A 69,899-nucleotide genomic window follows, 5' to 3' on the forward strand; every position below is an offset into this window, starting at 1 on the left:
TTCACCCCCAACTTAGGCATTTTGCCTCATCTAACTAGTAGCATCAAGGAGGGAACGGGTGCGAAGATGGATTAATTTCACAAAGGGTAAGGTTTCATAATTGGCTAGCCAAGAAAAAGGTCAAAAAGGCTCAAAAGGGAAACTAAGGGTATTTAACACTTTTGGTAAGGCTTATTTAGGCAAAGTGACTATTTCAACAAAGAAAGCCTAAGATCATCTTACAACCAAACTAACTTTCGGATTTCATACAAGACCAACCGGGCAAGTTCTAGATTATACATGCATAAACAGAATCACACTAACAATTCACACACACATCGGCATAAGGACAATAATTTTTACACTTGTGACCTCCTAAGTAGTAATTCATCACACACAACACCCCAACAATCATAATGTCATATAAAGAATCAATCATGTCAAACAATAACTGTTCTAAGTATGCATTTTTCAAAATTTCGAGGGGTCTAAAAATTTCAACAAAACACAATACATGCCATTAGTTACCAAGTAGTACCAAATAAAACAAAATTACTCTATTCAACCTAAGTAACATACTAAACATGCCAGTTTCAACAAAATAAAAACCCCCCTCAGGAAAAGAACTCTGGCAAAGAAAAGCCGAGGAGGTTCCTACCCGTAACTAAAAAACTTGCAGTGTCCTCACTGCAGTACATCAACACAGAAAAACTTTTTTTTTTTCATACCTCCTAGCACTGCGTGCTATGGTCATCTCTGCTCACCCTCTGAACTGGAGCTGCTGGGCTCTGGCAGGACAAAATCGTCCTCATTTTCCTCCTCTTCATGTTGTGCTCCGCATACACTCCTCAGAATGCTCATCATTTTGTTCAGAAATTTGCTTTGCTTCTTGGCGTGCTCTCTTGCCTTTTTCTGCCTCCTCTCTATTTTTCCCTGCTTTTCTTTGATATGCTTCATGTCCTCCACCACACCTGCTAATGTCGGACCAATAGGAACAGAGGGAGCTGTAGATGTGCCTTCTCCATGTGGGCCCGAAGGGAGACTAGCCACTAGCTGCTGAATCCGATTGTCCACCCCATGAACCTGGGTGGAGATATATTGGAAAGTCCTGGCGGCTTCTTGCAGTGGTGGCAAAATTGGTATAGCCATGGGGGGAGCAGATGCTCCACCAGTCGACTCTGATGCAGTAGAGGTGAACTGCCCAAATGATGATGTTGCTATATCAATCTTCCTTTTCTTCTGTACATTACCAGGCCCTCTCTTTTTCAACGGATAAATCGGTCCAGCAGGCCCTTTTTCTCTGTCGCCTGATCTTGTGGGCACTCCATCAGTGGAGCACAAGTAAGTGATCAATGATGGGAAGAATAAGCTCTTGGTCCGTTCAAGCACCACCTCCCGGATTTCCTGCATAATGAGCCTCCCCACGTCAACAGGCAATCCTTCCATCACAGCACAAATTACTTTAGCCCTCTCAAGCGGCACCTCTGAATCATATTTTGAAGGCAGCACCCTGGATGTGACAATATCAAGCCAAGTTTTGGCTTCAGCGGTGAACTCTGCAGAGTCAATCCTTTTCTGCATTGTGTTTAGCCACTTTGGTTGTTCCCCACCGTGAAGGTGGGTCACAAACCATTGTTGCCGCAGGTTTTCGTACATCTGTGCCATCTCGCTGTTGTCACCATCCTGCAGATTATAATAGGCATTGATTCATGAGGCATTGCACAGGACATCCACACCTCTGACTTTGACAATTGCCCTATGTGTAATGTCTGCCTCTGCAGCATTTGCGTAGAATTCCCGCACCAGGGTATGATTTGCCCTGATTGGTTCATCTGCAAAGCGTATCCAGCCGCTTGTTACCAACCTTCCATAGAACTCGGGCATCTTTTCTTCCAAACTTTCTGTTACAAAGCCCCTCTCTTCAATGAAGCTCTTTCCCAGCAGTCTATCATATAGCTTCGAACATTTTGCTGACTGGAAGGTGGTGGTGTCATAATATTCAATCAAGGGTACTTGGGCAGCACTGGATGATGAAGCCATTTTTTTGAGTTTAAGTACCTACAAAACAAACACAATGCATATGAATACCTACAATGATGTATAATGAGGAGTTGAGTTAAGGAAATTGGCCACCTAAGTTTTGAGCAGCTCTTGTGCGAGCACTCTGTTTGCGCACTGGGAATTTCCCTTCAGCGCGATCGCGTGACATTTCAGCGCGAACGCGTGGACTTAATATCGCGCGTAGCCGCGATCGCGTGGGATACCTGCGCGAACGCGCAAAGTATTTTTCCACGAATTTTTCCAGAACCTCCAGTTATTTCCAGTTTTGCAACTTTTTTGCTTGTTTTCCACACTTAGGCTCTAGGGACCTCGTATTACCTGAAACATGACAAAAACTACGTAAAATGACATAGACTTGCTTAAAAACAAGTAAAACTTATAGTTAAAAAGCATCGATTGTGGTGTAAAATCACGCCACATCATGAGTCAACACCACAAATCAGACAGTTTTATCTTCAGCTGATTGGTGACAATGAAAGAATAATTTGGAAGGAATTGAGGTTTGGAAATGATGCTCGACCAAAAGCTCAATGCACCTTGTGGCTTCAAATACAGGGCAGATTAATCACAGTGAACAGACTTGCTTCTTGGGGCATATTTGTTGTTCCTATTTGCAGCCTATGTGGTACTCACAATGAAACAAGGAATCACTTGTATATGGATTGTGCTTTCTCTGTTATGGTTTGGGAGGGGGTACTACGGTGGATGAGAGTCTCCAGTTTCAAGACTTCACAATGGGATCAGATGGAAGAGTGGATCATCAAAATGTCTAAAGGGAAAACTACCAGAGCCCAAATCTTCAAACTGGCCTATACAGAATGGGTTCATGCTATGTGGATTGAGAGAAATAAGAAGAGATTTAAGAAGATAGCAAAGGGACATATTCAACTTATCAGGGAGATAGGATACATATGTAATATTAGGGCTTCTACTACAATCAAAACTTTGGTCCAACATTTTACCATTTAGTTTAGTTTTCTGGTAGTTTATAGTCTTCTTTATCTCTGTAATATTCCAGGATTTTAGATAGCTGACTGAGTTATAGTCTAGCTATGGTTCTTCAATGTAATTACTTTGGTGATTAATAAAAATGTTAGTTACCAAAAAAAAAAAAATTGATTATGACATGTGGGTTAATTTCAATCAAAAAAAAAAAAAAAAAAAGGAGAACATGAGACAACATAGTTAATTAAGTACGAATATTTTGGTAAATAGCTTGGTAAGAATTTATTTCCTTTTTATTATTTTCGTACTTATGCTTCTCTGCTTAAGAAGAGACGTTACAAATTAATGTCCGACTGCCCGGAGGAACACTGTTTCTGCATGCTATTATTAGAAATTACTTTTTCTTACCTAAAATTTGATCGAAAATCATTAACTCCCCAAACTATGTAATTTTAAAAAAATACACGTATACTTCTAAGTTCTTATTTGTCAGAGATTTGGCCAAACATCCATACATAGCAAGAAATGATAGGGCCACTTCCAATATACATGTTTTCTTTGTTTTTTTTTTTTTTTGGGCTAGAACATCATATTCAGTTGTTTTGGTTTCCCATCTCAGAAGCACTAAACTCTAGAAGACTATAAACTATTAAAATAAAAATTGTTGATTTCTTGTGATGATAAAAGTATGAGTTGACGCCACCATTATTTTGACCATGGAACCCAATTTAGACTTTTTTGGTTTTGAAAAACGTGCTTCCTTTGAATATCTTCGAGCATTTTCAAAATTTCAACCCCACTATAAATTACCACTATATTTCACTTCAAAGAATTTGAGCGCGCAGACATTTCATGTTCTTTAATTCTGTTTTATTAGTATATAGTTGAAAGTTGAAACCCCAATACCCCCATTATCATAACTTTAGTGCCAAAATACATTAAAATTTCAAAGTCATATTCATCGAGTTAGTTGGTTACCATAATATAGTCCACTGCTTTAATTCTACTGGAACTTGTTCTTCTTTTATGAAAGATATGTTTTAGCTACCCTGTTTGTGTTAGGAAAATTATCGTTTGGATTTGATTTGGTGAAATTTGAAAAAATATGGGATTGAAATTTAAGTTGAAAATGGGGGCAAGATGCCAAGAACTAGTTAAAGGCAAAGAGAAATTCAACAAGATACTTTCATTCGTTTGTATATAGGACCAATGTCAAACACAACCACTCATGACTATTCAATTAGTATTAGTTTCTCGTCATAGAATTGAGTTGAAATTTTTGAATAGGTATAGCACTTTTAGAAACTGTGAATTATCACACGAGATGACAATTTTTTTATAGTTATTAGGATGGGAAGAATGGACCTAGGTCTTGTTAAATGGAGAGTGGGGCATTTAACCTTTCATTTGAGTATTTATGTTTAGGGCTAGGGCCTACGAGTGTACATGAACCGAGTTGGTTTGAGTTTTTTAAATATCAGACCAAATTAATTGTGTCGGGTTTTTAAATCGATAAATCAAACCAAATTAATAAAAGTCGGGGTTTTCGAGTTCAGGTTTTTTAGTTTTCTTGGGGTTTTTCCCGAGAATATAACTTTTGCGTCAAATATTTCCTTACTTCTAGTAAGATACAACTATATAATTAAGGTGTTTCTTAAGAAAATAACAAAAATGTGAAATGAGTGATGACATTGTAATAAAATATTCAACAAAAAAGATAATGAAATAGCATAAAATAAATCTTGCTAATTAATAAGGCATAATGAAAATGATCATCATCTAAAAATACCAAGTCATGCTAATTGTAAAGGGAAGGTGAGGATCTTGAACCTAACTCAATACAAAAGTTAGCTCACGATGAGACGACTGTCCAAGACTATACACCATTTCCAGCGATGTGGTACTCCAACACCCTCTCCCCCATCACGAACAAGACTGAACATTTGGAGCATGGACAATATAAGACAGGAAATCCAACATCTAAAACAATGAATTGAAATGGACCTAGTTCTAATACCAGGCAATATATAAATTTTGGACCTAACTCAACTCCAAAATAAAGGTGGTGTGGGGCAGTGGGGGTCTGGGGAGGTGGTTGTTTTGGCTTCTTACAATTCTTTTTTTTTTTTTTAAAAAAAACACTTTCCAATTTTTATATTACAATCTTTTTTGGCTAGCTTTCAGTGCGCGGGGGTCAATCGATTTGGAATGTAACTTGTGAATTTGTTTTTCCTACTCCTTTAAGAAGTTATACATATATATATATATATATATATATATATATATATATATATATATATATATATATATTAAAATGAAAATATTTTGATCAACTTGATATGAAAAAGTTTAACAAGTATTGTTTCCTCCGTAACAAACACACCCTACGAATTTCACATTTGTCTTGTGTATTTACTACGAGAATGTGGGTAATTTCCGTAGCACGGTGTATTTTCTATGAGAATGTGGGTAATTTTCGAGGAAATTAGATCTATTGCCCTCTTACAATTTGAATAGAAAAAAAATGACATTTTCAGATCTCTTATATGTTTTTTTTTTCAGATCTCTTATGTGTAAAAAAAGAAAGATCTCTTATAAACATGTCATAAAACTAAAAAAATTTGTAAAGGGCTAAAAACTCATTTCTCCCGCAATTTCCCTAGCACGTATCCTTAAACAAATAAAAGAGTAAATCCTTAAACAAATAAAAGAGTGCACGCAAACCTACAAATATTTTTCTTCTTCTTCTTTCGAGTTGGTGGGAAACCAAAACAACAAAATGGAGAATACACATTTTCAACCTTTATGCTTTAACTATAATTCCTAAAATTCACTCGCCAAAATAAATACTTTTGTTTAAAAAAGTATTACACTTTTTGGTTTCTATATCTACCGAATTGATTGATAGCCGACCTACTTAAGAAGTGAATTGAGTTTGCATACTTTAATAAATTTAATTTTCAGTAATCTTGATATAATTTTTTTTAAAAAAACTACTGATACAGAAAATCAAAAACTAAAAGAGACAAAGGTAAAGTGAAGAAAAATTTCCATAGAAGAACATTTTTTAATTTAAAATAGGTACTCCACTTTTCGATCAAGCTCAACAAAACATTCAAATATCATTAAAATTCTTATCCTATCTGTTATATTCAAAATCCAAAATTAAAACAGATAGAGAAATAATTTAAAATAATATCATTGTGTTGGCCGGCTTTGTTTGAACTCAAACTTTTTTAAATTCCTTCACATTAGCTTCCAGATAGACAGAACATATTTTTGAAATGCCAATTTAATTATATAAATAATACTGCAAAGTATAAAACGAACTTTTGGCTTTTTATGCAGTGGAACACAACGGTTTTATCAATTGTACCAAAAGTATTATAGTAAAAAAATAGGAGAAATGCAGAGACAGACATGCCAAAAAGTGAAAAGATGATGGGCATATGGGATAATGAAGTGGACCAAAAATTAAGGATTTAACCACATCGGTTTAAAACGGTTCATTAAAAAGTTAGTGATTCCCACGTGGACCCAGCATTTGTGAGTTGTCTCCTTCCTGGCTTCTAGCCTGTTTGTTCCCTTTCTCAACATTATTATGGAATATATATATATATATATATATATATATAGATTCAAATAAGTTTTGAACTTCTGAAATTTTTGAGCCTGTTTGATGGGCTTATGCCTATAAGCTGCAAACAGCTTATAAATTAAAAAAAAAATAAGTTGGAGTAGTCTAACTTATTTTTTTTGGCTTATAAGCTGTTTTCAGCTTATAAGCTGTTTTAGATAAGCCAAGTCAAATGGGCTCAATTATTTTTTTGAGCTTATTTTAAGCACAAAATGATTTTAAGCTGGTCAGCTAAACACTCAAAAAAGCTGAAAACAGTTTATAAGCAATTTATAAGTCAATCCAAACGGGCTCTTTAAAAGAACACTTTTGTTTTTGGAATAATGATATTATTAGGTTCAATTTGCACCATATTCATTAGCACAAATGCCTTATGACTTTCGCTATAAGAAATTACTAGGTGAAAACAAGCATCTATATCTTCCACTATTAAAGGATCTTTGGAAAAATAAAGTTATTCCAGGATTATAATTTTAGAATTAAAATAAGGTAATTTCAGGATTATAATTCACCTTTTATATGAGGAAAGATAATTCCATAATTTTAGTGTAAATTTGATTCTGTTTTAGCTAATACACACAACCAAATACTAGATAAATTTTGTTTGAGAAATTTTAAAAATTATACAACCCAACATAAAATATTACGCCACATAGACACATTTTCAATTTATATGGCATTATACATGAGGGATGCATTATAAACGTATATAATAAGTGTATAAAAAGTGTTTATACACAAATATGAATTAAAAACGGGTAACAAACTCAAAAGTCAAAATATGGGCCAAAGCGTATAAATATTTTCTTCTAGAGGGTAAGTTTCCCAATTTAATTTTAAATTTGATACTGACATAACTCCTATCCCTGTAACCAAACACCCCTAAGGCTTATTTAACGGAAGAAATATGATATTTTTATGATTTAGTAAGTCAAATAAAACTTTAAACTAGAACTTTGTTAGTTATAAATAATTTTAATCGAATAAATTTACGTGAAAATAATTAAATATTTAGATTTACATTAAAATTTTGGATATAGTAAGTCTAGTATCCCCAATATTTTAATCTCTAATTGAATCATAGAAAAAAAAATAAAAAAAAATAAAGAGAATGCGAAAACGATAAAATTGTTCAGTTGTGTTAGAAAATTTGAGTCTTTCTTCTTGGCCGTCGAGCCGTGTGAGCCTCGTGACTTTGGATTCCGCCAAAACCATTACAAAACAAATTCTTTTTGTTAGAAAAAACCTTCTTCTTAATTAAGTAATTCTTATTTTCCTCGAATATAACGTTTTATTTTATATTATTTTATGATCTGATGAAAAAGCAAACAAGTTGGTCAATCATCCCTTCCATGTGCAACGTTCAAAGATTACAAAGAGGTTTTATTTTATTGTTTTTAATTCTACAAAGATTTGCTAGGATCATGCTTGTACTAAAATTAATTAACTAGCACGTAAGAACTAAATGTATAGTTCTATTAACTTGGTAAGTTCACCTAGTGTAGATTCAAATCTTTTAATCTTGGACTTTTAACTTTCGAAATCAAAGTTTACCAATTTTTTTTTTATGTTCGATTCTATTATTAGAAGTTCAAAATCATAACGGAACTAAATAAATACAAAATAAAATGATAATAATTTCAAATTGTCATACTAATTCAAACTGCAGTGTATAATTTCAAATCCCACAAATTGCTGCTCAATCTAACTTTCTGTTAATTACCTCATAAAATTTCGGTTTTTTGAACTACTACATATATATATATATATTTTTTTTTTAAAATTTCAACTTGGAAGGTCTTTATCAGTCTCCAATTTCCTTCCTTTTTCGCAAGAGGAATTTTCTTCTTTATTATTATTTTTCACTCCATTTGAAAAAAAGGAGGAAAAGGAACTTTATATATATTTCTCTCAAATCTCTTCTTCTCTCTTCTCAACTGTCCTCCGTGTTCAACTCGCGTTTTTAGCAGACACAAAGTAGAAGGAGAAATCAAAAAAATAGGAGAGAGAAAGAAGTTAGTTTCTAGAGAGAGAAATCAACCAAACAACACCAGTTTGTAGAGAGAGAAAAAAACAATTACACAATTTTCCGGCTAACTGTGTAAAATTAATTTTTCCAGTGATAGTTTCCATCATTTGTCAATTGCCGATTTTGGTAATTAGGTTTTGGAGATCGGTTGGTAATTAACCCGGTTCCGATTCGGTTTGTTGTTTGTTCCGAAGTGACTAGGGATTGGGGTTATTAAAGATTAAGTAGATCTCTTATTAAAAATTGGCTTTGTCCTTGCTTACTAGTGTAGTATACATAATAACCTAAAGCCAAAAGTGATCATGGCGGGTTTGTGATGTAATATGGGCCTGGTTGGTGGTACAGATAGAGATATGTCGTTTTACATTGGTCGCGAGGCTTCAAAGGTTCGTTTTATTTTCTCTTTTGCTATGGAAGTTAAATTAATGGAGATTTATTTTTGCTGATTGTGTTTGTTATGGTGAGCAGTTGTGGAAGAGATTTTGTGCAGAGGCAACAACAGAGATTAATCTTCTTGCAGAAAATTGGAAATATATTCTTGGCGGTTTGATTTGTCAGGTGTGTATGTGTTCTTCCCTTTGATCAATTTCATTTTCCTTTTGTTTTTCTACTTTACTTTTTGTTTTGTGGTTGTTTTCATGGACCATTTGGTACTCTTTTGTGATTAGGATTTCTAAAAGTTCTATTAGGTTTCAATCATAGTTTAACTTTACGGAGGGTTCTAGAAGTTTCAAATTTGATTTTTTACTTAATTAGTGGATAGAAGGGGAGCCTTTGCGTAACTGATAAAATTATTTCCATGTGACCGGGAGGTCATGGGTTCGAGCAGTCGAAACACAACACAACAACCTCTCTGTAGAAATGCAGGGTAAGACTGCGTACAATAGACCCTTGTAATCCGGGCCTTCCCGGACCCCGCCATAGCGGGAGCTTAGTGCCACCGGGATGCTCTTTATGAGTTAATGATTAAGAAAAGAATTTTGGTAGTGGGGGACCTGGGAAGTAAGAAGGGGAACGAAGGGTATACTAGGACAGTACTTCACCTCTAAGATTCTACGGTGTTTTACGTCGAAATCCTCCATTTGTAGCCAATTAGCTTTTTAGAAATTGGACAGCTAGATTTTATTCTCCTTCATCTTTTACAAAGGTATAGTCGAAAGTGCTTTGGACTTGTAGGAGTAGCAAGTACTATAAGCTAGGTTGAAATTCAACTGCTTTTGATTCTATAGTGTGTTACTACAAAATCCTCCATTTGTAGTAAGTTAGCTTTTAAAGTTTGGACAACTAGATTTTGTTGTCCTTTGTTTCTTTTACAAAAAAGTATTGTTTTTCTGCTTGGACTTGCTGGAGGAGCAAGTATTATAAGCTAGGTTGAAATTCAACTGCTTTTGATTCTACAGTGTGTTACTACAAAATCCTCCATTTGTAGTAACTGTTTTCATTTTGGTCAATGTTTCTATTAGCAATGTTTTCTGTTTCCTCTGTCTAGGCAGGGCAGAGCTTATACGGGGTGACGGGCTGTCAAATTTTGTCTTTCTGATCTCATACTGAATCATTGAACATGTGCACATTTTTGTGTACATTTTCTATGGCTGTTGAATGTGATTTTTGGCAAATGATGTGATAATTTTATGTTTTTCTGCTCTGTAGTCGTTTTTATTCCTGATATTATTCCTGAGTTGTGAAACTTCTATATTCCTTTGTTCAGTACATCCATGGACTCGCTGCTAGAGGGGTACATTACTTTCATCGGCCTGGACCAATTCTTCAGGACGTCGGCTTCTATCTTCTTCCGGTTGGTTTTCTTGTTGTTGTTTTTCTTCTCCCCGACTATTATAGGAGATGCATACTGACCTTTTCTGTATGGGTTAAAATTCCAGGAGCTTGGACAAGATAGAGCTTACATAAGTGAAACTGTGTTCACTACCATCTTTCTATCTTTTGTCTTGGTGAGTTTGATTCTCTATAGCTTTTCTCATCTTTTGTCTTGGCAAGCTTATAAGTGAAACTGGATCCTTTATCTGTCATTACTGTATTTATGCCTTGAAATTTGAGTTTTTAAAAGCACTTGCATTAGTTTTAGGCAAACCGTGATGCCAAGCTGCTTCAGGCTTTAGAAACAGGGAAATCCTGAATATTAATTTAAATTTGGTTGATATGGTGGTCAACCAGATTTTCCTTTACCATGGAATGGATTTTGGGGATGTGGTAGTCTTAATCTTTACTTTGTTGCGGAGTTAATTTAGTGTCTTTGATTGTAATGTTTTTCTCATGCTTTGCTGCAGTGGACCTTCCATCCTTTTATTTTCAAGACCAAAAAGATCTATACAGTTCTGATATGGTGCAGGGTCCTGGCATTCTTAGTCGTAAGTGCCCTTTTTCTTTGCCAGGATTACTTTCTCTTGTAGCTAACTATTCGTTCTTGTCTACAAATAACAGACATCTAGATATCTGTTATATATTCTAAGTTGGTTAAATAAATGTTTGTAACAGGGTTGTCAATTCCTTCGGATCCTAACGTTCTATTCCACACAACTTCCTGGTCCAAACTATCACTGTCGTGAGGTAAAGTTATTTTCATTTAATTGATGTTTTTTTAGCTTTTTGTTTGTTGTCTGTCAGCAGTGCCTCAGCTTACTTTATTAGCTATTTTGGCAAAAGCCTCAACTAATTCCCCCCCGGGGCAAATTACCAGGGTTCAAAGCTTGCCACGCTTCCTCCTCCTGACAATATCTTACAAGCGCTACTGATTGGTAAGTTGCATTCTCCTAGTAGTTGCTCCTTCTGGCATCTAAAGCGACGTTCTTTAATTTAGACACTTACCTGAGGTTTATGAATGTGCAGTTCCCCGGGGCGTGCTTTATGGTTGTGGTGATCTAATATTTTCATCTCATATGATATTCTCCCTAGTCTTTGTGCGGACATACCAGAAATATGGAACACGAAGGTACTACAGTAATAATGATCAAATAACTTTTGATAACTGCGGGAAATGCACTGATACTCATTCTAATCTTAGTTCTGTGACAACAAATTTATGCAAATCATCCATTACTTGGCGGGGAAGGGAGTTCATTGCGAGTTGTACTGGAAGTACTTAACCTAATTAACGGGATGGCGCTCCAACTCCCCCTCTTTTCTTTTGCTTCGTTTTCTCCTTTTCTTTCAATCATTACCTGGAAGATAAGTCTTCCTTGGATTCTGTAAGTTCACGTTGGGAAGGGTTCCTTCCGAACTTTTTTATATTTTCATGGTAAAATAATAAAAAATTGCTTTGTGGGGTACTGAAAGTTTATGTGTGAACTGAGTGACTGGAACTTTCTTCTTCCTTTGCATATGCTGCATATCTGTATTGTCTTAGGTGTCTCGGCACAGCTTGTATTTATCACTGATTGCTTGATTTTATTCTGCAGGTTTATAAAACAGTGTGCTTGGTTAGCTGTTATTGCACAAAGCTTATTGATTATTGCATCGCGCAAGCATTACACTGTTGACGTTGTTGTAGCATGGTACACTGTCAACCTTGTAGTGTTCTTCATTGATAAAACATTACCAGGTTAGTTTTCAATTCTAAATTTATCTTCAGAAGAATTATTTTATCTAGTTTTCATCCCCCACTTTCTCTTCCCAACTGTGGTTATTACACAAAAAATGTTAAAAAGCTAAAGCACAAGATCTTTCTTGCAGAACTGCCTGATCGCACGAGTGCCTTGTTGCTTCCAGTGACCAAGGATAGCAAGTCTAAAGAGGAGAATCACAAACTGCTGAATGGAAATTCTGGAGATCCTGCAGAATGGGTATAGAGATTTATGCATTTCCATCTTAGGGATCATAGCTTTTAGTCACTAATGAGATTAGCTTTGACACTGTTTTCTGCATTTTCTGTAGAGGCCCAGAACCCAAATCAACGGGAAGATCGTGGAAGATGGCAAAACAGTACATGAAGCAGTGATTAATGGTGTATAGACGATAAACGTCATGGAATGCCACTAGCTGATGCCCGGTACATAGACTGGTAACAATGCTATATTATAAGTTGCTGGTGTTCTTCCAAGTTCAATAGTTCTGGTTTTAGTGTAGGATACGAAACGAAGTTCGATTGCAATGCTGTCAATGTCTCCACGTTCCCCTGTGGTTAAATTTAATGTTCAATCAAATGTATCATGGAATTCATTTTATTTTTTGGTTAATGCAATTATTTCCTCATTCCGTTGGCTCATTTCTTTATTTCCAAAAGAATGTGTGTTGTTCCTTTATGCGGCAAGTGGCAGGGGCATGAGCTGGTGTGTAGATCCAACTGAATACTTATGTCCCTAGGACCACATATTTCCTTTGCCCATTGTCAAATTCTGTATATAGAAATGGACATTACCTGTTTGTACATTTATTATTCGAAGGAGACTGCACCACAGCACGTTGCTGCCCTTTGCCCTGGGACAACAACCGTTACCTAGTTGTCTTTTACAATGACAGAACAAGTCTTCTCGCACTTCCAGCAACATTTTGATTGTTGGCAGGCTGCCAACTTGGCACGTTACGATACTCAGAAAATGTGTTCGGTACGGAGGAAATGTTTCTCATGGAAAATGTGTTTTTGAAAAATAAGTGAATTTCTTACTGATTTTCTAGTGGAAAATATTTTTCAAAAAATACCACCTCCACCCCACCACCAACCCCACCCTTGAATTATTCACCTCATCTTAACCCTCACCCCACCACCCACCCTCACATGATGGGTGGGGGTGAGTTCGAGGGTGTGGAGGAGATATAATGTGGAATGTCACTTGTGGGACTTGTTTTCCCTTCTTCCATTAGAGGTCATTTTCCTCATTTTTAAGAAATTTTTCTAAAAAATTTGGCCAACCGAACGTGAGAAAATAGAAAAACATTTCTAACCACCCTCAATGGGGCTCTCAATTTATTTATGCTTTATCGATTTCTTTCTTTATCACACTACTCTTTATTGAAAACGAAATAAAACAATGAAGGTCAATTATTCTTCTTCAAATTCAACATCACACAATTTCAGTGAGATGTTAGGAATTCCTTGGACCACATAGCCCGTAAATTTTTAAGAAGGATATAAAGACTAATGGACTTGTATCAAATGGATATACATTTTAAAAAGAGATAATGGTTAAAAAAACACTAGATCTATCATTTTTCGCGAACTTCACACTTGAACTATCTGGTGTTTTCTTTTTCTACATGAACTATTACCATAATATATAGTTAGTCAAATTAGCTTCGAGGTGTGGTACATAGATGGTAATAGTTCAAGTAGAAAAAGTGAACAACTGAATTGGAGTGTGAAACTCACGAAAAAAATGATAGTTCAGTTGTGTCTTTTGCCATTAACTCTTTTATAAAATGTCAAAACATACAGTATTACATCTGCACAGTTGAAGCGGGCAAAGCCCATGTGCCATTCATTCCTACAAGTTGAGGCTTCAAATAATTTACGTTTTTGCTTTGACTTTTGCTGGCTTCTTCTAAAATAAAATAACGATTTTCTATGCTTGTGCATAAATTAATTTCTTAGATAACTTTACTCAAGAAATCAAAAGTAACTTTTTAGATTTCCCATAACACATCCTTCCATGACTTGGTACAAGAAAGATTTTGTTCCTTAACTTGTAACAAAACAATGGTGAAATCATGATTCAGCATGTGCGGAGCTAGAGTATATGAAGGGGTCGTAGAAAATTTATACTAAATATATATAAGTTCAAAATTATATTTTAGGTATACATAATAGATGTTGATTCCCCTTGACTTCTTCATATTTTTATTTCTTTGTATTTTGGATTCCCTTAGTAAAAAAGCTGATCCCGCCACTGTAATTCAGAACGGTGGTGGAGCCAGAAATTTATACAAAATATTAGTGTGTCATGCTTGGGGTTTGAACTTGTGATCTAAAGAAAGTTTGAACTCCTTTGTCACTACACTAGATCCTTCCCTTTCGTTAAGGGATTCAACAATATACGTATATAACAAAAATATCATTTTTGTCTTATTTACACAGTATAATTTTTCTACAAAAGTATTCCATTGAACCACCTGTCTTTCTTTAGCTCCACCCTTGAATCATAATGAAACTGAAATAGGAATTTGTAGAAAGACAATTGTTAAGACTATGTTATTGTAGGGTTTTAATGATTGGTTGAATGGAAAATGGAGGAAGAAATGTCGAGGGAAAATGAATTGTTCCCTTTTGCTTTATGGAGGAGGCATTTCTCCCTCATTGGTAGTGGAAAGAAAAGTCGTTGTACTTAAATATAGAAGCATTCCAAAGGGTTGTGAAGAAGGCAAGCCTCGCGCCGTCGTCGTTGCTCGCTCGGCTTCAAATCATTCTCATGTGATTACCAACAGGTTTGAACATTACATGTGAAAGTCTAATATTTGGAGAAAACTATATATATGAAACTATTCTTAAAAGAACGACTGGGATTTTTAAAATACGTTTTTTCCTCCCTAACAGGTTTGAACATTACATGTGAAAGTCTAATATTTGGAGAAAACTATATATATGAAACTATTCTTAAAAGAACGACTGGGATTTTTAAAATACGTTTTTTCCTCCCTTTGTTTCGTGCTATAACTGAACATAGACAAAAAGAATTCTGCTATAGATGGCCAAGAGGGATTAATGGTTCTTGCCACAATTTGCGAACTTAATGACGGTAAGTTGAATTCTTCTACAGTCCTAGTAACTCACAGAAAATCGAATTACCAGACGTTAACAAAAAAATTAGAATCTTAGGGGAATTAATTTAGAAGAGCACCAAGTGTCCTACCGATCGATAAAAAAAAAGTGAGCAAAAAGTATAGGATATGAAACTTCAAATTCCTCGTATGCTTGGGTGCAAATTGATTGGGACATCACTATTATAAGGTGATAAAATGAATGAGATTTTTGAGATTGCACATCACATCAATTAGAGGGATTTATTGAGCAAAAGTTATGACTCCATGATTAATAATTTGTACTAGTATATCTATAATATGCAGTAGCTTGTTTTGCAAACATCTCTCTCAATTTGCAATAGCCTGTTCACAGCAAGTTTTGCTTGGTTATACTCCCTCCCTTCCATAATAAGTGATCTTTTAGGTTTTTCAATTTCTCAAAATAAGTGATGCTTTAGGATTTCGAGAAGATTTTGGGCAGATTCTTCCAAGTTTACCCTTATTTAAATAGTCAAGATTCATTAACTACCTTTCCTTTTTCTAAAAAGTAGTAATACTTGATTAGGGGTAAGTAAAAACATTCCTAATTTTCAAGGAGTGAGCAATTTCTTAAGGGGTGTGCATGAATCCAAAAAACCACTTATTATGGAACGGAAGGAGTAATAGTTAAAGTCTTATTCTTCTTGTGCGTGGAATCTTTGTCATTTTTTTGCGCGGATTGTCCTTCATTTGGGGTGGTCTTTAATTTTGCCCTTCAAATTGGTGGTCTTTAAGTTTAATTTTGCCCTTAGCCTAATACCTCGAGGTTGTGGGTCCGAACCCTAGCTCAGTAAAAAAAAAATCGCAAGGCAGAATTTTTTTTTTTTTTTTTACTGAGCTGGGGTTCGAACCCGAAACAAAGGGATTTTTAGCGAAGGGAAAAAGTTAAAGGCCACCAATTTGAGGGACAAAAATTAAAGACCACCCCAGCAAAGGCTAATCCTGCAAATTGCCCAATCTTTGTTGATACTCTTGACAGCCCACTCGGTCCCATTCTTTTGATCATTTCATACTACTCTCAACTCTTAGGGGTGGTTTTTGTTCAAAGATAAAGTTATTTAGGGATTAGTAATATTGGGATAAATAATGTTGAGATTGATTATGCTGACATTATTTTTTATTGACTATTTGGTTTGTTGTACTCCCTCCGTTTATTTTACTTGGCTATTATGAACTTTGCACATCCCTTAAGAAATAATAAATGAAGTGTATTTTTTACCATATTACCCATATTAATTGGTGTTTAATTGTATTGAATTTGGAATGAGTAATTAATGCTAAGGGCAAAACAGGAAAAACAAATTATTTTTCTCTTGATATGCGAAACTGAACAAGTAAAAGTGAAAATTTATTTTGGAATAGAGGACAAGTAAAAGTGAACAGAGGGAGTATTAAAAATAACATGCATTGTAGGGATCTAGTAGCTCAGTTGGTTGGCTACCTAAACTTTCATCTTGTTGGTGAGGGTTCGAATCCCCACGTTGTAATCCCCTCCCCCATTTCCCCTTCCCGTGCCCACTATGTAATAATAAAAAAAAAACATGCATTGCATAATTTCTAAATAGTACTGAATAGGGTGTTCAAGTATAAGAATAATACTGGAATTGTTAATGCCATCATGTATAAAAACATTACTGAATATGGTGTATAAGTAATGTTAGTATGAGTTGTATTAGTATTAAATTTTATACCGGTATTATTCTACCTAAAACACTTTGCCAAACGACCCCTAAACAGCTAGTCTGGTGCATCCTTTGTATCAAACTATCAGTGAGTGATTTTTTGTTTATTTTGTAAATTCGTATAAACAATACTTTAGAAAGTGCATTTGAGTTAAATGAGTTACTATATATTTGCTTTAGAAGTCCAGACAGGGGCGGATCTAGGGTTAGAGGTGGGGTTATCGGGAATCCAATAACTTTTGCACAGACCCTATATTTATATTGAAAAATCTGTTAAATATATAAAAATCTTTGTTGGGAATCCAATACTAAATTCTTGTTTAGAAATGGAACTTGCTAAAGCTTTGTAGCCCTCCTTTATGAGGGGTCATTTCCCCTTAGGCACATTTAATTAAGTTTTCTTTTTTTAATTTAAAATAGCTGGAACCCATAAACTTAAAATCTGGATCCGCTTTTGAGTCCAGATATATATAATAGCATAATATATTAATTTGTATCCATATCACTTACAAAAAGCTTTTATCTTTCTACGATCTTTCTACTTCTTTGAGTACGTAAACAACTTGGAAAATGCTCAAGGAAGACTACATAATATCTTTAACATGAGGAGCGTATGACAATATGAATTAAATATATATTTGGTCTTATTTTTTGACGAATATATGAATGCTTACAAAGTGGCATTTTTCTTACGATCATGCTTGAGAAACCTTCTTAAGTTTTGAAGAACTATCCTAAGTAGTAGGTTGTCATTGATACTCATGGGGAAAAAATGGAGTACTTGAAGAAATTAATTACTCAGTTTTTGTGTTTGACTTCGTTAAACTCAAGATGGAGCACTAATAAATCAACTGTTTTATCTCATTATTTATTTTTCTTCTTTCAGCTGTCGTCAATTTTACGAAGTACCAACACTCCTGATTCTCAGCACTTTATTAGAATAATTTATTCACAGAAAATTTTATTTTAAATTTTTGTAATAAAACTTTTCGTAAAAATATCTAAATTTTAAAAGGGAATAATTGTAGAAAACATTTTTATCACTTTGTTAAGATGACTTATGAGAATTTTGGGAAAATAACATTGTATGACAATTTCAAGAAAATAACATTGTATGACACTGTATGGCAATTTGAAGAAAATATTTACCCGGATTAGCCCATGTTTATTTTTTTACCGCTCTAGCCGTTGTTTTTAGATGTGAGAGGAGAAGCGAGTGCCGTCGGCGGTTAGGGAACTGTTGTTGTCGTTGCCATCGCTAGGTAGGGAACTGTTGCCGTTGCTAGTGGCTGCGCCAACGAACCAGATCTAGGGTTTCGTTAAAGTCTGTTGCCTTCGCCGGTGGCTGAGCGCTTTTTGAGGAACCTTGTCGTCGCCGATGGCTGCTTCGGCGAACCAGACCTAGGGTTTCGGTAAAGTGTTTTTAAATACCTCTTATACACTATTATACACTTTTATATGGTAGAAGTGTGTATAAACACCTCTTATACATTATGTATAAACCCCCTCTTATGTATAAACACCTCTTGTATAAGTTTGCATAATATTATATACTAGTCTTATACATTATTACACATTTTAATACAAGGTTGATATATTGTTTACAATAAGTGTATAAAGTTGTATACTGCTGTATAATGTTGTGTACCGTAAAAAAATGGCTATGCGAATGCAAATTAAAAATATGACTACGTGAATATAATTTCTTATGCGGAAATGTTATTGAAATTTCCCCCTATAATATTTCCTCTCAGATTCATCATTCTTTATTTAAATCCTATTTGAGAATGTCATGTTGGCGCAATTGGCCATATTCGCACTTTGTTAAGACGACTTGTGAGAAGAATACCCCCATGTTGGCGCAATTTAAAATTTCACCCCAAATTTGTGACTTATGATTTTTACATTAATATTCATGCATAATAAAAAGTATATGGTCCATCAACTCTACGGGATATTTTAGTTTCTTAACATCTTGGCTTGAAGCTTTTCACTTTTAGATTAGCATAAGATCTGGACCAAGACATATGAGATACAAATAAAATGAAATAGAAGAAGAAAGCTCCCATGTTGGCGCAATTTAAGCTGTAAAAGTCAGCCAACAAAGAAAACAAATGGCCTAAAATCTGAGTGTGTAGGCTAGACATGCTGGTGTCTGATATGATTAAATTATGTGCATTTTCATCATTAGTGTATGTGAGTATAACGACCACTTTTTCTTTACTTTTGCATGCTTATTTAGGGCCCCCTTTGACACCTTTGCGATGGTACACATTATTACAAGGCATACACATTATTGGCCTACTTATTAACGTGGTGATGACCATCACTCATTTGAGCATGTTTTTCCTCCAGATTTGAGTGATTGACATTTTTCTTTCCTCTAAGGCACTTGGTGTTTTAAACTCACTGGTCCACGTAATTTGATTTGCATTGTATCAATCTACTACAGTAAGTATAGTACTTCATATCAAGAGGTTTTTCAACTAAATGAAATTAAAGTTACTGTAATACTATTAGAAAAGTAGAAATCAGTCGATTTCCGACGGACGTTCCGTTGGAAATCGATCGGAAAAACTCGTTGAAAATTGATTGATTTCTAATATTGTAAAATGTGTAATCCAAATTCTGTAAAACATAAAATAAAAGAAGAAATGGGCAATTACTCATTTAGCACAACCGAAAAAGGACGATGGATAACGTGTGATTTCATCATGATTTGACTGCCGTAATCTTACTTTATTATTTGCGCTTGAGAGGTAATGTGAGCAAGTTTACGTAGATGGATTTTTTTTTTTAATATTAGCATTAAGATGAATTTAATTAAAAAAAAGGGAAAATAACACTCTATGACATTTTGGGTAAAGTATTTACCCGAAATGGCCATAGTTTTTTTCTTACATTTTTAAGCCTTCATCCCATTTTTTTAAAAAAAGTTATTACCCGAGATAGCCACCCCCCCTTCTCCCCCATATCAAACTCCAAGATGCTATTTTTTCCTTCCAAATCTCTTTCTAATGTTGGTATTTTTTTAAAGGTAAAGTGTATATAAAACACATATACTATGTTACACTTTTAACACTGTATAACACTGCATAACACTGTAGAAGTGTGTATAAACACCTCTTATACGTTATTATACATTTTTATACAAGGTTTATACATTGTCTACCGTAGGTGTATAAAGTTGTATATTGTTGTATAAAGTTGTACATTGTTGTATAATGTTGTATATACAAGCTGCGACCATAATTTGTTGGGTCATAGGTTTGTAATTTAAAAATATGACTACCCAAATGTAATTTTGTGTGTTAAATTGTACGTTATTGAAATTTCCCCTAAAAAAATGTATAATCCATGAAGATCCATAAAGTTATTGTTGCATGAATAACTGGTGTAGATTTATTAAGGGAAATTTACTTGTCATAGCTACCTCTGAGACTTATTTATGAATAATAACTATCTTATTTTTTATTTAATTTCCGTAGCTTTATTTTTTCAAAATTACATTCCATAACTGGTCCAGTAACTTTCAAAATACATATACCTCTCTGTATTCTCCGTCACTACACATCTCAGATTTTTCATCTTCTCCAAACCCTAAAAAAAAACTCTCTCCTTCCTATTCACAAACACAATCGTCGCCGCCCCACTGCCGGAACTCCGGCGACGAACCACGACAACAATACCTCTCTCTGGCGGAGCTCTACCGGAGCCCAACTCTCTCTCTTCCCTTCTCTCATATGCACCGCCGGAGTTAGATATGATTTGGAAATCAGATCTGGATTGATATGGGTTGATTTGCCTCTCGACGTCGATATTTTAATACTCATGTCTCCGCGTTATCCTCGCCGGAATATTTTCTCTACTTCGATCAAAGTCGGCAACATATCTTTACATCAAGAAGTAGATGCTTTTCTGCATTTTTGGACTTCGACCTTGCGTCTTGATACTCCGGGACGAAATTAGGGTCTTGAAATGGGCGATTCCTTGGAGCGCTTGGGATCCGAGGGAGCATTGGGACTGGAATCGGTTGTATTTCTGTATTTCAAAGGAGAAAATGTGTATTTGAATAATCAAATACACTCAAATATAGTGTATTTTTAAAAGGATTTAAATGTATTATTCATTTTTTGGTGTAAATACAGTGGTATTTTGTATTTCGTTGGAGATCCAAACGGTTTTGATTGTATTCTTCCTTTTTAAATATAGTGTGTTTTATTTTTTCGGCGGGGATTTGGTCGGATTTAACTGTATTCTTCAAGTCGTCATTTTTTTAGTGTAAATACATTTAAATACAGTCGAATACATTCAAATACAACCAGAATAAATTGATAAATCAACACTGAAATACAGTTAAATACAACGAAAACAAAGAATTACCAATATATAAATACAATGAAATACACAACTCCTTCGAGTATTTAAAGGATTTACTCCACTCTTTTATGATACATGTATTTCGCTGTATTTAAAAACACGGAAATACAGCCGAAACTCCTTCATGTATTTAAAGGATTTAATCATTCTATTTTTATGATACATGTATTTTGCTGTATTTAAAAAAAAGAGAAATACAGCCGAAATCACATAAAAGATAGCTACGGCTTGTAAATTACAAACTTATAGCTATATATTGTTAGGAGCTTATAAAAGGTAGCTGTTTATGTAAGTTTCCCATTTATTAAAACGTCAATTCGATACTTCCCGGATGATGAAACTACTCTATTTGTTCAAAATATTCCCTTTCAGCGGTCAAACTAAATAAACTTTGACGGGCATATATTTAAGTGAGCAAAATTTGAAGCTTCAAGTACATTTCATATAGTTTTTAAATATTTAATTTTGTAAGATAATACATGGATTTTTACAGGACTATTTAGGCAAGGTAAAAAAATTATTCGCCTAATAAAATTCTTCCATAAAATAAATTAAATAACACAATTTCGTACATTGAATAAGAACTTCGAATTATACAGTTCACGTAATTGTATACCTCGAAGGCATACAACAATAAGAGTTGGATCACAGTGTTGAGCATTATAATTTGGGGTTCAATTGAACCCCAAACTTTCGATGCGGTGTATAAATTTATATGTAAAAATTTACTAAATTTACAATAAATAGTAGATATGAACCCATAACTTTAGAAATATAATGGTTCAATGCTAAAAAATTTAAAGGTTGAACCCTAAAAGTTTAAATTCTAGATCCGCCTCTGGTGTTGTATACTATTAATGCATACAACATGTGAATTGTATACGCTGAAGATATACAGCGTATATATTTACTGTGTATTTTGTAAATATTTGTCCTATTAAAGTATGAAGTGCAATATTTCTAAATACGAATATTTTCGGGCAATTATTTAAATGAGCATTTCCGTTAATGTCCTAACAATAAAAAATGACTAATTTGATTTGACTTCAACAATTAGTGAAAGAGAGAAATTAAGTGCCACATATTTGGATCTGTTTTATTGCTTCTCAAGCAGAAGGGCAGAAAAAAAAAAAAGGGGAAGAAAAGAATGGGAGGTTACAAAAGAAGAACAAGAAAAACAAAAACAAAAGGCCAAAAAAAAAAAAAAAAGTTTTTGCAAAGGCTTACGTCAAGGAAGACTGACAGAGTCTGGTATTTGAAGCAGTCCAAGATTCAGTTATGCAAAATCATAAATCCAGTTTATTAATTTGGAATCATTTTCAGATTCTTCTCTGCAATATATATATTCTTGAATTGAATGGGTCAGCTCTCCATTACTTGGACTGTAAAACTTCCAAAATTCAAATGAAAACTCATGAGGTTAAGTCATTGACCATAACCACTTTTCCAAATTTTCATTTTCACGGTAATGCTAAATTATACTTTTTCCATTTCAGTTTGTGTTATATAGTTTGAATAAGTAAATAGTTTAAAAAAGAAATGCTGACTTTCAAAATTTATATTCTTAAACTTTGTGACCTTAAATATGTTATAACATTTGTGTTAGTTATAAAAACTTCTTATTAATGATGAAATAGAACGTGAAAATCAATTGCTTCAAATTTATAAGTATGTCATTCTCTTCGAAATGAATTAAGAAAAATATGTATCACATAAATTGAAACGGATGAAATAGGAAGAATTTAATACTACTATCGTATATGACTTATCATTTGAGTTGGAAGAACACACCAAGGATGTACGTTTTTTCCTATGAAAAATTAATCATTTTCAGAGCTCGAGGTTAAAACCTTTAATTAAAAGTAAGAGGATCTCAGTCATCCTATTATACTCCTCAATAACGATAACCAATTAGCTATTGCCAAATTATGTACATATGTCATTTGTTTTCTTATGTTCAAAAAATTATTAATTATACTTTCAAATGACGCTATATAATTGCATACCATCAACGAGGAATTTATTTTATTAAGCTGATGAAATTTTAATTGTTTTACCTACTACTGGAGTTTAAATCTAAAATGTTTCTTGGTGGGGAAAAACTTGCTCTTAATATTTATGCTATCTGACAACCTTGTGCATCAATTTTACAAGCATTTCTTATCTTTGTACCTAGAAAATAAGCTATATATTCGTAAGAGACAACTAATTAGAGTTAGACAAGTCCTCGTAAGGTCATTAGCTAAGAGATTAGGGCTCAAATTTGCAGTATTACGAGTTTAGGTTCAGTAATCACAAAAATATCGGAGTTTAATAACAAGAGAAATTCATAGGCAACTGAAATTAGCTGTGGGCCAATAAGTCATGCAAAATAGTGAAAATTCGGACACCAATAAGGATCTTCTATAAGTACTAAAAATTCATACACCACATAAAATGATTTGATGACAAATTGGATATGAGAACGCATTGTACTATATAAAGTAATACTGTCACAATAGTCGTAACACTATTCAAACTGCAAAACGTACCCGGCCTCAAAGGCAAGTAAATTATGATAAAACAGGGTTTTTCTTTTTTCTTTTTTGCTGGCCTTTGTATCATGTCGTTGTCTTTACCATAATTAGAACAAAAAAGAATGAGTCCAAACGAGAAAACGTGAGTACTTTTTTTATTTGGAAACAGGGGGTGGGAAGGACAGGGAGGGAAAATGGCAAAGACCTTCTATTGCCTATTTTAGTTTGACAAAGAAAAGAGGAAGGGAATTGAAGAGAGGAAGACAAATTTGAGTCACTTATCACATCTATTTCAAACAAGAGAAAAATATTCAAATAATTTAGGGTTAAAGAGTCAAAAACACAGCTCAAGTATCACTTTTTTTTAGTTTCCTACCTGAACTATCAAGTGTGAGAGTTTCCTACCTAAACTATCAGTTGTTCACTTTTCCGACATGAACTATCACTCGCTAGTTTGCAAAACATACCTCAACTATCAGTTGTTCACTTTTCCTATATGAACTATCACCTGTTAGATTGCAAAACACACCTCATTAAAAGTGAACAACTGATAGTTGATATGTGTTTTGCAAACTAGTTGGTGATAGTTTAGGTATGAAAAGTGAACAACTGGTAGTTGAGGTGTGGTTGCAAACAGAGGCGAATTTACATATAAAATTTGGGTCAGGTGAACACATGGTCACTCGACTAAACTCGATATATTATGTGTATAAATTTAAAAATATATCTAATATTAACTAAAGGAACATATAGTCAAACCAGGTCAAGTGGAGCACTAGTTAGGGGTTGTATTTATTTCCTTAAAGTCTCGGGATCGAATTCGAGCTGCTGCACGTTGTATGCTTTTATTTTCTAAAGCATCCTTTTAAACTTCTTTTTTGTATTATTCTAAATCCTTTTTCTTCTATAAATCTAATTACCCAAAAGTAAAAAACGTGTTTCTCTTTTATGTTACATATAGTGATTCCCCCCCCCCCCCCCCCCCCCCTTTATTTCTAATTACTCAGGTCCCAAAATGCAAAAGAAATCAAAAAACCCCACAGGCGCTAAGCCGCAACGAACCAAAGACAAAAAAAATCAAAAAACCCCATAGCTAATGGTGAACCCATCCTCTTAAAATCCTGGATTCGCCTCTGTTTGCAAACTAATTGGTGATAGTTTAGGTAGGAAACGCTCACACCTGATAGTTCAAGTAGAAAACTCAAAAAAATGTGATACTTGAGGTGTGTTTTTGAACATTATCTCTTTCTTTTTATCTGTTAAGTCTTCGTAAAGGAGTTATTTGATATATATTCTTGTGGAAGATAGTATGTTCAATGAAATATTTAAGGACATACAAGCGAAGTCAAATACCACCATTAAAAAGGGAAGATTTGCACAAATATGATAACTGAGGCCAGTGTTTATATTTTGTCCCCATTTAAGGAAGTTTTGCAAAAATATCCTTGGAGCTATATAATCGGAAGAATGAAGAAATTGTACTTGTTCAATTGTTCACAAGTTTTTCAGTACGGTCAAATACTATTGAATTGGTTACAAGTTTAGCTAGTTTGCAAATCTTTCCTATGTTATTTAATAGCCGGAGGACACAATTTGATACTATCTTTTTCATTCTACCTATCTTGTTATTTTATTCAAAAAATTTATCAGATGCACAAATTTTACCTGTGTAATTCAATTGTTCAAAGGTTTTGCCGGGACTTAAAAATAGGACTTACAATGAAATTTTCTGGTTAAAAAAAAAAAGACATACTGTTTTTTCTCTTATCTTCCATTTTCCTTTCCATTCTCTTCCTTTCTCTAATTTCAGGCAACGAAATTGGCAGTTTGTCATAGGCAGTGGAATGCATCCTTTACTTTAAAATGCAGCTGAAGATGATTCTTTAATTACTCTCTCGGTCTCAAATTATTTGTCGTTTTTTTAATTTTACACGCCTCTTAAAAATATTAATTTTGAGGTATATTTGACTTACTTTACTCTTATTTATGTCTAAGTTATAATCTTTCTCCATTAATTTTACTCTATTTATGTGTCATCTACATTAATGACAAAATTCTACTAAAAGTAAAATGGAGAAAAATTAATTAATTATGCCTTAAACTTATAAAACGATAAATAATTCGATATAACTAGTTTTAGTAATCATGACAAACAATTTTAGACGGAGGGAGTAAATCTTTCTTCGGAAGTTTCTAGCAATTTCTACAAGTAGAAATTATTAACTGCGGAAAAGAAGATGATGTCTCTCCATGAAGTCCTAATAGTAATTAATCAAAATCTATGTACTTAATTTAGAAAAAGTAATCCTAGGTCTAAAGAGAATAGTGTGAAAATGACCTGACAGGGTTTTAAAACAAGTTAACAATAATTATGGTCTTAATTAATGAAACTTCACCTAAACTGAATGAGTAGGATAATTTTATGTGTCAAACCAAAATCATTTTTTGACTTTGACCTTTGAAAAGGACTTAATATTCCCCCCAATTAATGGGTTCTTTCAACACTGCTTATCCTTATTTTGCCGCGTAGTTGGGCCATCCTCCTATGTCAAGTTAAATTAAAAGTTCCTGTTTAGAATAAAAAGTTATTGTACAAAAATAAAAAGAGAAAGTCAATAAGGGTTGATTTAAGGCCAATTTCCACTTTCCTTAATTTAAATTATTTTTACATAGTCAACAGAAGTAGGAATTTAAATGACTAAGTCTTTAAAATTAAATCCATAATTTAAATCATAGATCCGCCTTGGATTCTTATAACAATTTTCAGTTAATTATAGTCTTTCCATTCACTTTTACTTGTTCACTTTTAATTTTGCACGCCCCTTAAAAATTAATAAATGAAATATATATTACCATAATATCCATATTAATTGGTGTATAGTCTCATCTACTTGAATAATGATTTGAAAATAAACAATTAATGTTAAGAGTAAAACAAAAAAAAAAGTTTAAATTTATTTTTAGTATAATGGACAAGTAAAAGTAAACGGAGGGAGTATACAATAAAAATTGAGTTTCTAATTTAATATTTATACATATTTAATAAATTTATAATTTGGACAAAGAATATTGAGTTCATATGAATTAATTCCATGCTTAAGGCTAATACTGCCTCTAATTAAAGTACGTAGTTCACCATATTTACCAGAAGAAAATAAATAGTTATTCCATCGGCAAACAATAAATATGAAACTTGTTTATACGTACACCTTAATGAAAGAAGGTAAAAGAATAGTAAGAACGTTGTAATTGTTACTCCTATGTTTATTGACTAGTTTTCAACTCAATGATACTCCCTTTTGTCTTATTTACTTGTCTCATATTTGTCAAAAACAATTGTCCCAAAATACTTAAAAACTTTGAAAATAATAGAAACTGCACTTGTTCTTCACCAAATTAAATTTACTACTTATGTTACTTGATAAGTTATTGATACAATTTAATTAGTTTCCTTAATCGTTACTTCTTTAGAGCAAAAAGATCGTTGCTTCTAACGGGTGATTTTATTGGAATCGAAATAATAGGGCGTCATGCGGAGTTAATAATTGCAAACCTGGACGGCGTTAATTCAGACAAGAAAGAAAAACATACTAAAAGAGAAAAAATATTCTCATACAGTTTGATCAATTGATCTACACATAAAAAATTAATATATAATCATAAAAACTATTAAGAGAATAATCTCTCTCCAAACGAAACTCTTTAAACGACTACATTATGGATGTTATTGTGTTATATATGAAAAAAACAAATCTTCTGTATATAGAAGTCCAAAACATCCCCTACATGAAATAGATAGATATATTAGAATCATTTTCCACAAAGAAATTTTTTTCAACCAAAAAATTCTTTTTGAAGCAAATCACAATTATGATATAGAATCCAAATAAGTTAGGAAATTTAGGGCAAACCCCAACACGTTTAGCATACAGTTTAATTATGAAAAACATTGTATAAAGATGATTTATGTGATTAATAATAATATAGTATAAATTATTATGAGATGAATAACACTTCAGAGATTCTTATGCAATGAATAATAATACAAGAAATGTTACATAGAAATTGCTTAATTTTAAGAATATTTTTATTTTTATTACCACTCTTATCCAGATATTTGTAAATCACATAATCTTATCTTTTACATAAATTCTCATATGAGTAGGTGTATTGACAGAAGTATTCGTTTGAAAACATTGTACCACATCAAATCTTGTCTATTTTTCTGCCAAAAAAGGAGTTGTGGGGACCCATTTGGACAGTGGGCCCACCTAAGGAGTGGGGGAAGGATTAGGGAGAGAAAAACAGACTCTGAGATTCACAAAAGAGGAATGATGAGTAAATTGAAACTCTTGCAAAAAGCCACAAACTTTAAACCATAAATTACAAAAACAAAAGAGAGAGAGATTTATGAAGAAAAAAGGCCATTCTCTTTTGCAGCAACAACACATGGCTTCCTCTCAAAAGAAAAACAACACACATGTTGGCTGTTGCCTTCTCTCTATAAATTTTTCATGGCCTACATAGGTAGCACTTAAATTTGTGAGGATATTCTATGCAAATACTCTAATTAAGCCTTGTTTCAATTGAATATTTAATTTTTTAATAAAGTGTTTTATAGATATTTTCTACTCGAGGTTGATACGTATAGTTAAAAGAGATGACATATTTTATGTGATTGATGCAAAAATAATTGGGGGTGTGTGGAGGAAGCTGTGAAGCTTCTAAGTTCTAACTCTAATTACCAACTTGGGACTATATTAGTATAAATCGGCATTATCCCTTTACTAAATCCTCCTCTCTTACCACCGTGAACAAGAACTTTCCCGATCAATTGATTTTTCATTATTGTTTAAGAAAGATGGCAAATCCTACCATTGTATTTCCTTTTTTCATTTGGATCCTATCAACTTGGAGAGTGTCTAGATTAAGACACTTCTCGTATTCGGACTATCAAGATCGACTAAATGAGAGTGTGGCTGACAGAGGTAGATCCAGGATTTTAACTCTAGCGGTTTAACCTTATAAATTGTTTGCATTGAAACATTATATTTCTAAAATTATGGGCACATATCTACTATTTATGTTAATTTTAGTAAATTTTTACACATAAATTTATCCGCCGCATTAAAAATTTGGGGTTTAATTGAACCCTAGTTATAGTGCTCCATCCGCTTCTGGTGGCTGACATGGTGAAAGAACAAATCAGCCACACTTTTCTGGACCCCTTTTTTTACAAGCTCAAAATTTGAATCGTAAATGTGTAATTGATACACTTTGTTAGGAGTTGAGGTGTTCAAAACAGAGCTTAGCTCGAGTATCTAAATGGAATATCCTCGCCAGTTTAAAAAACATGTCTAATTGATACACTTTATTAGAAGTTGAGGTGTTCAAAACAGAGCTTAGCTCGAGTATGTAAATGGAATATCCTCGCACGTTTAAGGGGGCCGACTATGTGTTAAGCCATTTTTCATCCATACATAAACCCCATACTTCCTATACTTACTTATATACTCTGTGTGTCTTCTTTTCTTTCTTTCTTTCTGCATGCTCTTAAAAAGGCCTCGAGTTACAACACAACACAAAACAGAATCACCAAAAAGGTACTGCAAATTCCTGCAAAAAGATCTTTTGTTTGGATCCCCACAACAATTGGGTCACTCTTTGTTCCCTCAACAAAAATAAATAAAAATTAGTATACCTCCTTTTTTTCTTTCTTCCCATTTGCCATCAAAGCTTGCTTACCAAAAGAGAACTGCAAAAAGCTTACAAAGAAACATCCTTTCTTTGGATCCCTATAAAGTTGGGTCTCTGTTTGTTTTCTTGAAAAACAGTAGCCATAAAAGTTTCCTTCTTTTTCTCTTTCCAATGCTTTGCTAAGGTTTAGAATCAAGAAGATATTCCAAGAAATCTAGTTGCTTTTTTCAGTGTCAAAAATGGGTGCTCGTTGCTCAAAATTCTCTTTTTGCTGGTGGCATTCTCATCTCAAACCATCTCTTCTTGATTCTTCTGATCTAGGTATTTTCTTGCTTGTTAGGAGTATATTTGTATGGTTTTGTCCATTTTGAGTTGATCACTCAACTAATACTTTCCAGTTTGTGTGACACTTTTCGAAATTAAACCCTTTTAATTTTGATCTTACATTTGAACATAGGATCTTTCAATTTTTCTGAAATGAAATTTATATATTTGAAAACTACATAAAATAAATAAATAAATGGTTTTACGTTCGAAATCATGAACACCCTCACATAAATTGAGACGGTGGAGTAGTTATTATCTCAAAAAGTCGTTTTTTTTTGTTTAAGAAAATGGGAATCAAGAAGATATGTCACTTTATGAGATAATAACTATTAGTTGAGTGAATTCTTTGAATGTCTTGATGAGATTTTACTTTGTTTGTGCTGCAGAGAATGGAGGCAAAAATGAGAAAAATGCCTTTCCAATTTTTACTGAATTCAGTCTTGATGAGCTGAAAATGGCTACTAATGGATTTTCTCAAGAAAACATTGTATCAGAACATGGAGAGAAAGCTCCAAATGTAGTTTATAAAGGGTTACTTGAAAATGGTCGTTGGGTTGCTGTTAAACGTTTTAATAGGTCTGCTTGGCCTGATTCTCGCCAATTCTTGGTTAGTTTTGATTAAAATGTGTTGCTTTATTGTCCCAATTTGTAATCTTTTTTTTTTTGTGTGTAGCAATTGGTTTTTTATGTTTTGGACAATGTTTGTTGTGTTGTAAAGGATGAGGCTAGAGCAGTGGGGAATCTGAGGAGCGAACGATTGGCAAATCTAATAGGATGCTGCTGTGAAGGAGAGGAGAAATTGCTGGTGGCTGAGTTCATGCCTAATGAGACCCTTGCAAAGCATTTGTTTCACTGTCAGTCCCTCACAATTGCAATTAATAGTGGCAGAATTTTTTAACTCAGAAATGTAGATTATAGGAACTTTATGTTGTAAGTGATGAGATTTATTGTGATCTAGATCATGGCTAAGTACATTATTTAGAAGCCTAGAGAGAAGTGATAGGCATAACTTAGTGAGCGTTTCGAGATAAAAAATGTGAGGTTTGAAAAGAACTAGTATTTGCAAAAAAAAGGTTGAAAATGGTATTTGGAAATTGGAGTTGTATTTGGACATGAATTTAACTTTTTAAAAAAATGAATTTTTGTGAGTGGAAAGTTTAAATTTGGGGTGAAATTCAAATCTGGAATTCAACTTCAATTCCGGAAGATTGTAACAATTCTATGTGCAAACATGATTCCAGAATAAAATTTCGGAAAAAAATGAGAAATATTCATGGCCAAACGGGCTCTTATTTGTTGTTGAAGGTAGATTGACTGTTACTTTGTGTTTTAGTAGATGGTCAATTGCATTGTGTCTTTTACCACTCAAATGGAAGTCATTTATGAGTCTGTGGTCGATGCTGATATTTGATACGCTTTGAAATGGAATAGGGGAGAATCAACCTATGAAATGGGCGATGAGGTTGAGGGTCGCTTTTTACCTAGCACAAGCTTTGGATTACTGCAGTAGCAAAGGTCGGGCATTATATCACGATCTTAATGCTTACAGAATCTTATTTGATCAGGTAAAATATTGATTCTAGCACAGTTTTTGTTATTTCTTGGTTGCTTTAGGTGTAGTGCTCTGACATTGGTTAGCGTTTATACAGGATGGTAATCCTAGACTTTCTTGCTTTGGCCTGATGAAGAACAGTAGAGATGGGAAGAGTTACAGTACAAACTTGGCTTTCACTCCCCCTGAGTACTTGAAAACAGGTCACATATCATATGATTTCTTTAAGCTATTATTTTCTCTATCCAACTGTTGCGTGCTCTGCACTGGGGACTTGAGAGGTCTTTTGTCGTTCACCGTAAAAGGGGTCGTTTGGTTAGAGTTATGCAGGTATTAGTAATACGTAGATTAGTTATACAGTGACTAGGTATGCAAGATTTAACTATGCAGGGTTTAATTATACATGTATTAGTTATTCTATCTTCTACTCTGCATAAATAATTCATAGATTCCCTCATAACTTATACATGTATTATTTATGCGAGATTGTAAACTGGTAACCAAATAGCGTACTTGGTGTGCTGATTTTTGTACATAGCAACTAAAATGCTACCAAATATGGTACTAGTTTTGCTGGTCATAAACTCATAATACATGAATAACTCCCTTCCTAACCAGCAACCAAACGACCCCCTAGTTTCAAGAAAGATCTGCCTAAATAATTTACATATTAATTCAAGTATTTCTTTTAGTATTGTTGCTATGGTCTTTTCCTTAATTCAGCCAAAGCCAAAACATTGAAACGAGTTTATGATTGGCAGGAAGAGTGACTGCTGAAAGTGTAGTTTACAGCTTTGGAACAATGTTGCTAGATCTTTTGAGTGGAAAGCATATTCCTCCAAGTCATGTAAGTTGTAAAAGATTCTTGCACCTAAGGATGTGCACTATATGAAATCCGGTATAAATAGAACTTTTTGTTAACTCTATTATTTGAGTTCCTAAACTTGAAGAGCCACTGGTTTTCCACCCTCTTGTAGGCACTTGATCTAATTCGGGGGAAGAATTTTTTGATGCTTATGGATTCTTCTATGGAGGGTCATTTTTCTAATGATGATGGAACTGAGCTTGTTCGACTAGCCACACGCTGTTTACAGTATGAAGCACGTGAGAGGCCAAATGCAAAATCTCTTGTCACTTCTCTTATGTCTCTACAGAAAGAAACAGAGGTATGACCAAGTCATAGGAATTATGTGAACTACCTTCATTTATAAGATCGAAAATGGATTAATCCCTTACAGACTAATACCTCCTTCCTTTTTTTGCATTTTGTTAATTGGTTGTCTAGGACCACACTTTAGCAATGTTGATTCTGTTACTATAGTGTGGATATATCTCCCATTTCTTTTTCCGTCTCGTATTTTTTATTTAGTTAACAATGTAAACGGAAACCTTGGTGGAATTACTTGACTCATAAAAAAGGAAACATATTGTATTTTAATTGCTATATATTCGTCAGATGAACCGCCCAGGTTTCTCCTTAATGAGCAAATAATTTTTGCCATTGATATAATCCAGGTGCCATCACATGTTTTGCTGGGCATTCCACATGGAACTGCAACCCCACCTCAACCATTATTGTTGACGCCAACTGGTGAAGCATGTTTGAGAAAGGATCTTACTGCCCTTCATGAAATATTGGAAAAGACTGGGTACAAGGATGATGAAGGAATCGCCAATGAGGTTTTCCTTTTATTTACAAAATTTCATTATTCATTAGCAGTATCAATTATCTTCGTTCTCAAAATTAAATAAAAGACGATGTCTTCTGGCTGAGTTAATCTTCTCACAACCTAAGTATAATTAACCTGCTTACCCCTCTTCTTTAGCACCTTGGGTGAATGGCCTTTTTCTATTTCCTTAAAACAATTTTGTTGCCATGGTAATCTTGATAAGGAACCACTTTTAAAAGGTGACTTTAGATACAACACATTTGCCTTCCAGCCCAAAAGAAGATCTAAGAGAATAATGCCTCATTGAGGGAGGTAGGTAGGAGGTCAATGATCCAACTTTAATATCATGCTTGTTCCTCTAATTATTACCAGGAAAGAGCCCACTATGTTTTGCCTTTTAAATTTACTCATTCTATTTCTTTTTCCATCAACTAGCAACGGGACCTACCTAGGTATCATTATTAAGACCATGTTATCCTTTCAGATATTGTAGTAAAGTTTTAGATTCTATGTCCTTCGATCGCAAAATAGAAAGATCACAATTAGCCAATATAAGATATCTAAATGTTTTTGATCACATAAAAGTTCATTATTATGCTGCTTGTTTGTTATATGTATTTCCATCTCCATATCTCAATGGCCCCACTATAAATATCATGTCTCATTTTTATTGGTACAACTTGATCTTGATTTTGTTATTTTGTGATTCCATTTCAGCTTTCATTCCAAATGTGGACAAATCAGATGCAGGAAACCTTGAATTCTAAGAAGCACGGTGATGCTGCTTTCCGAGCCAAGGATTTCATGACTGCCATTGACTGCTATACACAGGTTTGACCATCTAAAATATGTTTTTTTTTAATTGCTAAAAATTGGCTGCTGCTTTCATCGTAGTCGTAAAACAACTATAGGCTAGACTTCACTAAATTCCTCTCTATGTTATGTAAGGGGATTTTTTTCATTTTTGGCCCGTTGGCCAAAATTAATTACAGATGCTAGCCGAAAGATACAAACCTATACACTGATTATGTATATTAATGTAGATTGTATGTATATTATATGTATATTTATACTTAATATACAAAACCTATACATTTCCCTATTTTGTAAATTAGATCACCGGAAGGCATTGGATTATAGTCATCTCTTATGTGTAAAAGCTCAAAATGAGTTATGTTTCTTAAGTTTCAACTATTTGAACAAGACAAGGAAGGCTTACATGCTATTCTGTTAAAACTATAGTTCATTGATGGAGGGACCATGGTATCACCAACCGTATATGCGAGGCGTTGCTTGTGTTATCTGATGAGCGACATGCCACAAGAGGCTCTTGGGGATGCAATGCAAGCTCAGGTGGTTTTCCCCGAATGGCCAACTGCTTTTTACCTCCAAGCTGCTGGCCTCTTTATCCTTGGGATTGAGAATGATGCTCAAGAAGCTCTTAAAGAAGCCACAAAGTTGGAAGCGAAAAGGAGCAAAAACTGAAACTGTATAGATTTGCATTTCTTTGATTTTTATTGTCTTGAGTTTCTTGTATTTATCTACAAAAGCAACACCTAAAGGATTTATGAACACAATTGGTTGTTGAATGTTAATATTCAAGTTTTGTTCTTTCCATTTCGGAAGGAGTTTTTTCACATTTGGTGAAAGATTCTCTCTTATCCTTACTTGCACTTTCTATTCTTTATTGTTTATTTTGAAAGTAACGGAATTTATTTATCTTTGTGACTATGCCAAGAATTCATATCAAAGGCAGAGAGCCAAAAGAACAAGTTATCACAGAGTAGGAAATCTGTTTTTTGACTCCTGCTTCTGTTAACTACTACTTATAGTGCATCTTTTTCCTTAAAAAGTACCATCCAGAAGGATGCTACAAGCCATTTTGCACTGGGATTACTATTCTTTTGATGTTGTACGGTATAAAAAAAGTTCTAGGCGTAACCATTAGTGCCTTCATAATGAAGGACATCCTGAAATTTATGAAAATCCAAATTGGATACACCCTTTTTTATGTGGCAATGGAGGCCACAACTGGAGCCACATCAGGCTCGTCCGTTTCTGATGTGTCAGATAATGAGGTCACTTCATCAAGGATTCTTGCTGAGTAGGCAGAGCTAAATGTGAGGGCTAGCAGCAAAATGCAGAAGGAGGTTTGCAGTGTTTTAGAGGTAAGTTGGGAAAGTTTAGTCATTTTTTACCCTTACGAGAAGAAACAAATCAAGAATTGAGTAGATGTGAGGAAAGAGTGGAGGCTTGAATGGTATATATAGTTTTTGTTATACTTCCTAATAAGTGGAGCTGATGAAGTGGTTTTGGTAAAGGAGTAGCAGATACCTAGTAGGCTTTTTTTTTTTTTTTTTTGGTAAACACCAAATCCAGAAAGAAAAAAAAATGTTTTGGTTTAGTTGAACCATATCTGAATAGCATTCTACTGAAAATCTATAATATGTACAGTTCTTGATAGTGTCCGAGGACTAAGGGGTCGAGAACTGCAGCCTGATGAATTGTTTTTAGATGTTTGGTTGTCTTAAACTAATCAAATTATTTAGCCGTTGCGAGTTCATTTCCAAATTTCGCAGGTAAAATAAAGTCATAATATATAAACAGGCCTTCAAACTTGGCTTAAGCTGGCAAGTATATCCTTCAATTTTGGGTGACTCCAACTTATAAAATAATCATCGAGACACTTCCAAAATTTACATGCCACGTCAGTGCCGTGTCAGCATTTGTGTTTACGTGTTCAACTTTATACAAGTTGAGGTGCCTACTTGCGCACACCCAAAATTGGAGGGCATACTTGCCAGCTGAGGCCAACTTTGAGGGTATGTTTATGTATTATGCCTAAAATAAATCGTTTATTGTTTTATCCATGTGGAGATAAGTGTTAGATTTAAATGTTTCTTAGTTAGCACCATGTACAAGAATACAACTTAGTTTACCACAAAATACTAGCAGCAATATAATTCATTTAGCAAGTATAATACAATTTAACCATCTAAATGTGCCACCCTAGTGTGAAGATATATATATATATATATATATATATATATACATACCCGTGAGATGCATGGAGCCCAACATGATTAATTTGATTACTCACTTTATTTAGTCTTTATGGTTTGTATATTTTGCAAAGGATACCGCGGTTTTACTTAGTGAGTCTCCATATTTTGTTTCTTTTCCTCTTATTTTTCCCCTTAATTTCTCATTTGTTGTTAAAATTTGTCTTATTTTGGTTATGTCCGCCTCTTTTTATATTTAGTAAGTTGACAATTCAAATATCCTACATGTTAAGTTTATAATCACATGATTTAAAGGATATTTTATTATATTATACACATTTTTAATTTAGAACCACAAGATTCAAAAGTCTATCTTTATTTCTTAAACTCCGTGTCTAGTCAAACTTAGATACTTAAATTGAGACAGAGGGAGTATATTCCAAATAAAGGTAATGAAAGGACAATTGAGACACTGCGTTAGATCTAATTAATAAAGAAATTTGTAGAATAAACTCACCAAAATTAATAGTAAAACTCTAATTTAAACAGGAAAAGTTAAAAGAAAATCTCAAATTCAGAGTACCAACTATATGAACGACCAAGCAGCCTAGAGAAAAATCAGATCGAGTGAGTGAAGACCGGAGAAGTAGAAGAAAGGCTGAGAGATCACTGGAATAGTGATGAAGAAAGCCATTACTCACTTTAGTTAGTCTTTATGGTTTGTATATTTTGCAAAGGATACCGCGATTCTCCTTAGCGAGTCTCTATATTATGTTTCTTTTCCTCTTATTTTTCCCCTTAATTTCTTAATTATTGTTAAAATTTGTCTTATTTTGGTTATGTCCGCCTCTTTTTATATTTAGTAAGTTGACAATTCAAATATCCTACATGTCAAGTTTATAATCACAAGATTCAAAGGATATGTTATTATATTATACACATTTTTAATTTCGAACCACAAGATTCAAAAGTCTATCTTTATTTCTTAAACTCCGTGTCTAGTCAAACTTAGACACTTAAATTGAGACAGAGGGACTATATGCCAAATGAAGGAAATGAAAGGACATTTGAGATACTGCGGACGCGTGGGGACTTAAGAAGTAAACACACAAGAGGTAGAATTAATGTTAAACTTCTGAAATGTACACATGTCAATTTCATGTGCTTTCTATAAAAGAAAACGTAAAAGTGGAATACACGTGTACAGAGTTAGGTGGCAAACCAAGTAGTAGTACTTGTTAAATGAAGTGGACACACAACTGGAAAAAAAGGAAAGAAACTAAGTACAATTGAAATAAGTCCAAATTTAGTGTACAACTCAAATAACTTTTTGTACAATTAGTAAAAGTGCACGGATGAAATAAATATGTGTCAGAGAATTAAAATTGAAGTGCATTCGTGTATACATGAGAAGAGAATAAATATTCAGTACTATGACATATGTCCATGTGAGATAAAAAAGTAGTCGAGTGATGTGGCCAAGTAATATGGGACGGAGGGAGTACTTCATTTATTAATTCTTAAAGAATGTGAAAAGTCAAAAGTGAACAAGTAAAAGTGCACGGAGGAAATAAATGTGTCGGAGAATTAAATTTGAAGTGCATACGTGTATACATGAGAAGAGAATAAATATTCAGTGCTATGACATATGTCCACGTGAGATAAAACAGTAGTTAGTTAAAGTATACAATTTATATAGCTTTTGGTACAAATATTCATTTTCGTGTTAGTCTCTCTTGAACACTTATATATAATAGAAAATTTTCAAAGTAATTTGCCTTTCGAAATGGTAATTTGGGGAACTATGACAAACAGAGAGAGAATTAGGCAGAGAGAATGAGAATGCAATACACGTGTTAATAGGGAAGAAGGTAAGAAACCAACTACCAATGAAATAAGTTCAAATTTGCTGTACAACTTAGATAGCTATTTGTATAAGTTGTTGATGCTTTGTTAGTGCTCCTTAGCCGTTTATATATAATAGAAATATATATGTCGAGCTGATGGAACAAAGCGACTTGAAGATTTCTTCACATTATTGTATCTTGACTCTCCCAGCTACCGCAGTAATCATCGTCTGAGCAAAGACCAGGAAGAGTGGCATGAAATCTAAGGGGCGCAATCAGGTCCAATTATAAAACAAACTCTCTATTGATGGTAGTTAATATGCCAAAGAAATCTGTTCTATTCCACTCTATTCAAGTTCAAGTCATGCTTGCTCAATTTTGATGGTCCGTGATGCTCTCATTTGCTCTTCTCTCATGTCGCCTGAACAATAAAAGATTTACATTCACTTTTGTTACTGGTATTCTAGACATCAAATATTGCCTAAGCCATCAAGTGAATTCTCTTTGTAAAAATGAAAAATTACTAAACCTCTTTTTCTATGTAGAATTGCTTATGTGAAAAGAAAATAAAAAATTGAAGTATGAAAACTCACTATACACGTGGAATGAAACTCAACATACTGTGTATTCCTGATATTTGGTAAACTAACAAGGAAATATCCTTAAAACAAGAGGACACTAACAAGGAAAGAAGGAATTGGATGAAAAATCATTTATCATTTGTCAGTACTCAGTCCTACGACCATGTCATAATGGGGTTGGCCTATCACCTGTTCCGATCCAGGTGTTGCAGAACTGTAGTAGTACTTTAATTTTATGTTTATATATTTGATCTTGCATATCTTAAAAAAAAATGGAATTAAGTGCATTCTTAAGTTTTCTATCTTCTTTAGTATTCTCTTCATCTTTGCAGGACAAACACATTTGATTCCATTAGGTCCGGAACGTGATTTATGACTTAGTCGAGTTTTTTACTGAATCTAAGGTTTTACGCCACTTTAGCATTTAAATATTAATTTTAGGTCTTAATAAGAAATTTTTAGTAATCTTTAACTTTCAGAAATTGAAAACTATAAAAATAGAGTCACACTTTAGGATAAATTTGTTTTTATTTTTCAATAGAAAAGAAAATTTATGAAAAATATGTTTCTTTTAATTTCGGGTTTAATAATTAAGCTAGTGATTTTAGTACTTTTCTTAGTTACACATTTTTTTAAGTCTAGGAAATAATTATCTATTTTTATATTTTATTAGTTTAATTATCTAATTTTCTTGTCCTTGTGTTTTATTTTTTTGTTTAACTCTAATACAAAAAGACCAAAAAGAGAAAAAAGCCAAATAAGGGAAAGAAATATCCTAACCTAAACTCCCACCTGCAATCCCATTTCCCCTGAACTACATATCCCTCACGCCTCTTTCTCCTTAAAACTAGAGAATAAACTTATCTCCCATCTATCTCACTCCCTCACATTCCATTTTTCAAGCAACACATATCATCAATGTTTTGAGTCAAATCTTCCTCCTCTTGACCATTATGATCAACTTGTGGCTCTATCTCATCTTGTTTTCCATATTGTGCATTCTCTACTAGTTCCACAGGCAAATTGCCAGTATTGTCACTCTCTGGTGGTCTTGTGATTTCTTTTCCTTCTTCTCCCTCTTTAATCTTCGATCCCTGAGCTGATATAGAATGATCACCTTGATTTGCAACAATCACCTATTTTATCTTTTTCCAAACCTTTCTCCAAGTTTTTGTTGACTAAAGTTTCACCAGTTTCTTCTGTACTATGTTCCTGCTCAGCTCTAACTGATGTAACCTTAGAACTCTGTTGAGAAATAATCTCCCCTTTATCATTAAGTTGTTTGCCAAAGCTCTTCTCAATCAATTCCTTTGTTGATTCCCTCTTCACTTGATTTGGTTCTTCCATCTACTTTTCTTTGCCCTTCTCATTAGTGCTTACATCTTGCTTCACTGTAACAATCTGTTTAGAAGCTTCAGCGCCATCATTTGCTTCTGCCATCTTTCCATCTGTAGAGTTCTTCATATCTGTCTAATCTGTTATATCATCATCTGTGTTCTGTAGGGCTGCATATTGGTTATTTTGAAGAGTTTGATTCTCCTTGGGTTTCCAAGAGTTTTTATCATATCTACCTCTATGAAATTGCCTCTTATTCTTCTGTTTGCCCTTCTTCTCTTTGAATCCATCATTATCATTAGTCTCTGCAGGCTTAGCCTTGTCTACTACTTCTTCTTTCCCTTTCCTTGCTTCATCATTCTTTCCTTTGTGCCGATTAGCATCAGAACTGCTATGCTTTGTATTACTTTGATCAATCTTTTTTCCTTTGATCTTCCTTGGTATTTTCCTCCTGCTCTTTGTCTGAACCTTCTTCTTCCTCCTTAGCATACAATTTTGGATGAATGACATAGCAGTCTTGTTCATTATGCCCTTGAAGTTTACAGTTTTTGCAATACTTAGGGACATAATCATATTTGATCTTTTTCCATTTGTCAACAATCTCCCCAGTACTCTTCTTCTTCTTCTTCTTCTTCTTCTTCTTCTTCTTCTTCTTCTTCTTCTTCTTCTTCTTCATCCCTATATTGATTCTCTTTGGAAATTCTCCAAGTAGGTCAACTTCTACCTTCACTCTCGCGTAGCTTGGCCTGGTTTTATTAAATGTAGCCATATCAATTTGTAGCGGCTTTCCAAAAGAAGACTAGTGAAACACTGCCTCTTTCACAAAATAATTTGGAGGTAAGGATGGAAAAGCTATACATGCAATTGTGATTTTGGTTTCTTCCTCCGTATCAAACCATGGATCCCATTTAAGTGCGCATATGGGGTATGACCAGTTCTTATATGTGATATAGAATGCAGATTTGGACAATAAGGTTACGTAATCTTCTAATAAAGGTTCACGTATTAGTACATACCTATTGCTCAATAACTCAATAAATACACTCTCATTTCAATCCACACTGTTTTAGGATTAAAGTTTTCAGTTCTTTCACATCAGGCATCCATATGAAAACTTCCCAATGACAGCATATTGTAGTCCTTCCTTGATAATCATCTGCTCGATCTCCTTTTCATCCCATACTACCATGTGTTCTCCATGCAAATATGTGACATTCTTTATGGGTAGTGTAGGAGTATACGTAGTAGTAGCTGTTGTTAGGTTGAGAGCTGTTGCATATGTTTGGTTCACTATAAGGTGAGTAAGTTGCGTTGGTGGTGTTGTAGTAGACTGGATAGCCACAATGGGTGACTGTCCAGTGGCCGGAGAAGCCATTGCCGCCGTGAAAAGGTTGATGGTATATTAGGGTTTCGACTAGTTTTTAGGGTTTTGCTGAAGTCATATAGTATATCGGTCACATCAAAACGACACATACTGGCTTAAAAATAAGTAAAAATTCTCGTAAAAAGGTATCAAATGTGCCATAATTTCACGACACATCAGGAACCAAACTGACCATTGTACCAAGTCATAATCGACCCTTCGGACCTCACGGAATTGATGGATTTCCAAAAAAAAAGGTCTGTCTATCCAAAAGTCAACTATCGGTCAACCATTTTTCACTTTAAGGTTCTATTTCTCATAAGTCATCATAATACTCACTCGATTACCTCAGGAATCATGCCACCCATCCCCGCCGGTCAAAATCGTACTAACAGGGCTCGGGGAAAGGTCAATGGGGGTAAATGAGTCAAAAGTATAATAACGAACAAATGGGCTGTTACACCTTTCACTAATCCATGTGGATTTTATCCACATAATATTTATCCAACAATCTTAATTAATTTCTTCTCTTCCACTACAATCTCCCGTTTAACCAATTACACACATAATAAATTTCTTGATCTTCTTTTACCTAAATAAAAATAATTTCAACACAACATACTCTCATTCTCATGCTCATGTGATATAACACCACTCCATAGCCTCTCTTGGTACACACAAAATGTTAATTCCAATCTGTAACGACCCGGTCGGTCATTTTGAGAATCGATACACTGTTTTGTGTGTCGTCTATTCCAGAAGCTTCGTAATAATCATTTTGACTTGCTTGCCAAATTTGAAGTCAAACAGATATCATTTGTGTCACTTTGAGAGAAGGTTTCACTTTGAAAATTCATGCATTCAATTATTTGGATAAATTGTTTACTTTGGGAAAATGTGCTAGGATTGGCAATCTGAAGATTCCGTTAGATTTGAAGTATTATTTATGACCGGTGGAAATTGACGGGGCTAATTTTAGAGTTGGTTTTGTTAGTTTTTGACAATTAAGTCGGTTTTTGCATTTAATATGTCTATTTATGGTCAAAAGATGGTCACGGGGAGAATAAAGACCCATATTGTAAATTTACTGGTTCCATTAGCTTCATATTGTTTTTTATGACTTGCGGGGATGGGTGACACAGTTTACGAGGCAATTGGGTGAGTTCGGATCAAATTTAGTGAAATTAGAAGCTCTTAAGTTAAAGAAACAAAGAAGTTTGACCAAAGTCAACATTAGGGGTAAAAGGGTCTTTTTTGAAGTTCCATCGATTCCATTAGGTCCAGAATGTCATTTATGACTTAGTCAAGTCGTTGGTTCGGTTCCCGAGCAGTTCGGGTGTGATATGGGCGGTTGGTTGAGAAACTAGCTTTTGGTATGATTTGGAGTTGACCACGCTCAACATTGGGTTAAGACGTTTCGATTTATGTGTTTTGAGAGTTCGAGCAAATTTGTATGATGATTTTTTGAACTTGTCCGCAAATTTTGGTTAAATTCCGATGAGTTTTGGATGGGTTTGGGTTGTACGACATTTGTTTTTTGTTTTGACGTTGTTTTGAGCTTAAATGGTACTAAATTAAGATAACGATCTTTGATTTGTGTTTCAATTGAACCGTTAGATCCGTATCATAATTTTGAATTTATAGCAGCAAAAATCATCGCGTTTCGCCATCGTATGAGGGAGATATGGGCATTTTACTAAAATATTGTTGTGCTAATTTTCTTATGTGATTTTGCCGCAATTGCGAGTAACTTGGCATGGAGAAGCTAAGTCATATTCCCCAATTTTTCACAACACCAGCAAAATTAAATTACGATTTTGCCCCTAAGTTTGTCCTTAAATTTTCTATATTCCTTCAAAACTTGAAAACATTATATCTCTCTCATTTTAAGGCCAAATTGGGTGATTCAAAAGGCTATCTTGGGTGGAATTTCGCAAGAATCTTATTACGGTTGTCAAAATTGTGCTTCGTGATCAACTAGCACCTAATTTGGACCAAAACAGCTACTGTGTCTCTTTTTCCTCCACTTGTTTCGAGATATAGTTACTTTTCTTACAAGTTTGGGAGCTAGGATTGAGGTGATTTTCAGTGGGGGTAAGTCTGTAATCACTATTTTGTCGATTCCTGTTGAATACTTCCGTTTATTTGATGATTAATCCACGATTTGGGTTGGGGAAAATGAGGGTTTTTTACCATAAAGTTGAAAGAAGCCTTTTCTTGATTTGGGATCTAATTAGTGGATGGGTATTGTTTATTTTTGGTATCTAGACTTTATAAGCCATGGGTAAACTGATTTTGGACTAAATTTTTTATTTTGCCCTTCGTGGCTCGGAATCCTATTTTGGGTGACTTTTTGGGTGCGGATGTATGCCAATATAGGTACCATTGGATTCATATGACTTCCTAGAATAATATTTTGACCTTATTGAACCCGATTTTCCTATGAAATGACTATTTTTCCCCCCGAAGTTGGGAATGGGTTTTTGAGCTAACTTTTCGATTCGAAAATCCTCTAAGACTATTAGGGTATCCTTCGAATCTTGTTTTAACATGTAATTCATAATTGTTAGACTTTGCTTATTCTGAGGAGTTTTTGAAAAAGAAAGCTCGAGTTGGATAGTTCGTGGTGCCTGTTTGGCCGTCGAGGTAGGTTATGGTTTACCTTTTGGTTAGATTCCAGTTAGCGAAGCATATTTAGAGTTAGTTATTGACGGAGAAAGCATGTTACTCCTTCAGGTATGAAGTTGGGATGGAATCCTTAGGTTGGTATTATTTTTGATTTGTGGGCTTATCGCCTCTTGTTGTGTATTGGCTTGCTTGTGTGTGGTATTGGACTTTTTACTTAGTTTCCATATTGTGGTTGTGATGTTGCCTCTCACTTATATTGACAGTATCATTGATAAAGGGAAGAACTTGATTCGATAATGATATTGTGATATGTGTCCATGTAGAGGTACGATTAAAATTTGATGTCATTAAACTTGATCTTGATATTATGCATTGCATTCATACTCATTTCCATGATATATTGATATGATCTATGATTGGTACTGATGATGATAAGTGAGAATGAAACATCTGAGATTTTGGACAAAATTGATAGAATAGCCATCTCTGGGCTGTGTGCGGAATGACTAGTGATGTGGAACCATCTCTGGGCTGTGTACAGAGTGGTTAGTGTTCTCAAAGTCATCTATGGGCTGTGTGTGGTGTGACCCGTACATGGACTTCGCGGGTCCCCCATGGGTCATGACTGCCGAGATATCGATATTCCATTCAAAACATGTGTATACTGGTTCGAGGTATTGGCCATTGCATTGTATTGCATATCAATCACTTGCATTGCATTTTTTCTCATTTCATGGTACATTTTGATAGCAACCATGGAGGCTCAAATGCATTAAGGAGCAAAAAAGGTCACCACCAAGATTCGGGACGAATCTTCTATAAGAGGGGGAGAATGATAGCAACCAAGGAAGCTTAATTTTCGTTGAAGACTAAAAAATATCAAGATGCTTTAATGGGCTTCATTTGGTAATGACATGTCATGTAATGGAGGAATAGCTCCAGCCCAAAGGAGATCTTTAGGGAAAGTCTTAATACTAATTGTAGGCCCAAATTGAAGACCAAGATGAGTTGGATTATGGCCCAAAACATGCCCAAAGAAGGAACAAGTTCAGCAGCCCATACTTATGTTTCTAGAAGATCATTTAATGCTATGTTGACTACATTTAATGTTTTTATTGAACAAAGTGTTGGTGGTCTTCTATGCACATTGGAACAAATGTTTGGTGGTCTTCTATGCACTTTGGAACAAAGAATTGGTGGTCTTCTATGCAGCTTGGAAATTGCACCTTAATTAATTTAGTTTGACCAACTTTATTTTCTTTAGGGTGGCAGCCACCATTTCTCCTATATAAATGGGTGTTTTCTCTTTCATTGTAACTAAGTTTTAATATTAATAATATTAGCCTTGTGCTTGTGGAGACCTTTGAGGTTCTCTTTTGGGTTATGCCCTTTTTGTTCTACTTTGAACCGCAACTCGGATTCTTCGATGGTAAGATTCCTTGTTTGAGTTCCCTCCCTCCATTTCTTCTTCTTCTTCTTCTTAATTGATTTAACTCCTTCTTTCACTATTAAACAACGTTTTAAGTATCAAATACTTGAACTTGTGAACTTCTTTCTCAAGAATCAATCCTTCCCCCTTTCTAATTTTCAATTCTAAAGTCTTCCGCTAACCGTGTTGTTATCACATTTTCTTGTATTTCTTGGTTGATGATTCTTTGAGTGTTGTTTGCTTGTAAGTCATTTACTTAGAACTTTATGGACTCGAGGAGTAGAGACTTCCACCTAGGATACGACTTGCGATTATGGAGATTTATTGTGGTTCCTATTACTTAGTGATTATGCTCGATTGCTTATATGCCTACTTGTTAATTTCTGTCTTATAAATATATAAACTATTGTTGTCGGCCTATGATACCTCCCAGTACATAGTGTTTGTACTGATACTACCTTGCTGTACTCATTTATGAGTGTAGAGTTCATTACAGGATCCACATCAGCACTCGTGGGTGATTCCAGAGGCTTCTTATTTGAGTTTCCAGGGTGAGTCACGTTCTAGATCCGCAGCCCGAAAAGCTTTTCTTTTATGATAACTATCTTTCTGTTTCGAGACAATATTTCAGACACTTAAATATTTTCTAGATTCAGACTTATGTAGATTTGTAGTGGCTCTTGTACCATGACGTGATCAGATTCTTGGGGTTTTATTTATACTTCCACACTTTAGATATTTATGATATGATTTCAGACTGTTTGTGTTATTTAATCTTCCACTTGTTAATTCAAAAAATGGTAGAGTAAGGAAAGGGTTCGCCCACCAAGGGGGATAGCATCGGTGCCCTCACGATTCACGAATTGGGTCGTAATAAGTTGGTATCAGATCCCTCAGTTACTGGTCTTACAAGTACAAGAGCAATGTCTAGTATAGTCTTGCGGATTGGTACGTAGACGTCCGTACTCATCCTCGAAAAGCTATAAGATATTTAGGAAACTCCCATTTTTTCATTATAATAGTGCGAGTTTGTTCAAATTGGTATCTGAAACCGTCGCTTTATTCTCTCACTAACGTAAGAACTCGTTCTTGAATTCTTGCGTGAGCGGCTTAATATTATAACCAGAGGTATGATATCGGATGTGTTGTCATGATACGAGCGCGTGACCGAGTTCAATTTTCAGCTATCACTTGATGTTTCAGTGGAGTGGGGTTGATATTAAGACTCTCGATTGCAATGATATCTTTGAGAGTGGTTTGCGCGGGTAATGTTTGGAGTGGAGGAGTTTCAGCATCGTCCAGGTTAAATATAAGGATTTGAGGCAGGAGTGTATCGATGGCAGAGTATAGATTTCGGTATATAGACTAAGTATGAGTTTGGGAGGATCGTTCGATTTAACGAAAAGATAGTGACTGTGGTAAGATAAAGATGAGAAATTGAGGATAAGGATATGAAAGGCGGCGTATGCGATGAGTTGTAGAGAAATAAGATTTATTGAGGAATGATTGTGAATAGTATTCTGTTGTTCTATGGGACGGAAGTGTAAGAAAGAGGATTTGAGTGGATCAATCTTGGTTATATGAAGGAAACAATTAGTATCTGGCATGACAGGATCATAGTGGTAGAATAAGAAATTATGGTTTGTGGGTTCCTTCAGGGAAATGCCTATCGGTTTTATATCAAAAGGCAAGGTTACTTGTGGTTAGTGAAACGAAAGGAATTGGGTAGCCGAGGTTTTTCAGCAAGGGTGTGTTGGCGGGGTCATTTGAAATAAGAGCTTATTGATTTGAGAGTTAGGTCGTGGCCATATAATGTAGAGTGGATGTAGGGAAATGGAGGATGAGTCGGTATGTTTGATTTCGTTGTAGACTAATGGGGGTCAGTGATTGATTATAGGATTGACTCTAGTGCGGAGTTCAGTTTTGAGAAAATTTTCGGGTGTTACATCTAGTTTATGGATAAGGTTTGTGGGCATTGTATATAAGGGTTAACATTTGAAGAGTTATACAGTTACCGACGTAATGACTCTTGGGGGTTAATTGAATGAGAGGGATGATCGGTCGATTCATTGGATGTGTTCTGGTTCGGCAAAATAAGGTATTGGTCGACGGGTACATATATAATAATAGATCAATGATGGTTGAAACCTATCAAAGTTGTGATTTCAGAGATTGAGTTAATATCAGCATTACCGGTTGGGGTCAAACAGATAAGTTCGCTATGGAATTTTTGGATATCAGCGTTCGGCTCAGTAAGCTCATAACTCAGGATGAAAGTGGGACTCAACAGTTATGAAATCTCAACAAAGGTATTTTGATAAAGTAACAAAAGGATATTAGCAGGATTGTGTGAATGATAGTTAAGGAATACTATAAAGGTTAAAGATCAGTTCAGCTGCAGTTTTAGGTATTGCATTGGTAATAATTGGGTATAGCTCTGGGTAGAGAGACTTCGTGAAGGAATTATGTTGGGATACGTCATATGAGGTGAGAAATTCAGTTGAAGGTTTGAGTGAGGAAAGTGGGACTCTCAGTAGTTCGGGTGTTGGGTGTGCTACTATCTCCAGGATAGGCTTAGTTGTTCAACAGGACTTATGATGTTACAGTGTACTTTGGAATGGGTTTGAGTGAGGATCAGTCAATAGCGATGAGTGTGGTGCGAATGAATAAGGGAATTAAGGAATTAAGATAAAGGTACAGTTGATCGAGAATTGGAAGGAGTAAGATACATCTTCAGGCAAAAGAAAGGATTTGGATTCGAAATAACAAGATTACTTGCGTCGGGTGTGGATTATGGTGATGTAGGGTTACATCTTTCAGAAGAGGTGAGGATGAGTTCGTGGTAGTAGATTGTGTGTAAGCTTATTGATTGGATAACACGAATGAGTATTCCAAACGCTAAGGACTAAGGATAATTGCGCGTAATAAGGTACTTGGGCTGTACGGATTGGATGTTAGGATTGGTAAGGCATGTGGGTTGCGAGATTCGATACTTGGGATAGTTAAATCATAGAGAGATACTACACTTAGAGATTTAATGGTTAAGGGGGGAAATGAATGAGGTCGCAGGTATGCATCGAAGTGTTCGGAGTGGCGAGCGAGTTAAGAGAAAGCATGAGGAGAATTTGATGTATTCAGAGATCATGGGGTTTTATCAGATTGTCTTATCGAGTGGAAGTGAGAAACATGAGGATTACGATCTTAAGGTATAGTTCTTCGGTACTGAGTTAATGACTTGGATAGAATGTCAGCCTTTGGGGTCGAGGGAGACAACACAAGATTGTTGGTTCATGGGGACAGAGTACAATCAGTTGTTGCAGATTTATGAAAAAAGCTATGGTTATTCTAGTATACCGTCTTCGTGGATTCGATAGGTTCAGTTCAGAACGTAAGTATGGCAACGCTATAGGGTTTTGTGGTAGTTCGCAAAAGGGAGTGATGTTAGTTACTGATGGCAACTATTTGGACAGTTTTGATGGTTTACGTGGGTACTTGGTAACTTATTGAGCAGGTACAAATGGTTATGGAAGTCTTTAAAGTGATCAGTTGATGTCTCTGGGTCTGACGCGACAAGGTAATCAATAGGTATGTATATAGTATGGTGATTTGAAGATTTGAGCAATGGGTTTTTACTAAGTGGTTTCACCTTCGGGATACAAAACTAACGAAATTGGAATTAGCACAGTAAGCTCTTGATAAGATCGATTTTAATGGAAATGCTTGAATTTGCTCAGATAAAAGAAGGATTCTTTTCTTGGAGAGGATGACGGCTTGGAAAGTGTGAAGAAATGATTAACAATTTAGAGTATTCTAGCAGCACAGGTTCTACAATGGGTTTTGGCGTCGGTCAGTTCAAATGTTCGAGGATCAGCTGTGAAAGAAATTTTGGGTATGAAGAAATGGAAATTTGGGTCATTGAGTTAAGTTAAATGAAGTTTTGATTGAGAAAGTAAAAAATCAGTACTATCAGTGTATTTCTAGCCACGGAGGCTTTCATGAGGTTTATAGTAGAGATTCCTTGGTTACTGTTAGCTTCTGTACTCTTCGTCATCGTTCGAGACGAACGATTGTTTAATTGATATCTGATGTAACGACCCAGTCAATTATTTTGAGAACCGATGCTCTATTTTTTGTGTTGTCTATTGCAGAAGCTCCATAATAATTATTTTAACTTGATTGCCAGATTTGAAGTCAAACGGATATCATTTGAGTCACTTTGAAAGAATGTTTCACTTTGGAAATTCATGCATTCAATTATTTGGATAAATTGTTTACTTCGGGAAAATGTGGTCTGATTGGCAATCTGAAGATTCCGTTAGATTTGCAGTATTATTTATGACCTGTTAAAATTGACGGGGCTAATTTTAGAGTTTGTTTGGTTGGTTTTAGACAATTAAGTCGGTTTTAGCATTTAATATGCCTATTTATGGTGAAAAGATGGTCACGGGGAGATTAAACACCGGGATTGGAAATTTGTTGGTTCCATTAGCTTCATATTGTTATTTATGACTCGCGGGGATGGGTGACATAGTTCCCGAGGCAATCGGGTGAGTTCGAATCAAATTTAATGAAATTGGAAGCTCTTAAGTTAAAGACAGGAAGAAGTTTGATTAAAGTCAACATCAGGGGTAAAAGGGTATTTTTCAAAGTTTCATCTATTCCATTTGGTCCAGAATGTCATGTATGACTTAGTTGAGTCGTTGCCTCGGTTCCCGAGAGGTTCGGATGATATTTGGGTGGTTGGTTGAGAAACTATCTTTTGGTATGATTTGGAGTTGACCATGGTAAACATCGGGTTAAGACAGTCCTGTTTGGGTGTTCTGAGAGTTTGAGCAGATTTTTATGATAATTTTGGACTTGTCTGAAAATTTTGGTTAAATTCCGGTGAGTGTTGGATGAGTTTGGGTTGTGTGGCGTTTATTTTTGGTTCCAACATCGTTTTGAGCTTACATGATGCCATATTGAGCAAACGAGCTTTGATTTCTATTTCTATTGAACCATTAGATCCATATTGTAATTTTGGAACTATAGCAACAAGAATCGTCGCGTTTCGCTATTGTTTGAAGGAGATATGGGCATTTTGCTAAAATTTTGCGGTGCTGATTTTCTGGTGTGATTTTTGCTAAAAATTTCGATTTTGCCTCTAAGTTTGTCTGTAAATTTTCTGCATTCCTTCAGAACTTGAAAACATTATATCTCTATCATTTTAAGGCCATATTGGGTGATTCAAAAGGCTATCTTAGGTAGAATTTCGCAAGGATTTTATTGGGCTTGTCAAAAGTGAGTTTTGTGATAAACTAGCACCTAATTTGGACCAAAACAGCTGCTGCATCTTTTTTTCCTCCATTTGTTTTGAGATTTAGTTACTTTTCTTTTAAGTTTGGGAGTTCAGATTGAGGTGATTTTCAGTGGGGGGTGTCTGTAATCACCATTTGGTCGATTCCTATTGAACTCTTCTATTTTTTTTTTTAATGATTAATCCACGATTTGGGTTGGGGAAAATAAGGATTTTTGACCGTAAAGTTGAAATAAGCTTTTTGTTGATTTGGGATCTAATTAGTGGATGGGTTTTGATTATTTCTGGTATCTAGGCTATAAATCATTGGTAAACTAATTTTTGACTAAATTTCCTAGTTTGCCCTTCATATCTCGGAATCCTATTTTGGGTGACTTTTCGGGTTCGAATTTAAAGTATGCCAATGTGGGTATCACTGGATTCATATGACTTCCTAAAATAATATTTTGACCTTGTTGAACCTAAATTTTCTATGAAATGACTATTTTGCCTCTCGAGGTTGGGAATGGATTTTTGAACTAACTTTTCGACCCGAAATTCCTCTAAGACTATTAGGGTATTCTTTGAATCTTGTTTTAACGTAAAATTCATAATTGTTAAACTTCGCTTATTCTGAGGAGTTTCGGATAGAGTTAGCCATGTCACTCAGCCTCTTCCTACGCTCCTTTTGGAAATTACCCCTTATACCACCATAAGGGCAAACATAATCCTACCAACTAGACGAATGTCAATTTCTACCATGAGAATACCTGTTCCAATTGTTGTTTCTCTGTCCCTATCTACCAGATGAAACACTAGAATTAGACTAATATCAGACTGCATAGGTGCAGAATACCCTGTCCATTTCCTTTTAGTATATGCGCCACTGAAACCGCCCGTAGATTAGGCCTTCTTACTCTGCTCCTTCTCCAACATGTCTTTATTTCTCCAATTCTCTTGCTGCTCTGCAAAACCAATCAAAATTAACATTTACAAGTAGGGGACATAGCAGTAGCATACACCGACTTAATATGTGGTGCTAAAACACACCAAAATTTGCTCAGCTTATGTTTTTCTATCGGAATCATGTATATTACATACATTGCCAACCGTGAACTTCAGACTATATTCACGAATAGACAAGGTGTCCTGCTTAATTTTCTCAGACTTAGTAGCCAGATCAAATCGCTCCTCATCAAACATAAACCTCTCCATAAACACCTCATCAAACACAGCCTAAGTAGAAGCCGGAGCGTTAGTACCCCGTTCACACTTCGACAACTCGAACCAAGCATGAGTAGCATCTTTCAACTGATATGTTGTGAACTCCATAGCTTCGAAACCATGAGCATTCATTTCCCTATGAGCTTTTAAAGTTTCATCCATGAAATATGGTGGGTCATCCTCTTGTCGCGAGCCAAAGAACTTGTATGGATTCAGTCCAAATAAGTGTTTAAGTCTTCGTCCACCTATAAATGTCAGATCCGTACCCCACACTGATGTTGGAATGCCACAAGAGTGGTAAGAATTTGGATCACACTCTACATCGACCCAGTATCAGCCGCACCCGCAGCAGGGCTGTAATAGGTGGAACTGGTGGTGATGCTTAATCTCCATTGTCTTTCTCAACCTTAACATTGGCCTCATCAGCGGCGCAGTTAGTAATTCTAATGGGTTGTTCACTGGATGATGCACCAGAAGCACCATTGTTTCCTTAATTAGTAGCTCCCCCACGAGCTAAATCCATTTATGCGAGGCACGAATTAACGAACACGTCAAAACGATCCTAAAGGAAGTTCAACTCTATAGCACAATCTAGTATCAAGAAGAATGAGAAACACCTTTAAATGCCCTGGTAGTCGTTCGATCATGCAGGTGATCAACTCCACTAAACACAACTCTACAGACACAAACAATTCCTAGGACACTTCTAAACCTAGGCTCTGATACTAAGTTTGTCATGCCCTGAAACCCACCCTGGCGCAACAGGCATCCTATGCTAAGGAATCATATCGAAGACACCTTACAAAGTTAAATAATAGACAATCTCAATAAGTCTTTCAACATTTATTTAAAACAAGTCATTTAGGGATAAATGAAAACGTGCCTAGAATTTTAAGTAATTAGTGGAAGTCTAATATAAATAACTATACATAAAACGTGACAAACACCCCAATGAGTCAAACGATGACTTCAACAACTACCCACATTATTAACATCTATCTATGAAGCATCTAAGATAAATAAATAAGTAGTCTAACTTTGGAACGCAACCTAGAAACTAAAAGCAATATACTAAGATAGAGGAGTGTCCCATGAACAAATATGTGGGCTTACCAATATATCTGGAAATCAACAAGTTCTCCTACTCTGTACGTGTATCATGAACTTGCTCTTCTGTGTTATCTAACACACCATCAAAAGAATAATGGTATGCCTGAGTATTGGGTACTCAGTGAGTGTCTCTAAGACAATAGTCATATAGAAAAATATACGTCATAAGTGTAATTGTAAACAGTATTAAGAAACAATTCAAAACAAATTATAGCATATCATGAATAGCTAGTATAATTCAATGATAAAGAAATAACCACTTTGACTCATTCAGACGTTCTAATTACCTTAAGTTATTTTATTTAAAATCAAGTTCATTACATGCCAACTCATTGGCAACCATAATCATGAAAATACAGGCCTAAATCAATTGTAACGAAGGGTGACCACTTAAAAGGTTCCTTAAACCGTATAGAAATTGTCACGCCCCGAATTCGAGGAGGCAAGACCGGCACTCGGACCTTACTTGAATGAGCGTACCAACATGTATATATACATCCCGAACATAGACAGAAACATGTAGGCCGACAAGGACGAATCACATGACAACCTGGGGTATCTAGGCCGCCAAGTCCGTAGCACACGAAAATCTAAAGACAAGAAGGGTATGCCAATCATCAAACTAAGAACAACCAAAAAGATACATATATATAAGGGCCGATAAGGCCACCATGAGTATCATACATTAGGATCAATATCTGTAAGTCCATAACACAAACTACGTACATAACATCTGTCTACAAGCCTCTAAGAGTACGTCATCTGTGATATGATTGGGACAGGGCCCTGATCTACCCATCAAGTTTATACATCAACTCTACCAAGAACCTCTAGAATCGGAATCTCTAGAAGACATGGAGCTTATCGATCAAAAATTTGAACGCAAGGAATCCCTTACTGAGGAGGCCTGTATGACTGTCTATCTGATCCTACAACATGAAATATAGCACCCCCGATAAAATGGACGCCTGTACTAAAGATTGTACCGAGTATGTAACGCAATTGAATAACTGTAAAATGAAACTAGACTCATATGAAGGAATATGAAGTGTAACCAAGTACAAGAAATAACCTGAGGGTGTGAATACTGTCTTTTGATTCGTTTACTATGGAATGCCCCACCTCACTTTTGGAGCCAAGTAATATTAGATTCATTTGAAATTTACAGTACAGCCAAGGGCCACTGTGGGCACACAACACACAAAGTATCGAGCCATAAAAAGGGTGTCTTCTATAAAAAGGCCAATGTGGGCATATAACAGATAACATACCAAGCAATAAAAGAGGCCTCGTGTGTAAAATAGCGTACTGAGCCATAAATGAGGTATTGTGTGTAAAGTAAAGCTGCAAACACAATAGATAGTAGTGAGGGTTAACACTTCTTTTTAAATTATGAAACAGTGAAATTAAATGTCGTTATTCTCCTGAAGGACAATATGGTTGTTATTCTCAACACAATTCCTTTAGAATGGAAACAAGGACTATAAATGATATGTGTTTTATCCAACGAGACATCATCAAAAGGGAGTACATGAAAAGAAGGGATATATCATGAATAGAGCTTTTACGGTATAATGCTCCTTTGAGCCTTACTTTGGAAAATCGCATAGGAAAAGGGTTCATGCCAAAAGAGATAGAAGGGATAGCCATTACATACGTTTGTGTGTCGAATCTACCGACGATGAGGAACTCACCTTTCTCTACACATTAATTTACAACAACCAATAGTAATACTAGTGTCAAACTAAGGGATGACATAACAACGACAAAACGAGCGGCAAGCTCACTATACGATTATCTAAACGACGTTTCTCCATGCCCTTCTTCCTTTCAAAGCTCAAAACAACAACAACAAACATATTCAAGATCACTACTACCACTCTAACCTCAAAACACAACAGGAACAATCTTAAATACACTACAATAATACCAAACAGTCCATTTATGACTTTTAATCGCCGCTTGGTAAGTTCTTAACAACCAAACTCATCTAGAGATTAAGCTATCTCATACACACGAAGAAGAAGGAGAATCTTACCTTAGATATCAATAACAAGTCTTTTCTAGACCTTTCTTCAACTTGAAGTGAGCTTCAATCCAGCACCAACAATGAAGAAGCAAGTTCTACTAGTACCATGATCTTCCCGAATGAAGATTTTCGTAGTAAACTTGTGGATCTACACTTGGGTGATATGAGAACTCTTAGAGACATTTTGGAGAGCTGTAGGATCGGTTTAGGATGAAGAATGAGAAATAAATGAGTTTCCACCATTTTATGACATTTAAGAACATTCACACCGCCTCAAGTATGCGGCGCAAGTCACCATATGCTGCCGGAGATCCTAAGGCATTTCTAAATAGAAATATACTCTTGGTTTCAAGCCTATATACAACCACTTTTGCGGCGCATATCATATTTGTGGTGCATATGCCCCTCTATATACGTCAAGCTTCACCGAAACTTATTTTCTTTGATTCATTTAACCTCTAACACTTTCAACACATACGTAATATCATTTTAACCACTTATAACCTTAAGGATAACCTTGCCTCCCCAGAGCGTATGCCGCCTAATTTACAACACTTATTAATGTGAAAGTAAGGGGTGTTATATCCTCCTTCTTAGGAACATTCATCCTCGAATGAAATGGTGATACATTGTAGGAAAGTTAACCTTAAAGATTTTTCAAAAATTTTGACAGAGTCTCCTCTGCAAACATGACTATTCAAGACCTGTCAAGCAGTTAGAAAATGCAATACATGCCTCACCAGGCCACATAGCACTGAATATCATAAGTACGGGCCTTACATGACTGTTGATACGCTCAAATTACACCTATTAATGGCATAACGCGGACGTTGTCAAATATAGTAACCCAACAAGGTTGGGGTCGAATCCCACAGAGAACAATATGTAGGCGATTTAAGAAGATTAGGAATTATCACTAACAATAGCTAGACCGAACGCATCAATGTTGGTTTTTTTGATAGGGTTTTGATAAAATACGAAAATATAAATTCTAATCTAGAAAGCAAGTAAATTGATCAATGGCAAAAAGAATGGAATAAAGGAAACTACTTCTCAAGTAACGATCTAATATATTTTACGAATTATAAATAATAGCAAGTTTATGTTATTTAGCCTCAGATAATGACTCTAAATTAACTTCTCCCGAAGATTAAATAGACTACCCAATTGAAGATCCCTCAAGCAATTAGGAGCATTAAGAACACCCGAATATGGATACAAGTGGTATCGCCTATTCCTAGATCAATTTCCATTAGATGAGGGTTAACGCCCCAAATTCATGTTACTTATTCTATCCCAATCCCGTTTTTCCTCTTCCGAGTTTCAAACAAAATAAATGGGTGAGTCCTAGGGTTAACTACTCCTTGAGAAACGTTGAAGAACAAGAATAATTAAAATAACAAGAACTTACTTGAATATAAATAATGTCGATGAATAAATAAGCACAACAAGAGTATCAATCTTAATTGTCACCAAGAAATTCCCATAAACAAAGATTAAATCAAAGAAAGAATATTTACGTAGGAACCCTAGCCTCCAAACTTGTGTTTTATGCCAAAGATAATTTTACAATGCTCCCAGTTGGCTTTTTAAAAGAACTGGAATAGCAAAAATCGTCAAAATCCAAGTTCTCTTCGGACTGGGCCGGAAAACCTTCAACGCGAACGCGCCACCTACTAGCGCGAACGCGTGGATGACGTCAGCACCCCTTCTCGTTCTTTAGCGCGAATGCGTAGAGTCACTCCCGCGCGTGGGCGCGAACGCGTGGATTACCTGCGCGAACGCGCAGAGTAATTTTCCACCAAAATTTCCAGAATCTCCATTAGTTTCCAGTGATCAACTTTTTTCCTCTTTTTCGCTTGTTTTCCACACTTAGGATCTAGGGACCTCGTATTACCTGAAACATAATAAAAATCACGTAAAATAACATAGACTTGCTTAAAAACAAGTAAAACTTATAGCCGAAAAACATCGATTGTGGCGTAAAATCACGCCACATCAGCTGTCGAACATTAAATACTCATACTACAAATCATAACTCACCTTATGTACTTGTAGTTCTATCTCTGACAACGCTATAATACTTCAATTATGCTTGTTACCTGGATATAGAATAAGAGTAAGTATAATAACGTAAAACATGAATAAGGGACATGGATGAACAATAACTGTCAAGAACCTTCAGCCTAAAACAAATGTAGTTACTTGGATTTCATTTCTTCCTTAGCTTCCCATGTCATCTCCTCAACATTTTGATTTCTCCATAAGACTTTCACAAAGGCCACTTCTTTGGTCCTTAACATTCGGACCTATCGATCAAGAATAGAAATTGGAACTTCGTCATAAGATAATTCCTCTATAATCTGAGCATCATCATTTGGTACGACTCGAGAAGGATCTCTGATACACTTTCACAATATAGATACGTGGAAGATTGGATGAACCGTCTCCAGCTCTGAAGGTAACTCTAATTGATAGGCCACTTGGCCTATTCTCCAAACGATTTTGTATGGTCCAATATACTTTGGGCTAAGCTTTCCCTTTCTTCCAGATCACATGTCGCCTTTCATAGGTTAAACCTTCAAGAAGACCCAATCATCAATGTCAGATTCCAAGTTTTGTCACCGCACGTCTGAATAAGATTTCTAATGACTCTGCACGGTAAAAAATCATTCCTTAATCATCTTCACTTTCTCTATGGCCTGATGGACTAAATCGGGTCCAAGTAACTCGTTCTCACCCACTTTGAACCATCTGATAGGGGATCTACACTTTCGCCTATATAATTTTTCATACGGAGCCATTCTAATGCTGGAATAATAGCTGGTATTATACACGAACTTAATAAGAGGTAAATGATCATCCCAACTTCCTTGGAAGTCCAACAAACATGCTTGTAACATAACCTCAAGCATATTAATCGTGCACTCGAATTGGCCTTCTTTCTATGGATGAAAAGTTGTATTAAGGTTCACTTGAGTGCCCAAACATTGTTGGAAGGATCTCTATAAGTTCGCTATAAAGTGAGCACCTCTATCAGATACAATAGAAACCGGAACGCCATAGAGTCGTACTATTTCCTTGATATACTATCTCATGCAATCCTCAATCGTATAAGTAGTTCTAACTAGCAAAAAATGATCCGACTTTTTTGGACTGTCGACAATCACCCATATGGAGTCAAACTTACAATAGAAACGGGGCAACCTATGATGAAATCCATATTAATCATCTTCCATTTCCACATCGAGATCTCTTTGTTCTGGGCTAATCCCCCGGGCTTCTAATGCTCTACTTTTACTTGCTAACAATTAGGACATTGAGCCACGATCTCAATAATGTTCTTCTTCATGTCGCTTCATCAATAAATATCTTTGATATCTTTGTCACACCCTAGTCCTAATAGGGCATGATGGGCACCCGACCTTTTACTTAGAGCCGAGCGAACCCGCTGGTTCTCGTTACATTCATAATCTCACCGGACTCTTAAGTCACGAAATGAAATGCATAATGAAAGCTTTTCAAAAATATTCTTTTCGTCTTTCTCAAATCAAGTAAAAATCTGTAATCATATGAAATTTGTAATATAATGCATAATGATACATCGGCTTGCAGAGCCGCTTGCAAGACTGACATGCTATATACGTGACTCTGTCTGCAAAGTCTCTAACATAAATCAATATAACATAACATAGATACTCTGACTCGGCAACACTTCGGAAAGAAATGGAGCTCGCCAATCCAGCTGGAACATCTTCTAGCAATATCCTCTACTCATCTGTATACACCTGCGTGGCATGAAACGCAGCATCCACAAGAAGGGATGTCAGTATGAATAATGTACTGAGTATGTAAGGCATGAATAACACCATAATATAGATATGAAAGGTAACATGGAATAAGAGAGATAACCTGTACATCTGAATGCCTCATAAGGCGGATGTCATGCATGCTTAGCCTTTTAAAAAAAAACCATTTCTATCCATATACATAGTACCTCCCGCGTTCGGGGCGATATCATAACATGCCCACTGCAGTGGTGTGCACATCTACGTGCCATGCCCGACCGAGTATAGCGCGGCGCGGTGTGAGAAAATACATACATATATATAAAGCATGCATGAGAGCCAAATAAAAGCTATAAATACATCGGAGTGACGTAAGGTTGGTAACCTCCTATTATATTATGGATCAATCATCATCGTTTATCCCACCTTGAAGGAACAAGGGTCATAAGGTGAGATTACCAACAATGAAGGAAATTAAGAAATTGCAAAGTAAGCTCAATCACTTCATAATAATATAAAGCTCATGTACATGGAAATCTCTATGAATAAAATCATCTCATAATTACATGAAATCCGTATGCCTTGGAGCTTGGATAAATAAATCCCTCATAATAATCATCATGGTTATCATAAAAAAAATATTCTTTGCCATCTTAAAAACTTTAAGAGCCATGAATCTCTAGCATTTTTGGAAACGAATTTTTTTATGGAATTCATACATGGTTTGGTAGGAAAAGAATCATGCCTTTAGAAACTCAATAACCTCAAAAGGATCATGAAATTCATGGACTTCTAGCATTTGCAGAATCAATGATTTTATGGGTACGACACAAAGGTTTATAACGAAAGGATCATGCCTTTAGAAAGAAAGGGACTAGCCTTAACATACCTGGAAGATAATTTCTCGACTTTCAACTTAGTTCCTGTCTCGCAATTCACTTAAGATCATTCGTAGCCTCGTAATCTACATATACAACCATTCATACTATTGTTAGAATCATCATCATACCCTCGTCTTAGCCCTTAATTAAAATCCTTTTAGATTCTGTCGAAATTCGGGCAGCATCTCCCCTGTTTATATGCCTAGCCCGAAATCGTAATATCAACAACCAATCAACAACAACAATACCAACATCATACAAGGTAAATATATGTAGTTTCATCCAAAATTCCATTCAAACCTTAATCCATACCCCGACCCAGATTTGACCCTTATAAAAAGGGTAATAACCCCTTTTTTCCTCAGATTTTGCTGGAAATTTCTAGATTTTTGGAGAGAGATAGAGAGAGGGAAACCAAAAGTAAGCAATTTGCAAGCAACAGAGTATTAATCGAAGCTCGGATACACGCATAAAGGTGATTCTAGCATGGTTTTGCGGTGGATTCAAGGTGGATATTAAAGATATCGTGGATATTAAAGATATCGCCATGTTAACAAAAATAAGGTATGAATCTCCTATTATTAATGTTTATTTTGGTTTATTTACGGAGATAAAACTGTCATATAGCCGTATTGTTATATCCCGCATTTTACGTATTCGGATAATTCAAGATAATTACGGGAAGTTAAGAGCAAAGCTATATTTTTGATCTTGTTAACACACAAGTTGTTATGAAAGTTATTGATGTGGAAATATTAAGAAAGGCTAGGGGTAAAAAGTGAAATTCGCAAGATGACTCATAGAAATACGGAGGAAGGCTAAGGGCAAATTTGGAATTTGGAGAATAATTTTTCATGAATTACAAAAAAAAAAAAATGGGCTTGAACTTAAGGGGCCATTTGGCCGTCCAAAAAAAATAAATTGGCCAAGGCCCATATGGAGACTTAATACAAGTAAATAAAAAGGTTGGTCCATTATCATTTTCATCTTTCACATAAGAATATTCAAGAAATTTGGAGAAGAGGAAAAAGATAAGAGGCCATTCGGCCAAGCTTAGTGGACAAGAACCTTGGAAACAAATTCTCAAAAATTATTTTCTACCAATTGAAAGGTCCCTAGCAAAGTGAAGGACTTATTGGAGCAAGAAAAACATCTATTCTTGCAAGGAGAAACTTTAGCCAAGAAAGAAGATAAGTGGAAAAGGTAATAATTAATCTTCTTTTATATGTTATGGATAATTATGTATGTTGTAGTATGTAAAAGTGGATGAAACTCATGAAGATATGGAAGTTTGGTGGTGGCCGTGTATGTGTTGTATTATGTAGAGATGATGAACTAATTTTATCTAGTATTTTGATTGTTGTTGTAATGGAATCTATGATTAAAAATGAAAGCCTAATGATTCTAGTGAAGTTGTGAGGATTGGAGAGTTGTTTTAGAAGTTAACGTGATTTGAATATAGTCTTCTTGTAATTATGGAAAATAATGTTGTTAGTGTGTGAATTGTTGGTGAAGTTCATGAAATTGAAGGAAGAAAATGTGTTGTTATTGTTCTTGTTCCATTTGGAAGGTTTCGGGTGGCATAGCATATGGGTTTGATTGTTGTGAATATTGTACGGACTGTTTGAAGTATTCTTGAATATTGTTTGAATGGTTGCGGATTAGAACTTGAATATGTAAGCAATTATGAATATAACATAAATGGAACGCCGTCGAAGTTTGTAGAAAGAAGTTGTTAACGTTGGAATGTGTTTTAAATTGATTGTCGATATTGTTGGAATAACTGTTGGCATTGTTGTTGATAAGTTGGCCGAGTTAAATTCTCGGATTTGTTATTGTATGTTTGGCCGAGTTGAATTCTCGGGGATGTTGCATTTACAGGGGAAATGCTGCCGAAATTTCTGTAGATTAAGTGTTGGTTTAGAATTGGACTCTAAGTGTTTATGGCTAATCTTTGGTATATATGAATATTGTTGTAGATCTTGCGAAGCGAAAGACTTAAGTTCGGATTAGCATAGAAAGCGGGCAAGGTATGTAAGGCTTACCCTTTTTTTTCTTTTGGCATGATCCTTATGAAACGAACATATGACGTATATGTATGATTCCAAAGCAACTCCTATTCTTAGAGCCACTAGGATGGCTAATATTCTTGACCTCCATGAGCCATTTCATATGGTTGTGATACGGATCCATGATTTCCAAAGTTCTATTGGATATGTTTCCGAGTTTGTCTCTGATTCTTATTTGCCTATCGATATGAATATACGTAGTATGGTTGAGTTTGTTGCGTGATTGGATAACGAGCCAAGTATAAGAGTTCATGTCCTTAAAATGGTTCTGTAAGTATTAATGTTTCTAACTTTTGCATATAGTCTTGGATCGGGCCGAAGGTTCCTCGGCAGTAATACAATATATTTATGGATCGGGCTGCACGTTCCGCAGCAATACACAGTATGATGTTCTATGAGTATGCATGCATGAATCTGTTATATGTATATATGATATATGATGTCGGTATATTGATTTGGTCCATAACGATATTCGAAAGGTACCTAACATGATAGTGGCTTTAATTTTCCATAATTTTCTTATACTAAGTCGGATTGACCCGAAACTTGTTTCTGAGCCTTCAGGTGTCGGTAAGTATACTTGTCTATCGAGTCTAGTTTTGTGTGCATATGGTTTCGCACTACTCTGTTTGTGCAAGACTCAGTATGTCCTTCACTGAGCCCAGGCCAGGATATGTTCTCGTGCGTACTTCTCTGCATTGTTCACCGCGTCCCTCTCACTTGCGGGCCGGGGCACGATATATATGATATGATGATATGATGACGGGGCGGTGGCCAGGATGACATATGATGATTCTATTCACCGCATCCCGCAAAAGAGGGCTGGGGCACGTTATATGCATATATGATACATGACATTGGCATACATGATATATGATTTACCGCGCCCCTCACTGGAGGGCCGGGGCACGTTATATGCATACATGATATATGACTTACCGCGTCCCTCACTGGAGGGCCGGGGCACGTTATATGCATATGGGATATATGATTCTGACATGCATGATCCGTGTTTGAAAAGTAAGCTCTTTTGGCACTCTTGATGATTCACTTATTTTCTGTATTTCTTCTGACATACGACATCGGTATACATGATTGGTGTCTGGAAGGTAAACATTTTGGTATTCTGGATAGTGTACTTACTCTGGTACTGGTTGTTTCGGTTATGGTTCTGCCTTCTGTATTTCATGTCTTACATACTCAGTACATATTCCGTACTGACCCCCTTTCTTCGGGGGCTGCGTTTCATGCCCGCAGGTACAGACACTTATTGTGGTGATCCGCCAGCCTAGGGTACCCATTCTGCTACTTTGGAGTGCTCCTTTGGTCCGGAGCCCACACTTTTGGTACAGATCTTTCCGTTGTATATATTTATGTGTATATGACTATTCAGGGGTACGGCGGGGCCCCGTCCCGTCATGTGATTCTGTTGTCTTTGTTAGAGGCCTGTAGACATGTATGTGGGTCATTGGTCGTTTTGTTCGGATATGCTAATATGGTTTACGTCTGGCATTTCCCTATTCTATTATAACCCAGTCGGTTTATAAATGCGATTCTATAAGTAAAGATTTAAAGGATATATTGTCTGGTATGTGTTGAAGTCCCTAACATGCTAAACGTAAGTAGATTTTGGCCAGAAAATATGTACGAGTGTCCATCTCGGGCACTAGTCACGGCCTACGGGGCTGGGTCGTGACACGTATAATAGTTTTGTTAGTGGAAATTTGGGATAAACCCCACACGGGATGTTTATGGAGTATTTTGGTATTGAGGATATTATGATTAATGTTGGTATTGATGTTGTTGTTGTTGTTGGTTACTGAATTACTATTTTGGGGCTAGGCATATAAATAGGGGAGATGCTGCCAAAATTTCGGCAGATTCCAGAGAGATTTATTTGAAGGACTAAGACGAGCATTGAGTAGTCAAAGTTAAGGCGACCAAAAAGGTATGTTAAGGCTTGTCCCTTTCTTTCGAAGGCATGATTCCTGTGGTACCATTTCATAAATGTTTTCATAACGTCTTTGTTTCCAAAAGCTAGATGTTTATGACTCCAAAGCATGATTCCTTTCCCGATAACCCGTAAATGTCTTTCCAAAATGCTCTTATTTTTCCAAACCAAAGGTTATGATTATGTGAGCTCTTGTGATAACAGCAACGAACATGTTTTTACAATGACAATGATGATGTTAAAAGTGAGAATATTTTCTACAATGAGTATGATGATGATGTGTTTATAGATAAATGCCTCAAGTTATGAGATTGATATTTTTATGAGAATATTGTGCTATTTTCCTAACTTTCTCAATTTTATTCATTGTTGTGGCCTTACCTTAAAATAATTGTTCCTTCAAAGTGAGATAGAGCGATGATTATTCCATAATATAATCGGAGGTTACCGACCTTACGTCACTCCGATAGAGTTATAGCTTTTCGTGGGCTCTCATACATGCTGCTTATATGATATATGTATATGTATATGATATATGTATATGCATATGAGGAATATGGGAAAAAGGGTGAGCCGTTATATACGCATAGCCACCTGATTAGCTGGATATCATCTCGGACGCGGGATGTCTGGGCAGTTATTACCACTGGTCTACGACCAGTTGGGCAGATGTATATATTTACCACTGGACTGCAGCCAGTCGGGCAGTTACCGCTGATAAGTCGGGCAGTTGCGCTCTACCGTCGGGCGATTACCACCGGACTGCAGCCGGTCGGGCAATTACCACTGATCAGTTGGGCAGTTAGTATAGGATGAATAGTAAGATAAAGGCACAGTACTGTACATAGATATGGTTAAGCATGCGAGAGTATAGAAAGAGACATGTACCATATATGGATCGGGCTGCTCGCCGCAACATATGTTCAGATAGCGTTTGATGATAAGGTAACCAGGACTATGGTAGGGTATACAGACCTAGTAAAGATAGCAAGAGGATGGAGAGGTATATATACATATGCTAGATTTCCATCGGTAGTTCAGAAATGCCAAGATTGATTCTTATTCTTCTCACTTTAATATATGGCTATTTTGTTGCACTTTCCGCCTTACATACTCGGGACAATATTCGTACTGACGTTCCTTCTTGTGGACGCTGCGTTTCATGCCACGCAGGTGTATACAGATGAGTAGAGGATAGTGCTAGAAGATGTTCCAGCTGGATTGGCGAGCTCCATTTCCTTCCGGAGTGTTGCCGAGTCAGAGTATCTATGTTATGGTATATTGGTTTATGTTAGAGACTTTGCAGACAGAGTCACGTATATAGCATGTCAGTCTTGTAAGCGGCTCTGCAAGCCGATGTATCATTATGCATTATGTTACAAATTTCATATGATTACAGATTTTACTTGATTTGAGGATGACGAAAAGAATGTTTTTGAAAAGCTTTCATTATGCATTTCATTTCGTGATTTAAAAGTCCAGTGAGATTATGAACATAACGAGAACCAGCGGGTTCGCTCGGCTCTAAGTAAGGGGTCGGATGCCCATCATGCCCTATCAGGATTGGGGTGTGACAATAAGCCAACAACACCAACACAACAACTATAACTTTTATTCTTACAATTATTCCTTAATCAATGTTGATAAAGAAAGGAAATTCAATGATTCATACCTTGTATTTACTAAAGTAACAAGATCTTCAATATTTACTTGTTTCCAAGCTCACTCCAACATAAAACGGAATGATAATCGCGACTACAAGTTGTCCGGACTTCGATTGGTATTTCGTAGCTTGAAATTTGCTCAAAATCCTCGATTCTATGTGAGATTTAAGAGCCCTTTTGATGGCTGAATTTTATAGAAATTTTGAGAGGTTTAGGATGAATAAATATGGGGTTTTAACCCCTTTTATAGTAGCCAAGGTCGGCAGTACTGTAGCAGTACTGTAGCGGCATTGAAGCAGCCCTGTTTCTGCTTTGTCAGCTCAGTTTGTAACGCCCATAATTCTCTACTCCGATGTCCTATCGATGAGAGGTTTGTTGCGTTAGAAACTAGACTAAACGAACTTCATTTTAGGATTTTATTTCACCTTAAAACTCCTAATATACTAGGAGATATGCCCCTCCAAAGTTGACTAAAATCTGCCCAACATTTCTCAAATTTTCGTCAAACTTATTTTCTTCAATTTGCTTGATCTCGAAATCTTCTGAAACTCTCCATACCTGATATTTATCATTTATTATACTTGATAATGGCCATGTTCTTGTGTTTCAAAATAGTCTTTCCCGATTACGACTTACAATGTCATAATCATCCTTTACTTCATTGTTACATACTTCACATGGCTTGTACCTTCCAAAACATCATGAGACGTCTTCGATACTTCATTACTACGATGAAGTACATGGCATGCTCATGCTCTGAAAGTGCGGGATGTAACAATCTTGATACATCTTTGTTGATCCTAGGTGGATAGAATACCTCGAATGATGAACTTTTGTCATACTTTTACCCCGTAGGCTTGCTACATCCGGGATACATAAACGACCCAAATATCTCAGAACCCCATCTTCTTTCAACTCAAAAGTTGTAGTCTTATTCTGTTGAACTCCCTTTATGAAAAGTAATAAGGTAGGATCCTCATACTATCATTCGTTCACCTCTTCCACTAGAGTCGATTATGCCGTATTTTGAATAACAACACCTCCATCATCTAAGTTTACCAATCGGACTCCCAAGCTTGCTAACTAATAAAGCTCTCTAGCTAACTCTCTTTTCTCAGCCCCCAAATATGCTAGGCTGCACATAGATCGGATACTGAGGGCATCAACAATAATATTAGCCTTTCTCGGATGGTATAAGATGTCAACATCATAGTCTTTTCATAGCTCAAGCCATCTCCTCTATCGTAAATTCAGCTTCTTTTGCTTGAAAATATACTGAAGTAGTGCATGCATATCTTCAGTGCGTACACAACTGCTGCTAACTCTAAATCATGTGTCGGGTAGTTCTTATCATGCTTCCTGAACTACCTCGAAACATAAGCAATTACCTTTCCATGTTGCATTAGACACATCCAAACCCTACACCTGAGGTATCACAATAAACTACATAGCCCTCTGAACTTTCAAGAAGACCAAGAACTGGTGCTGATGTCAATCTATTCTTCAACTCTTGGAAACTCCATTTTCGTTCACAAGCATATCTACTCGTTTAATTTATTAATCATCAAAACATCATATTCTTAGTCTGAGCTCATATATCTCTAGCTCACATCTCTCCCTAGCACATGTTACATCCCACATTTTCATATGCTAAGTCTCATTTTAAGTTAATCAACGTAAGCTCGAAGGGAAAGTTTACCTTTAAGGCTACAGGTGTCTATTTGATGTTTAATAAGTGGTAAGCAAGTGTCGTGAAGGTTAAAGACTAAACGAATAGAAGAAAGAGTGTTTCGGCTAAGTTTTAATAGTGTAAGAAGGGCCTTATAAGTCGCAGATGTGGTTCTACCCCGCATATTGGGGTGCAGATTGTAGAAAAAGTCAAGAAAACTCTCTGTTTTGAAATGCCCCAGCATATGCGACTGCATATGGTCATCTGCAAGGCGAGGGAACTTTCCTTTTATATATTAAAGTGGTGAAAGCCTCATTTTTAACCCAACTGACTACATTCACCGCTAAGGATCTCTCACATGGTTCTTGAGTGATTCAAGAGTAAAACCAAAGATAAAACACCTAAACTCATCATCGAGAATCCCGTAGTGCTAGCAAAACTAAGTTCTTGCTTGTTGTTGCGGAATTGGAGATTACCCCAAGTTGAAGTAAGCTCAAGTGGGGACTGTTCTTGCTGATTAAGGTAGGGTTATCATCCCTCTCCATGTAATTAAGCTTAATAGAGCTATACATATGCTTGGTTGTCGAAGAACGTGTGAAACAATGATTGAAACCCTATAGGATTTGTTGTATCATGTTGAGTTGTTGGGAAGTTAATCTTGTGCTGTTACATGATTAGGATCATGAGTAAGGACTTGTAATTAGGTTGTTGTTGTTGTCATGGATTCGAAGCAGTAAGGAACGGGGGAGATGCTTCCCGATTAATTATAAGTCGAGCTTAACGAGTCGGTCATAATATGTTCATGATATTGATAGTAGTCTTGTGGTTATTCCTTGTAGATTATCGTATCGATGGGCCGCTCGTGGCAAGTGTAAAGGACTCCTATGAAAAAGGTATGTAAGGATTTCCTTTCTTTCTTCCGGCATGATTCCGTAGGTTATGTTGCCCTTATAAGAAGTTCAAGGGGATGAGTTAATGTATCAGTTTCGGCCGAGGTGGAGGTCCGTCTACAAGTTTATAAGAGTGAATACATAAAGGTGAAACTGTCCTTAGTCGTAATCCTTGAGTACTACCCAGAAATGAGTAAGGCTCTTAGAGGCTTTATGCGTTAAGTACAACAACAAGGATAGTATCTGATTAATGGTTATATGAGCATGAGTTAATGAGCTAGAAGTGGAATAGAGTTATAGAAAGATAGAATCTGATTGTAAAGCTCTTAGGAAGAAATTCGTAGGTACCCAAAGGCAGCCACGAAACTCCTTAAGCTAAAAGGATTAGCGGGTTACTTAACCGTTAAGTACGAGTTCCAATAGAACAGTTGAGATTCTTCTTTCGTGTATTAAATAGTATCATAAATCTATTTCGGGCTTCATATATTTATTAGGAGTCTCGTGCCCTTGTCGTTAAGCGTGTCTGAACCACAACGACTCCCTTGTAAGAACTTATATAGCATGACAGTTGTAGCAAGAGTTACTGTTACTCATGTATAATTCCTTTGGTAAGATTATAAGTTGATAAAACACAAGCTCTTAGTCTATTTCTCTATTGTATGATGATTGTACGAGCCGTATGGATGGACTATGAAACGCATAGGAGCACAAAGTCTAGATAAGTCACCCCACAGACGGTCTATGCACGCGTAGGTGTACAGTAAAACTTAGCCTAGGTAGGTCTATGAATGCATAGGTATAGACGAGGGTTGGTTATGGATGGCCTCAGTTACACGCATAGTCCAACCCGAATATTGTGAGTCATACGGATGGTCTGCTTTTCTACGCGTAAGTGCCACCAGATATTAATATTGTAGTGTGCCTTACAGACGGTCTGCCTTACTATGCGTAACAACCACTTTAAGTTCAACTTGTATGTATAGATGATGGCATAGTAAAATATCAGTAATCCGAGTTAATAGAGATAGTTTAGAACCTTATGACAACTGACAAGATGAGTCCTATAATTAAACAGAAGGGCCAAGCTGTCAAGTGAGAGATATCTAGTAAGTTGACCTAGAGTACGTGGTAAGTCCACTCTTATTCTTATCTTTCAGCAGAGATTCCATTGTATTTATTGATGTTTTCTATTTCAAAGTTTACCTATACATATTATTTTCTGCCTTACATATTCAGTACATTTCTTTGTATTGAAGTCCCATTACTAGGGAGCTCCATTTCATGCTTGCAGGTCCAGGTAGCAAGTTTAACGATCCCTCACAGTAGGCAGGTTGCTATTCAGTCGAGGTTTGGTAAGACTCCATTTCATCCAGAGTTCAGCCGAGTCTAGAGGCCATGTTGATAACTTATGTATATAGGTTCATGGGTAGGCCGAGTCTAGAGGATTACTCCTTGAGGCTTGTAGACGAGACCTGTATGTCAATATAGTGGCCTTACCGGCCTTTGTATATGTTCATTTGAGTATTGCTGTTAGTAGACACTAATGGCGGCCTCGCTGGCCCACACAGTTATGTATATATATGATTTTGGGTATGTATGCCCTTCAAATGAGTTATATGTTATCTTTATATGATTCAGGATACATCCTTGTCGGCCTTAATTGATATTGTCTGTCTGCAGGTAGGCCTTGTCGGCCAAAGTGAGGGTTACCTCCAGGGTTTATAGTTAAAGAGTGGTGAGCTCGGGGTCAATTATCGCACCATATGTCGGTCGTAGCCCTCCGATTTGGGTCGTGATAAACTTGGTATCAAAGTAGGTCTATCCTAAGGAGTCTACAAGCCTTGTCTAGTAGAGTCTTGTTTATAGATGTGTTGTGCACCACATTATATAAACAGGGACCTACAGGGCATTTAGGAGTTGGTTACCCTTCTTTTAGATCCGAGTTGTGCCATAGAGATGAGTC

At 35.6% G+C, this 69,899-nt stretch overlaps 2 protein-coding genes across 2 annotated transcripts; both read left to right on the forward strand.

Moving 5' to 3' along the window:
- The first annotated feature begins 8,502 nt into the window (after positions 1–8,502).
- Positions 8,503–12,857, forward strand: LOC132630597 (phosphatidylinositol:ceramide inositolphosphotransferase 2-like). The gene is made up of 11 exons (XM_060346170.1): positions 8,503–9,037; positions 9,120–9,209; positions 10,360–10,446; positions 10,532–10,600; positions 10,937–11,017; positions 11,145–11,216; positions 11,347–11,404; positions 11,496–11,598; positions 12,065–12,207; positions 12,339–12,448; positions 12,540–12,857. The coding sequence occupies exons 1-11, from the start codon at positions 8,975–8,977 to the stop codon at positions 12,615–12,617; spliced, it is 954 nt and encodes a 317-aa protein (XP_060202153.1). The 5' UTR covers positions 8,503–8,974; the 3' UTR covers positions 12,618–12,857.
- A 16,535-nt stretch (positions 12,858–29,392) lies between these two features.
- LOC132630599 (serine/threonine-protein kinase BSK5-like) lies at positions 29,393–34,838 on the forward strand. The gene is made up of 10 exons (XM_060346171.1): positions 29,393–29,973; positions 30,366–30,586; positions 30,698–30,833; positions 31,411–31,544; positions 31,629–31,734; positions 32,293–32,378; positions 32,509–32,697; positions 33,047–33,211; positions 33,919–34,032; positions 34,444–34,838. Exons 1-10 carry the CDS (start codon positions 29,892–29,894, stop codon positions 34,684–34,686), a joined length of 1,476 nt encoding a protein of 491 aa, XP_060202154.1. The 5' UTR covers positions 29,393–29,891; the 3' UTR covers positions 34,687–34,838.
- The last annotated feature ends 35,061 nt before the right edge of the window (positions 34,839–69,899 follow it).

This window comes from Lycium barbarum, chromosome 3 (assembly GCF_019175385.1).
Source record: "Lycium barbarum isolate Lr01 chromosome 3, ASM1917538v2, whole genome shotgun sequence".
NCBI lineage: Eukaryota > Viridiplantae > Streptophyta > Magnoliopsida > Solanales > Solanaceae > Lycium > Lycium barbarum.

Bases quoted from the DNA above. Each gene is read 5' to 3' on its own strand.
- LOC132630599 (XM_060346171.1), top strand. From the start codon at position 29,892: ATGGGTGCTCGTTGCTCAAAATTCTCTTTTTGCTGGTGGCATTCTCAT. The intron at 32,698-33,046 runs GTATGACCAAGT...GATATAATCCAG, and splicing joins CTCTACAGAAAGAAACAGAG to GTGCCATCACATGTTTTGCT. The intron at 33,212-33,918 runs GTTTTCCTTTTA...ATTCCATTTCAG, and splicing joins ATGAAGGAATCGCCAATGAG to CTTTCATTCCAAATGTGGAC.
- LOC132630597 (XM_060346170.1), top strand. From the start codon at position 8,975: ATGGGCCTGGTTGGTGGTACAGATAGAGATATGTCGTTTTACATTGGT. The intron at 11,217-11,346 runs GTAAAGTTATTT...GCAAATTACCAG, and splicing joins CAAACTATCACTGTCGTGAG to GGTTCAAAGCTTGCCACGCT. The intron at 12,208-12,338 runs GTTAGTTTTCAA...TCTTTCTTGCAG, and splicing joins CATTGATAAAACATTACCAG to AACTGCCTGATCGCACGAGT.